Source organism: Castor canadensis, chromosome 7 (genome assembly GCF_047511655.1).
Source record: "Castor canadensis chromosome 7, mCasCan1.hap1v2, whole genome shotgun sequence".
In the NCBI taxonomy this organism is placed as follows: Eukaryota; Metazoa; Chordata; class Mammalia; order Rodentia; family Castoridae; genus Castor; species Castor canadensis.
In genome coordinates, this window is record NC_133392.1 from 148,584,475 (window position 1) to 148,656,249 (window position 71,775).

The following is a 71,775-nucleotide window of genomic DNA, read 5'->3' on the forward strand; positions in this document are numbered from 1 at the left end:
CTCTTTCTCTCTCTCCTTCTCTCTCTCCCCCTCTCTGTCTCTCTCTCTCTCTTTCTCACACACTCTTTCACCTTAGTTAGAAGTACTTCTAGAAGGAACACAATTGCCTTTGAGCCTCTCTTTCCCTAAAACCTCATTACTCAGAAAAGATTAAACTCATATTGCTGGAAGAAAGACCGAGGTATGTCACCACACCAACAGACTTTTCCCCAGCCATTGTCTGCGCTTCCATCTCATTCAGTTTCCAGAGAGAACCACTTACAAACTATTGTCTGCTGTTTGCTCCTAAGAGCACTTACTCCCCCACTTCCCTCTGCCCTATGAAGAAGATATTTAAGCGCTGAGAATGTCCTGTCAGTAACATCAACAGACACATTTGTCTTTCCACAGTGTCAGAACTCATTGAATAACAATACATTCACAAGCTACAACAATTTCAATAGCTTTAAGTCACCACAGAGTCTTGATTTCACTTGGTACACATCATCACTGTCAATTGCAAGTTTCTGTTATTTCATTCTAATCTTTTTTTTTTTTTTTTTTTTGGTGGCACTGGGGTTTGAACTCAGGACCTCACACTTGCCAGGCAGGTGCTCCTACTGCTTGAGCCATTCCACCAGCCCTCCATTCCAATCTTAATTACTAGTATTAATGCCTCTCAGACCATACTACACTTCGCACAATAAGAAAAGTGTCCTGCAGGGTTCAAAGGTGCTTACTGAAGGCAAAGGCAGAGCTAACAGAAGGAGAGTCATGGCAGGTGGTTGGACAAGATGGTAACATGAGAAGCCCAGACACAGAGCTGCTCAGGCATTGAGATGCCGAGTAAAGGGCAGTTCCAGCAAGCTTGTAACGCCGGAGATCGTGTGGAGTCCAGGTGAGGGGTGCACTGAGTGGTCTGAGGATGGCCACTCCGTAAGTGCTGCAGCACCCTAGGGCACGGTGTCCTTTGTAAGATCCAGATGAGGGGAGCATCCTTTGTTAGTCTGATGTGTTTGATGAGCCCGTGTGCCTGGTGTGTCTGAGAATGTTTTTCAAATGCCCACATGTACATGTGTTCCAGATTTAATTCAATAAATTTCTAAGTGGTCATGTTTTACCATGTAAATAAGTCATTTTTCAGTCTGTGCCTCATGGCTTCTGCTGGACAGATGGGAGTTGTTCTTTTTGATAAGTTCTGTGAGGTTTGATGAGCCCTCTGTCCAACATCTGCTTGCCCAGACAAGTTACCAAGTCATTCTGCCTTAGCACTTGGACTCAGAACACAGCAAACTGCTAGCGGAATACCAGTGACATAAGCCTGTAATCCCAGCTACTTGGGAGGCTGAGATTGGGATGATCGAGGTTTGAGGCCAGCCCAGGTATATCACACATGAGAGCCCCGTCTCCAAAGTAACCAGATCAAAATGGACTGGAAGTGTAGCTCAAGTGGTAGAGTACCTGCTTTGCAATCAGGATGCCCCAAGTTCAAACCCCGGTCTAAAAAAGAGAAAGAGAGAGACAGAGACAGAGACAGAGAGATAGAGAGAGAAAGAAGAAAGAAAGACTTCTGTTACCTCTCTTTTTCGGTGTGGGAGACCACATCATTCAGGGTAACAGGCCATGGTCACTCCTGTTTGGCTCAAAATAAATTGTTTTCTTATTTCCTTTAGGGTACAGTTGCTACGTCATGTTGGCCATCACCTCTGGTTTCTTGAAGCCTCTGCCTGTTGTCTTCAAAGACACTGCTGTCTTGTTCCCCTCTCACCTTCTTGGTTCTTCTTTCTTTACTCCTTCCTGGCCCTTTCAAGTTTCAGTGGGAGACTATGACCCCAGCCCAGTCCAGCTGTCAGGAGCATCTCCCCCTCAGTGTCCCAACCTGAGCTCATCCTGCTGCTGGGCTCCATCTAAGACTTCCTGCCATGGTCCTCACCTGAGCTGAAGACACTGCCATCCCCACCCAATCTCTATTCAGCCACTCAAGCTGAAAACATGCCCATCGCCTTAACCACGCCGCTCTCTTTCACTGTCATAGCCAGCCGGAGTTCTGCTGGTTCAGCCATTAAGTAGCCATCAGGCCCCTCCCCCTTCCATTTCCACCACCATTGCCTTAGTTCTGCAAAATGTGCCCCCTGTATAGCCCAAGCCCCCCTTGAACTCATGATTCTCCTGCCTCAGCCTCTCAAGTGCTGGGATTACAGACATGTACCACCACACCAGCTCCCCTGCATTTTTACATCAGTTCCTTCACCTTTCTATCCAACTCCCTGCATCCTCTACCAACTTTCAGGTCATCCCATGGATCCCCCAAGGATCATCCAATCCCCCAAGGATGCCCACGAGCCTCTCCCTGGGACCTCCGTGGCCTATGACTTGGCTACTCTTTTGCCTTCAGCTATGCTCCTTTACCCTGTCATACACTCATCACTCTGACTGGGTAGACCATGTCATGTAGCCTCCCTTTTTTTTGCTCTGGCTGTTAGCCCTGCTTGGAAATCTCAGCCATCCAGGAAATTCTCTTTCCCCCTAGATGGCCACTAAGCCTCTGGTCTCAGTTTGCAGGAGCTTCCTCCTCCTGGAAGCCTTCCTGGATGCCCCCATCAGGACTTGGAGGTCTTCTCTCCCTCCCAGCATGTTTCCTGTCCTCAGCAGACTTATGATTTATCTGTGAGAGAATCTAGAACCCAACTCTACACTGAGTCTCTTGAGCGCCTGGGCCAGGTCTAAGTTATCAACCACTCCTAGTAGGCAGCCCAAGAGCAAGAATGTAATTGGGACTCGGCCTAGGTGCCCAGAGTGAATGCAGGGTTGAGCGGTTGCTCTTACCACCTTGGACAGTGCTCCAGTTGTAGCTGAAGCGGTATTTCAGGATTTGGGGATGGTACCCACTTGCTTCCAGGTGAACATAGCAACAGACATGTCAAAAACAGCGACTGTGAGAGGACCCTGGCTAGCACTGTCTCCTGGGGCCACCTAGGTCCCGTGGCACCCCAGCTCCCTCTCCCCACCCCCCATCCCTGCCAGAGTAGTCATTTCAGGCGGTGGGGGGGCGGTGAGGGTGGGACTGGGGGTTGAGCTCAGGGCTTCCAGCTAACAAAGCAGGTGTTCTACTACTTGGTCTCACTTTGAGACCAGCCCGTGCAAATTGTAAGTTCATTGTGCTGATACAGCTGAGGGACAGGTAGCTCCAACAGGTGGCAGCTGTGGAGGCTGTAGAAAGTGATCAGTTTCTGGACATACTTTTAAAGAAGTGTGGGGGGAAATTGCAGGAGGCCATTGTTTTGGACCAGGCTCTGCACTGGGCCCAACTGGCCAAGCCAAACTGGCACTATCCTTTTTTTGGTGGGGGGATTGGAGTTCGAACTCAGGGCTTCCAGCTTACAAAACAGTTGGTCTACCACTTGAGCCATGCCTCCAGTCCATTTTGCTCTGGTTATTTTGGAGATGGGGTCACTTGAACTATTTGCCTGAGCTGGCCTCAAACCTTGATCCTCCCAATCTCTGCCTCCCATGTAACTAGGATTACAGGTGTGAACTCCTGGCACTTGGCCTCCATCTCACTAAACTGAAACAAAGTTATCTGACTTTCCAAGCAATCCCAGCTTGACAATGAACTTCCCTCCTTACACAAAAGAGGTAGCCTGACACCAACCAGTCAGTTATTTGTTCTGTCTCCCTGTCTCCGCCTTGCAAGGAAAGTCACTGTGCCTTTTATTCTTGCTTTTGTTGTCTTCAGTCCTTCTCTGTCTATAAACCCCCTGGCTCAGCTCATTGGAATGTTCATTCTGGTTTATGGAATGAAGTGTTGCCTGATTCTACAATTGCAAATAAAACCAATTAAGAGCTTTACACTAAGTTGTGATTCTGTCTTTTGTCAAGACCAACAAGACCTGCTGGCAGACTGAATGAGGGGTGTGACAGAAAGAGGAGTCAAGGACACTCCATAGTTTTTAATCAGAGCAACTGGAAGTCAGAACTGCCCTTCCTTGAGATGGGGAGGACCAGAGATGCACTTGGGCAGAGCAGGAGCTCATGATTGGTTGTGTTGAATTGAGGTGAAGAAATGTGTTCAGAGTCTTAGAGAGCAAGGTTGGGGAACAGCTGGGAGGATCATGGGGAGAAGCCAGCAAAAGAGACCAGGGAATGAAGAGGAGCTGCCAGGGCAGGCGGGAATGGTGGAGTGTGGGGTCCTGGATGTGAAGACAACGGTCCAGCAGGTGGAAGGGGCAGTGCATCTGATGCTGCAATAGAGCCTCGAGGAAGAGAATGGAGAACCAGCCATTGGATTGACCATATGTGGCCCTTGGTGACCTTCGGAAGAGCCCTTGTGGTGATGTAATGGGAGTGAGGGTGACTGGATGGAATGTGTGGATCAGTCAAGATTTCAAGGGAAAAGAGATGCCCCTTCAAATTGGATGTCCCATAAAGGAATATTAGGCAAAGATGTGAGCAGGGAGGGGGAAGCCTAAGGAATATGTCACAGTGAGGCACGTGGTGCCATCACCATGCCCAAAAGACAAGGGAAAGAAGTGACTGCTGGAACCCAGAGCCAGTGGTGGGTGCAGGGACACAGGAGCTGTGACCTTCTGTTGAGGGACACAAGCTGTCCATGTGACAGCCCCCCTCCAAGGAATATCGGATTGTTCATGTTTGCGTCCTGGCAAAGTCGATGACCGAAGATACCTCTACCTCGAAACTACATTTGTGATTGGATGTTATCTAGTTGACTTGAGCTGAACCCAACCACCTGGTCACCCCATCCTTATTGAACTGGACATTCCAGGAGGCTCTGGTTAGCTCGTCCTGGCCCTGAGGCCTGCCATTTACACTTTACAGCTACCTTTTGCTATCAAGGGAGGAGGTTTGCTGTGTTGTTTTTCTTTTCCTTTCTTATTTTTTTTACTTTGTTGCTTTTCTTGAGGGGCCTGCTCCTCATCTCTTCAGCTGTTTTCAAGATACTTGCCTGTCTCCCTTGACCGGCTAAAGGCAGCTGCATTTTATTCTGTTGGTGAGAGGCCTGTTAGTTTACTCCTTAGAGAAGCCTGCTCCTCATGTCTCCTTTGATATTTACTTTTAAGGATGCCTTCCTGTCTCCCTTATCTAAGACAAAGTCACTTCTGTCATTTGCTCCCCTTACTGGAAATAAGAGCCCTGGCCCACTGCCCTCCCTCCTCTGATTCTTCTGCTGGTCCTTCCCAGGCCAAACCCAGGGGTTGCCGGTGGCAAGGGGACTCTAGTCCTGTTGACCTTTAGATGCGGCAGTGCAGGTCAGCCTCTAGGGACACAGGCTGGTGGGGCTGACGGGGAACTGAGCTGGAAGGACAAATGATGAACATGCAGGAGAGAATGTTCCAGTCATCTCAGCCTTATTGTCTAGCACTGCCTCGCAGTGGTCCTGCGATGAGTTCAAGTTACATCAGGTTGTCCAGTAGGACCCAGCAAGGCGCCCGCATTTAATGTGGGTCCTCTACCATTAGTCAACTCTTAGGAAGAAATAAAGACAGAAAATTTACTCTACAGTACACATTTTCCCATCATTTTAGCGTCTGTGCAATCTGGATATATCTTAAAACCATGACCTGAGCCACAGCTGATGACTCACGGCTATAATCCTAGCTACTCGAGAAGCTAAGATCAAGAGGATCAAGGCTAGCCTGGGAAAATCGTTTGCAAGACCCCATCTCCAAAATAACCAGAGCAAAATGGACTGGAGATGTGGCTCAAAAGGCAGAGCACCTGCTTTGCAAGCATGAAGCCCTGAGTTCAAACCCCAGTCCCTCCAAAAAAAACAACAAAAAAAAAAATGTAGGTCCTGACTCAGGAGGTTTGGGGTGAAGTCTACCTTGGTCCTCCAATATGGTCCACATCTTAGTCCCCAACCCAACCAAATGTATCGGCCTTTTAACAAAATCCCTCACTAAAATTGGAAAAGCAGTGCCCCACATAAACACACAGGAGTTTAGCTAAGCTAAAGTCCTGAGCTGAAGACCCAGCACAGGAAACTCAGCAAATACTTCTGCCCCAGTGGCTGTGGGATTTGCATATGGGAAGTCTTTTACACCCCCATAATGAATCCTGCACCTGCTGGGCATGCTCCTGAAACCTCTGCTGGAACTGAGGTCTTCAGCCTCAATTATCCCCTGTATATGTCCTCAGGTCATCCCCTTGTGGTTCAAGGTCAAATTCCTGTAGCCTTCACACCAAGGCCTGTGTGGTCCATGTCCTTGTGAGGCCCTGGAGCTCCCATTTTACCAAACCCTTCCCTGTGAACCTGCCTGTTTCTACTGAGCCTGTCACGGCAGCTTACTTCAAATGCCACTTGTGCTTTGCTTCCCTTGTTCAACTCGTTGCTTATTAATTTCCTAGCTTGTTCATCAGCTTCGGGGTTTGGAGGCAAGGTCATTAAATAATACCTTGTTTCCCTGTCCACATTTTACTCAATTAAGGGATAAATGAGTCAGTCAAGTAGAGATCAAATTATTTCTGACTTTTAAAAATATTGATAAATTGGAGGATGTAGTTTATGACTATGGAAACAATAAACTTCCTAATTCACTTCCCAGAATTAGGTGACTAACCTACTGAGGCACGGGCACTGCCAAATAACCAGAGGGACAGAGTCTGTCCAGCTAAGCAAGGCACCCAGCCCCAAAAGGACTAGAGCACATGCCCTCTGCAGGCAGGGAGCCCTGGACAAGCCCAGTTTCTTCTCCTAAATTTGTCTATGAGATAAGAATAAGAGAGGAATGAGGGAATGGATAGAAGGAGGCCGGGAATGTTACACCAATGGATGTTCTACACTTCAGAAGGGAACATCAGGAATAGGGCATAAGGGTTCCCCCATAAGGATGCCCATCCTTTTCTGTAATGTGAACAGTCTACTTAGCAGAGTTTGGGAATGTTTGGGGTAACTCTCCCTTAAAGCCAAAAGGGCAAGTGCTTTTCTAATAAAAAAATATTCATCACTTTTCCTTTTTTCTTCTGTTAATGTATTTGGAATCATATTTGTTTATTCCTTAGACATGCGTGTCCTTTACTTTCTTGGCATATCTGTACTTGGATGTCTGTACGTCATTAACAGGTTTAAGAGTAACTATCTGAAAAAGGACGTACAGTTAGTTTTCAGCCATGAGCGACTGCCTTTTCCACCATAGAGGGATTCTGTCTCCCTTACTGCATTGGCTGTCACTTGTTTCCCAGTGGTAGTAATCCCTTCGTTTCTCACATCTGTAAAGGCTCAAAAGACGTTTTACTCATCCTGTAACACCTTCCCAGTTAGAGATTTTTATTTGACTACGTTTTTATAAGCAACACATAATTTTTCCTCTAACACACTCAGTAACAACATTCCCCTGTATGTAAGGGAAGATGCTTTATCTTCGAAGTTCTAACATCTAAGGTGAGCTACAGTGTAGTTGTGTAAGTTTTCCTCATGCACCACGGGCACTTCTCATTGAGTTAAATTCCTAGGGTGTTTTATTCTTGCTTTCTGCCCAGGGGGGGTTGTAGTGAACGTTAAGCTCTCTCTTGCTAACCCAGATCCAGAAGAACATCTTATCTCACTCAACAAATCAGGTTTTGTTTTTTCTTTTTCTGGTACTGGGGTTTGAACTCAGGGCCTACACATTGAGCCACTCCACCAGGCCTTTTTAATGTGAAGGGTTTTTTTGAGATAGGCTCTCACAAACTATTTTCCCAGGTTGGCTTCGAATTGCAGTTCTCCTGATTCTGCCTCCTGAATAGCTTGGATTACAGGTGTGAACCACCGGTGCCTGGCCCAACAAACTGTTTTTAACATTTTAACAGAAATACTTTAGAATCTTACCTCTGCCTCTCCTATGCCTCTTAACACTTTGTACTGTGTGTTAAGGTTCTTTCCATGCCTGTTAATCAAATCTGGACACTGAACTTGGTGGACTGGCACCATATTTGATTCATTTTTATAACTTGACAAGACCTTGCACATAAGATACACTCATGACTATTTAGTGAGTGATCACCACTGTTTTCACTGTGTCGCTTGGTCTACTTTATGCATGAATGAAGGAATCCTTCAACTTCCTTCTTGATGTGACACATAGCCTAGCTCTGTGGATTAGCCACCCTGGCGAGACCTTGGGTATTGGACCTCTGAAATGATCTCTAATTTGCTGGTTGGGTTTTCCTTATACAGTTCACTGCCAGCCTTTTGCTGGCATTTGAAGTCAGTCCTCTTGTTTGTTCCTGGATCAGCTTTGTTCATTAGCTCAACAGCTAAGGACTGAATTAACAAACGATTTCAAAGCTTGATCTGAAAAGTTTCAGCGTCTCACATCTAAGTTAACAAGGTAACACTGCGTAGAAAAAGACTCCATGCTGTTTTTATCCTTGGTAAGGAAAAAGGGGGAGGAAGCAGCGTGAGATGGCTGTGATTTAACCCTGAGCAGCGTGAACATGGGAAAGTGACGATCATGATGGAGATAAGGAGGAGGAGCCACAGGAATGAATTTCTTTCATGCTACTCAGAAGTTAAGAAAGGTCACCTTGCTTTGACTTTCCAAATCAAATCAGTTTGGCTCACCTAACGCACACTGATGGGCAAATTAAATCACATTTAGGAGATAATCTCTTGCCCCTTGAAGTTGTACATGCATCCTGAGGTATTCAGCCTGGACCACTTTGTTGTTATTGTTGTTTTGGGAGGTACTGGGGTTTGAACTCAGGACCTTACACTTGCTAGACAGGCACTATACCACTTGAGCCACACCTCAAGTGTGGCTATCTCTGGAGATAACCAGGCATGTCTGAAAGAGTGAGGCTGTGCTCTCTCCACACCAAGGCTGGGCCCAGGGATCATACTGAGTTTCCCGAAGCATGGCAGCAGGTGCTCAGCCTCACCTCCACACACTCCCCATGGACACTCCCACCTGGAATGCCTGGGTACAAGGAGGACCTGATTTCTGCCACCCTTGGGAACTGCCTGGATTAATCTGGGTCCTTTACAGTTTCAAATGACAGAATCTATGTCAAACTAGCCTAAGTCCCACAGAATTGTTGGTTCAGAGTAGAAGTCAAGCAAAGTTGGATCCAAGGATCTCCTCTCTCTCTTTCTCTCTCTATAAGTACTGCCTTTATTCTCCAGGCAGCCTCGGCTTCCATGGTGTTCATTGCTCTTCACAGTCCATGGTCCTGGAGAAAGGGGAGGCCAATACCAAATCTAACCAAAGACGCTGATTAGTCCAGCTTGGGTTGGGTGCCCATTCCTAAAAATATGCATGTGGCCAGGGGACAAGGAGGACTGTGCTTGGGCATCGTGGGTCATTCAGAGGTCCACCCTGGTGGTGGAAAGGAAGACACCACACCAGATTCCAGAATCACATAGAATAGGGGAGGGATGGCTTTTCAAACTAAAAAGTGACTATTACCAACAAAATGAAGAGAAGGTGTTGATGCAAATTTCTCCCAGTATACCAGACACACTCACACTCACAATCACACACACATACTTGCTAAGAATGCCTCCATACTGGGTATCCAACCTCCCCACCCCCAACCATACCACCACCACTACACTTCTCACAAAACAAAAAAAAATCAGAAGGATTTTCTCTAAAGAATTTCAACAAACTAGGACTAGTTAGGGCAGCTAATGTGGAGTTTAATAATCAAGACAAAACATCCCTCCACGCCAGCATGCATGTCCATCTGCCATAAAGTAGGACCCACCAGGTGACAACCCCTCCCCACCAACACATGGAGATAGATGTTGTCGAAGAAACATGGGAATTTCCCAGAGCTAAAATTAAGTTCTCAGATTAAAGGATCTCACAGTGTCTAGCAAAACAAATGGAGAAAGGTTCATGCCTAGCCACATCGTGATAAAACTTTAAAATGGGATAAAGATGAAGAAAGGATCTTAAATGTTTCCAGAGATAGAGGGGAAAACATGCTTATCTACAAAGAAACAAGAATCAGAGTGGCCTCGGACTCTCCACCACTGTCAGAGGGTAGAAGACAACTGAGCTGTACCTTCCAAGTCCTAGAGAAATCGCTGTTAGTCTAGAACAAGCGTCAGCAGACTGTTTCTGTAAAGGGCCTTTGTCACAACTACTCAACTTTGGCAATCTAGTATGGGGGGAAGCAGCCACAGACCATATGCAAATGAACTGCACAGCCGTGTTCCAATAAAACTTTATTTACAAAAACATGCAGCAGGCTGGACAGACTGTATTTGATTCAACATCTGGTCTAGAATTACACATCCAGTGAAAATATGATGCAACCAAGATACTTTTGGACCTAGAAGGACTGGGAAAGATGCCTCTATTTACAGAAAACTACCTAAACATGCAGTCCAACACATAAGAAGGTGAGCAATGATGAAAGCATAAAGTCCAAAAAAGCATTAGCGCTAATCCACAGAGATAACTTTTTAAAAAATATCCCAGGATGAATGGTAGCTGTGCCCAATGGGAATTGAATGCCAGTCTGAGTTTTCTTTTAATTTAAAGGGATATCCTGACACATTTCAGACTCCTGGACCCTAAGGAGCACCATTCAAGTTGAGATTCTATTTATTGGTATAACTAGTCTCCAAATCAAGCAAGACTTCAATGGGTCACCTGCACACTTAGTTCTGGTGGCCCCATGTGAACTAGTCTGGGCCAAGATCTAACTGCCACATCCACAATGACTACACTTATTTTGCTCTTGGTGACTGCTTCCTCCTGACTGTGTCACCTGGGCATCCCTCAACCCCACTGAAAGAATATCAGATTTCAGCTCCTCCCACCATTGTCCCCAGTGAAGAAAGAGAAGCCCAGGCAGGCACTGGTGGTACACACCTGTAATCCCAGCATACTCAGAAAGCAAAGATGGGGGATCACAGCTCAAGACCAGCTCAGGAAAAAGCATGAGACTCTTCTGAAAAACATACAAAAGGCAAAAGGGCTGGGGTCATGGCTTGAGTGCTTGCATAGCAAGTGTGAGGCCCTGAGTTCATTTCTCAGTACCACAAAAAAGGTAATTCTTTTAAATGACTCATATAAACAGAGACATTTTAATTCTGCAGAATATTGAAAAACAAGAGGAAAGAAAGAGAATCTTAGAATAAGCTTTTTTAATTATAATGAATGTTCCCACACGGATCTAGCTCTCAAAGTGAGAAAATCTGGGACCTCTTGGGGGAAAACAGCAGGTGAGTGAGCAACAGGGTGCACATCTAGGAGACATGTCTCCTAGATGTGGTTTTGTTCCTCCCTCACATTAAGACAACGGCACCTGGCTTTCCATGTCACGTGAAGTGGACCAGCGTTTCAATTCACCAGCTTAGACAACATCAACTCACCAGAGCTGCCCACATCACACACACTTGCATGAATTTTATTCATGGTGGGGAACCCTCAAAATTTATTCCCCAACTTCTCCCCAGATTTCTGATAATATAAATCAGCAAATTCCTTCCATTTTGGGGGGGATAACATGAAATTCTAAGCTTGGGCTCACTGTTAATTTAAATATGCATTTTTCATCAAATACTCAAGGGCCTATTTGGTGCCAAGCACCTGGGCACTGGGGACAGAGGAAGGAACAAGACAAGGTCCCTTCCCTCAAGGGATTCACTTTCTACTAGGGGGGAACAGAAGAAATAAACACAGGTTAAGTATAATATGAGAGGCGGTGTAGGGATGAGAAGTGTCTCCCTCTCCAACTGACCTGATGTCAAAGCAACCAGCCACCACGGGGCCTCACCAGGTCCCCCACGCTTTGCCCTTGGCAGGCAGGTGGCTGTTGAGCAACTGTGGGTACCATGGACAGCTAGTGTGCCAATCACATTGCCTATGTCCACTAACCTAGCCCAGATTCCCTGGTTCTCCCAGGGCCTCCTGTCTGCAACCCTCATCCTGGTACCACTTCCCATCTCAACTACAGTTCTTTGGTGGTACACTTCAGCAATTTATTCTGGCTAAAGCCAAGAAGAAATTTAGTGAAAGGAAGCTAGATGACTCCTTAAATTGAAGGAGGACCTGACCTACAGGGACTTGGGAAGGACAAGACCCAGGAAGTCTCAGCAGCAAGACCTCAGGAACAGTCTCTTTAGGAGGGCAAGGAGAGAATGGCTCGCACCTCCTGCCTCAAGCTCTGAGGAAAACAGAGTCCCAGGAGAGAGTCTGATTGGCTGGCTTAAGTCACGTGCCTGAGTTTTGGGGGTGGAGACTCATTGTGATTGGCAGTTCAGCTCATAAAGAGAAGGTTGGGAGAAAGGTTTTTCCCCAAAGGAAGAGTAGGGTGTTGATACCAAAGGAAGAGACAGGGAAGCTGAGCAGAGAGAAGCAAAGGAGCTCACAGGACTGGCCAGCTGTACTGGCTCCTACTGCATGCCCCCTGACCATCAGCTGAGTCCTGCTCATCCTTCCAGCTCCCAGCTCTGGTGACAGCTCTTCTCTGAAGCTCCTTGAAGGCCATCCAGGCAGAATTAATTGTCCTGTCCTCTGTGGCCTCCAAGGTGCCCACACCACACCTCTGATTCAGACGCACACAATTTGCTTATCTGTTCCCACTGGGATCAGCATTGGATTTTTACATCTTCTCAATCAACATGGTGTTGGAGACATAAATGTTTGCTGAACATTTGTTGAATGTGTTAGATTCTCTTCTCTCTTTGCAAGGACTTGGTAACTATTAATTTGCCCCCATTTTGAGTATCTCTGGATCACTGTGTAGCATTTGCTACTGTGCTGGCAATTCATTTCTGACTTCTGGCACCTTCTTTATCTGTGTTGGAAGATTTTCTGGGAGCATCTGAGCTGGTTTGCCTTGGTTTTCAGGTGTGCTCTTTGGTTTTGTATCATGTTCACATACACACAGGTATGTGTGTGTGTGTGTGTGTGTGTGTGTGTGTGTGTGTGTGTGTGTGTGTAAGAAAAATGATCTTTTCTATCAAAGTATTTGTTACCCTCTTAGATTACTTAAAAATTCCTCAGGTCACCATCTTAGGTGACTGGCATGGTTAAAGGGTCCTTGCTTCTTCTTCCAGATTTCTGTACAACTCCATTGCCCGCCAACTGTATTCCCTAACCCATCCCCCAAGCCTTTTAGCCAATCGGGAAAGACTGTGAACCTCTGACCTGGACAAATCCCAGGTGAGAGGCAGATACAACTGCGTCAGGGATGGAAGGAGGAGCCATGGTGGGTCATTTTGTGGTTGCGTGCTCACTTAGCAGGAGTGAGCCCATGCTTGCACCCTTTTGATCAAGAGAAGTTGCCTTGTCAAAATTTTGTCTCTTGTGTGTCTGTTTTCAGCACTGAAGGGTTATTAATTCCAACATGTGTGTGGCACTTGGGTTTGAACCCAGGGCACATGCTAAGCAAGTGATTAACCACTGGTCTATATACACTGTCTTGGTTTTCATCTTTTGCTGGCTCTTCTTCCTATGGCTGTTCTCTCTTCTCTCTCTCTCTCTCTCTCTCTCTCTCTCCCCCCCCCCTCAGGTGCTCTACTTGAATCATGCTCCCCATTTTGCTTTTGCTACTTTTTAGATAGGGTCTTCAGTTTTTTACCCATGCTGGTTTGGACCACAGTCCTACATATGCCATCCACATACTAGGTGACAAAGAGTAGTAAGTAGCAGTCATTTGTTTTGACATTTTTATCATTAGGAAGATGATGATATCAATGGTGACTTCCAAGAGGCAGATTTACACCAAGAGAAAGAAACAGTGCTGAGAGGCTGGGCTCTGCTCCTGCACCACCTCCACCCTGACCTCTGTGCCAACCACCCCACCTGTCATTCCACCCAGCACCTCCACCCTGTGTGCTATCTGTCAAGTGGACAACAATCCCATGGAAGTGCCGACAGTCCCGGCCCTACTGTGTGCTTTGAGCTCCTGGGACCACAGCTGCCTGAGGGGCAAGGGAAGCAGAGACCCAATATTTATGGGGTCCTTCCTGTGAGCACGGTTTTCCACATTTCTTTTCATTTGGCCCTGGCCTCCAGCCCTAAAAGGTCAGTCCAATTATCTCCATTTTATGGATGATGAAGCCAGCCTCAGAGAAGTGACAGGACTAGCCAAGCTCACACAGCTCCTAAGAGAGTAGCTAACAACACTAAAGACCTGGTCTTCCTCATGCATTACACTATGGTGCAAAAACTATAACACTCTTGACCTTTCCCAAATGTCTGAAACTCCTCCAAATCCAGGCCTTACCAATACTACAGAGTCAAATGTCAGTTGGGGGCAGCACCTCTGCCTGGAAGCCAGCCTGAGTTTCCCTCCAGGCTCTGGCCCAACACTGCTGGATTTTCTGCCAGAAGTACAGACCATTAGGGGCTTGCAGGGCCCATCCTGACCAAGCCAGGATTCCAAATGTGTCACGAAGGTGATTGTACTAGAAGCCTGGCTCTTCATGGGAAACACCCCTGGTGCTGTGGTAGGAACAACCAAACCTATGGTGACCCAAAGCTCATTTTTGCTTGTTTAGCAGGCAGCTCCTCAATGACTCACCGTTTGGGCCCTCATGACCCAGGCTGGGAGCTAGGGGTTGCCAGGAGGATCCCTTGTTAAAATCAAAAGGAACAGGTGAGCAAAGGGACCCCCCTCTCAGAACCTGTGACTCATGGCTGCTAGGAGACTCAGGCAGGTGGACTCACCTCTCTGGCCCCTGTCCTCCGATCCCTCTGCAGTGGGTGAATTCCCTAGGATGCAGAGACCCAGGAAGTGGAAGGGCGAGGCAGGAGGCAGGGCTATAACCCAATGCACAGCAGGATTTATAGGGCTTTACCCTCATGTTCAAACCTTTAATCCCAAATCACAGCCTAGGGAGCCCCATCACACAGTCCCCCACTCCCAACTCCAAGGACAAACCTCCCCAGGGACAGTCACCTCTGGCTGGTACAATTTGTGCAGTGATTCCTTCCTGTGAGCCCCAGCTCTGGCCAGTTCCTTGGTCCCCTGTCCCAAAAAAAAGAGGCTGACCCCAGACTCCAACTCATCACCTGAAACCTGAAGCAGAGTGTTTAAACTCAGGGCCACACCTTGACTTTTCATCATGGGCCCTGGGCACTTCTGCCTGCATGGACCTTTTGCACCATATCACAAAAACATAGTAAAAGTTAAATTTTACAACTGCATCAGTGTAAAAATAAATATAATCCATTAAAGGATTAAACTCATTCTTTTTCTGATTTTCTAAGAAATTAAAGCATTGTGGAGTGCTCCCCAAAGTCTCATGCATGCTAGGCAATGTACCTCCTTTGCCTGGTGGGTAAGTTGGCCCCGGGTGAGTTTTGTGGACTTCCTGACCCAAATTTTGGCTCACGTTTACTTAGGTATAAGTGACATGGGATGGTCATAGCACACACACTGTGGGGTTATTGAAGGTTCGTTATGATCCCGCTTGTCAGGGGCTCGGTGGTGCTGGGTACATGTTCAGGGAGGGCTGGCTTGGTCGCATTTGAGTTTCCCATTCTCCCATGAGGGAGGCGAGGGAAGGTCCTGCTTAAGGCTACATAAGTGGTGGAACCAGGACACCCCAGCCACAGACCCAGCAGCTTCCAGGTTCTGAATGTTGATGGAAGTGGCCGGTCAAGTTATCCCAGTCACAGGTCAAGAGCAAGCAGAACAGGGAGGGGCATCTTACCTCCAGCTCTGTCCACACAAAGACAGACTTGTCACCTGTCACTGTGAGAACTTAGGTTTCTCTGCCTCTCAGGGTCTCAGTCACTGAATGAATAAAATAGGAAGGAGGGAATAAGATACCAAAAAGGAAAACAGGGCCTAGCCACTGGCACCCAGCTAGGTCCGGGGGAGCTAGGACAGTAATTCTGGAAAAGGTAGGTGATGAGAAGGGCAGGAAATGGGAGAAGGCCACAAGATGGCCCCCATGCCCACTCCTACACTGCCTGAAGCAGAGCCCATGGGACCCAGCTGGCCCCTCCTCCGCAGGGACTTAGCCAGTGTCAGACCTGGAAGAATCATTGCATCACTGGGCTCTCAAGGGTTAATGATGGGGAGTGGACAGGATCTGTGTATTTAACTAATTGGGAGGTGCTCTGAGATCAGAGGTCCCTGCTCATTTCCTCCCACTTCAGCAGGCTCCTCTGCCCCCTGCTCACCTCCCCCAAGATGCAACCTTCCCTGGTCCTGACCTTCCTTTGCCTCCTGGGTAAGTGACCTTCCTCCTTCCCCCATCCCATCTGGCAACTCCAAGCTCCCTGGATGCCCTCTGGGCCTGGCTCTGCAAAGGGCATGGTGAGTGCCAAATGCTGAAGGCCACCCCTCTTCCTACCACCCACCACGGTGATCCTGAAGCCAGCGGTGGCTAGAGGAGAGTGCAGTCTGAGAAAGGGTGGGGGTCATGGGACTGGGGCTGGTAGGGAACCCAGCAGCACACACAGGTGTGCTGCTTCCCACTTGGCTTCCATTTTTACCCCAACCTGCCTATATGGGCACTGCCCCTTGGCTGAGTCAGGAGGATCTGAAGCAATTCAGGGAGCCTTTGAGGTGGTCAGGAAACATGGCCAGTGGTGTCTGATGAGACTTGGAGGGACAGGGTGCTCCTGGGGAAGACAGGGGCTAAACCTGGAGAGGTCATGAGGATTCTTTCGGAGAGATTTGAAGAGCCACTAGGGAGCCCCTAGAAGGGGTGAGTGAGTGATACTCTGGGAGACAGTGGAGGGGAGTGGTGACATGGGGGTGGGCTCAGATGATAGGGGTGGGGTCTAGGGGATTAAAGTCCAAAGGATGCCATTGTAGGTATTATTACTTACTATTGTTGCTGTGTTGATAGCCAGGTGATTCAGGAAGGGAGCTTAACTGGATGATTGGAGAGATGTCAAGAATCAGAATAAGGGGACTTGAGGGGTGGTGCCGTGGGTGCAATACCCTCTGGCTCTGAGGGTCTGGTGGCTTCTGCTCTCCATCTCCACAGTGGCCCTGGCTGGCGGGAACCTGGTGCAATTTGGGGTAATGATCGAGAGGATGACAGGGAAGTCAGCACTACAGTACAATGACTACGGCTGCTACTGTGGTGTTGGCGGGTCCCACTGGCCGGTAGACCAGACCGACTGGTGAGGAGCCTGGGAGGGGGTCCCTCTGGGAAAAGGAGGACCTGGGGGAGTATTCTGGGAGGGGGAGGATTTGGAGGCACCTGGAGCGCAGGCACTGACTTCTCTCCTTTGAGCACCAGGCAGCCCCTGGTCCAGCTTAGTCTGGCTCGCAGTCCTTCCAGGTTGACCGTGACCCCACAGGTGCTGCCATGCCCATGACTGCTGCTATGGGCGCCTGGAGAAGTTGGGCTGTGAGCCCAAGCTGGAAAAGTATCTCTTCTCTGTTGGCAGGCACAGCATCTTCTGTGGTAGGTAGACAGCCCCAGGGTGTCTGGGATGTGGGCAGGGCAGGTGGCAGCTTAGGACAGGATCACAGTATCACAAAAAGACAATACAAAAGACAGGAACCCTCTGCTCATGGTGACCTTGGGCCCTGCAAGGGTCAGATCCTGAGCTGGAGCACAAGGCCTTCACATTGTCAGATAAGAGTGGAAAGGCGTATCATCTGTCTAGATGCTCACTGGATCAGAAAACCCCAAGGCCCACTCGGTGCAGCACTCAGCCTGCCTCAGCCCCTGGTGCCTCCTCCCTACTCAAGGCTCTGGGGGAGGGGGCAGAGGGGCCAAGTTGAGCCACACCCAGAGGACCTGGACTTACCCCTTCCCAGAGTGAGGTCACTACAATGGAGCCAGTGGGAGCTTTGACTTGGGATAACAGACCCCATTCCCAAAGGCTGATTCCCCCTAGTAGGGCTGTCAGGCTACATTTTCTCCACCTTGCCATGTTCAATGCCCATGTGGGCCAATTAGCTTCCCTCTGGTCCCCAGATGCCTCAGCTGGGGGGACTGCGGGGGGGGGGCGGGGAAGAGAGAGAGAATGCAAATCAGAGGACTAAGCCATCTCCCCACTGTAGGCGGAAGGAAGGTGTACAAAGAAGAACCTGAACAGAGGAGCAGACACAGCTCACATCTCAAAAGTCTGGCCTAGGTGGAGGGGGCAGAGCCAGGCCCAGGCCCACCAAGGCAGAGCTGGCTCAGTGTCTTGCTCCTGCAGGGGTCCACTCAGCAGGGCAGCTTTATTAGGCAGTGAGCTCCCCATCGCTAGGGGTTCACACAAGATTGGAACAGTCTGCTGTCAGGATGGCAATGAGATGATGAGTGAGGCAAGGTGTCCAGTGGGTGGAACATAGGCTCTTGTCAGAGCTTCACTTTCTACTTATCAGGGGACTTTGGCCAGGTGACAAAGCCTCTGCTATCTGTCTATTAAACAAAGATAATCACACCCACTTCCCCAGCTCAGGCTAGCTCTTGGCAAGACTCCCAAACAGGCTATCACACATCAAGCCTTGTCCACTTTGAGTCCTATTGAAATAAGTGTAGGCAGAGTCCTGGCAGGAAACCAGACCCTTCTGAACAGGGAGATGTATTCATGGGGACAAAAAGGAGCCAGAGCTCCTCTGGGCAAGTAGTTATAGTAGAGAGGCTTCCAGGCACCTGGTGCCAGCAGCATTGATGCCAGCCAGCTCTGGGCAGGTCAGGTCAGGTCAGTCTGATTCCCAGGCTTTGTGGGCTCTGTCCACTCTGAACAGGCCCCAGTTTAGACAAATGCCATTGGGGGCAGGCACAGGTCATGTGGAGTTGACTGTGGCATTTCATAGTTTCCCGCTTGGTGGCCCAGTGTACTGACACATAGGGGAAGGAGTTGTCTAGAAATGTCCCTGTCGGGACAAGTCAGAGACATTGAGCCCCAGTTCTCCCCGAGGTAGGGGAATGCTAAAGGCTGAGCGGGCTTGGGGGAGGAAGGAGGGATAGCAACGGCAAACTTCTGGCCTTCTCAGCATCCTGGACCCCAGCGGGCCCTCCCTTGACTCTTATCTGTCCCTGAAACATCCCTACAAACACGGGCTCCCATCAGAACAGGACTGAGACTGGGGTTGTGAACATGGACCTAAGAGCAGTCAGGAGCTGAGTGGTCATACTGAGCCTGCATCCACGGTGCTCACTTGCTTTGTCCCATCCAGCCGGCAGGACCGCTTGCCAGCGGCAGACCTGCGAGTGTGACAAGAGGGCTGCACTTTGCTTTCGTCGCAACCTGGGCACCTACAGCCGCAAGTATGCCCATTACCCCAACAAGCTGTGCACAGGACCCACCCCAGCCTGCTGAGTTCTACTCACCCCCTTGACAATCTGGGAAAGCCAGGCCTGGGGAACCTTGGAACCCAAGCAAGCCCATCCTTCTCTTCAGTGTTCCAAGGCCCTGGCCACCTGGGCCATACCTTTCCCCGGAGACCCCAGGGGACCCCTAGTACCCATCAGACTCACTAACCCACACCTGGGATCGCAGTTCCCCTTCTAATAAGTGAGTATTGTTTCCCTATAAATCTAATACTCTTTGATGCTCAGCTCTGTCCTCCTAGGATTTAATTAGTCACAGTTTCATTCATTCACTCTTATTTTGAGCACCTACCATGCTCTGGCACAGTGCTGAGTACTGTGCCACATGGGGACAGATATGACACAGTGGCCCCAGCTGGCAACGCCAACACTAAATTCTTTCAGTTTTCCACAACAGTAAGTTCCCCTAATCCTCTTTTTGAAAGTTCTACAGTCTTATCCAGGGCAATCTCTGGAAGGAATATTTCTGGCCAGATAGCTTAATGTGAGAAGAATGAAAAATACCAGCCTAAAAATATTGTCCCCGCTGTCATCAGGCCTCAAAACGCCTCTGGTGGCAATGACAGTTTTAGAGAAAAAAGTAGTTGTAAATCTATCTTATCCAACCTCCATTTTTGTTGACAGATAGGAATCTAGGGACCAGAGAGGGGTTGTTTTACCCAAGGGGTGCCCTCACTCCAGGCTTTCATCTTGCTTCAAGAAGTTGGCCTCAGCCATGTTTTCACCCCATTCTGGTGTGACCATGTTGACTAGACCCAATAGGTGTCACCTTGGAAAGACCAGATGTCCAGGGCAGGTCAGCTGTCAGCCCACTCAGCTGGACAGAGTAAGAAGAGGAGAAAAGAACTCAACATTATGGGACCATCAGAGGAATCCCTGACAAGGCCTTCAGCCTACTCTGGAATCAATGTCCTCCAGCAGATTTTACTCCTAACTATAGCTATAGCTCCACCAGCAATAATATGTGGATGGAATCCTACGGTTTCGGCAAGAGCCTATTCAATGACACAGTTGCACAGGGCAAATCTCAGGGGAAGTTCGGTAAACATTCAGTCCCTTCCTTCCTCTCATGGTGTGTGTACAAGTCAGGACTTTGAAGAGCATGAAGAAATCAAACGGATGCATTATTGTGAACTTGAAAAGCTGAAGAGCTGTGCTTGCAAAAGAGAAGTGGGGGTCAGGTGTGCTTTACTGTTGACTGACTCCAATCACTGGAAGATCGTATCTTAAAAGCAAAAATAGTTTGTGTGGGGATGAGCTTGCTTTTCGTTTGTCAGGAAAAGTGGTCCTGAGGCGCCCTCTGGTGTCCTTTTATTCCAGACTAAGGAAGGAAGCATTTGGTTTATGCCTTATTTTGTCCCTTCATTGGGTGGGCAAAGTACACGTCCCTAGTCACATTTCTGGCTCACGTTTTCAGTAATAAGCGTGCTGCTAAGCGCCCAGAAGAGAAGGCCTTGCAGTCTTCGTCTCAGGACGATGGTGCCCCTGCAGGAAGGGGAAGTCAGGAAAGAGGAGCTAAAGTGGTGATCTGGGTGGGATGGAGAGGTTATCTTTGGGCATGATGGATTTAAGGTGCAGTGGGATGAGTACCTAGCGGCCTTACAGTTGTGAAACTGAAACTTAGGAGCAAGACCATGGTGCAGCCAGTTGTGACCCATCTCCTCAGAGCATGAGTAAGCCTTGTGGCCACACATGTGGTCATATCCTTTAGTTTCCCAGGGTCTCAATAAATATTCAATGAGTGAAGCAAGGAATCTGTCTCAGTTCCCTTTGTGTGTGTGTCTATAGTACAAACACTGGATTTCCAGATGTAGACTTGTGAATAGGACTGAAAAAGGAAAGGAGACCCTTGAACCTGAAGTCATAGGCTCCAGGTACAGACCTTGTTGTGCTTAGCAGCACTGGTGTGTCGTAGGGCCTCGCTGCACAGTGGGGTCCGTCGGCAGCAGCGGCAGTGCACTTTGCAATGTCACCTCTGGAGAACTGAATGGTTTATTAAAGTTCATTCTTTCTATAAGTGTTTTTTGTTTGTTTTTACAAACTGTGATTTTGGCCTTTTACTGAATTTGAAGATAGAGAAAATTAGATATGGTCAACCGCAGACACACACCAATTACTTGTAACGGTAAATTCTATGCCAAAGCTAAGAAGTCTCAGAACCAAAGGTTTTCAGGCCCTCCGCTCTCCATCGAGTCTCTCTTGTCCACTGGTACCTTGATTTCCTCCAGTGGCCTCCCATTGTCCACCAGCCCCTGGCTGGTACCATGTTTCCTGAGTCTTTTTTTCTGAGGGCACATCTATTTATCTATGCCCTCACTACTCCTAGGACATAGCCACTGCTTTCCTCAATCTAAAAGCTTTAGGCGCATCTCAAATTCTACCTTTGCCAACTGGAGCAGATTTTGCCTTCCTCTGAACTGCCAAGCAATGTGTTTGAGGCTTTCCGAATGGGACTTATCTATTATTTGGGTTCTTGTACAGTGGAAGCAGGTGGCCCTGGATTCAAATCCTGCCTCTGTTTCCAACTGGTGATCTTGAGGCAGTTATTAATTCCTTCATCTGTAAAGTAGGGTAAAACTACCAGCCCCCTGCAGTAGTTTTAAGGTTTAAGTAAGTATCTGGGATATTCTAGGCACTCCATGTATATTCAGTCACCTTCTGTACTTTTACCTTCCCCACAGCATTCATCACAGCAGAGATCCAAAATAAATCTCACTCACTTGAATCTATAGGTACCTGACAATTGGGACTAGGTGGGGGAAATGGCACCGATGATAAATACTACAGTAATTCATTTGAATAACTTATTGGCTCACTACCATCTGAGTGTTCCTCATTTATCTTAAATGGACACGTTTGAAAGCCATTAACCTTCAGTACCCTTGAGCTGATGGCCTCCAGAGGCAAATATGAAATTGGCTGCAGACAATAGCAGTTTTCCTGGAAGGCTGCAACCAATCATGTCGCCAGGTCAGAATGCACACACAGACCAGTTCCACCCAGGCTCCACCAGGCTGGGCTAAACATGCCTAATGTTTAGAACTCATTCAGCAAGCATGGAGTTACCGTTACCCTTCAAGTGGCAAAGGCACATAAGAAGTGTTTTGAGGACAGTTTCCAGTCTTTCTCCAAAGTAACTGTGCAGGTGGCCCAAACAATGTATACACATGTAAGCAAATGTAAATGCAATTAAAAAAATACTTATTCCACCTGTTGCTGAACTCTCTGTAGCTTTGAGCCAGGTCAATGTTCTCTACCTTCTCTGGAACTTTTACTTGATCCTATTCTCTTATCCATCACATTCCGATAGTTTGGGATATATTGCCTACAGTTTCTAGCTGTTCTATCTTCTGCTTTCACATTTAATTACTTTCTTTAATCACAATTTTGCTATGTTCACATATATACAAATTTCAATGAAAGTTATTGAATTAAAAAAAAAGTAACTGTGTGTGCTTAATAAACTCTATCCTAATACATGGGACTTCCTACTTGAGGGTTTTGCTTAAGCTGGTCCTTGGGTACAAAATGCCTTCACTCCCCACTTTTGCATTCTGGCTCTCCTGTCATGCCTAGTTCCAATGTCACCTCCTTCAACAAGTCTTCCTTGATTTCTGTGAATTCACATCTGTGAATCCAGAATCTTCCTTTAGGGCATGTTCTCTTGGGTCATACTTATATATCCACTTTTATCCCCCAACTAGAAGCTAGGATCCATGTCTGTTTTGATCCTCCCTTCCCCTTACCAAGTAAAAGGCATACACAGGAAAGGCTCAGTAAATGTGAGATGGATTCTTAGATGTTTGGGTGGGTGAATAAACTGAATAAAAAATGGAATGGCCAAGTCTCTCTACCATATGGAATGTCAGAGTTTTTCCAAGGTGGAAAATATTTCCTTCTGTCAATCCAGGATCTATGAAGTGGCAGGACTAGTCTTTTTCAAACAAAAAGTTCTAAATCTCTGCATCCCTATGGTCTGAGTGCCCATTCTGTCCAACCACCCAGTCAAAATATGATTGGAGCAGGGCATTTTGTGAATTATATTGGATAAGCCATGTGTATTGTTTATGTGCATTGAGGAGAAGGGAAGGGGAGAGATGCACAGGGAACAGTTGTCCCTGTGGTGGTGCCTGGCCAATGGGTAACTCTCAACTCCTGGTTTTTGAGCAGGCTTTCTCTGAGGCAATCATGAGCAGTTCCCAGAGGACACAAGCATAGCCACTTGTTCCTACCTGCCCTGAGAACGCTTCTCTGCCCTTAAAGACAGAGTCCTTGCAGGTTACCCACTCCAACTGCTGCCTAGGCAAGAAGCCTCCCTCACCCCAGGTAAGGATGCCTAGCTCAGCTGAATCCCTGACATGAAATTGAGGAAGCCATTTAAGTTTTGCAGAAGACAGCACCTAAACTGACATCAGGATTCTTCTGCTAAAACCTGAAAAAGTTACCATGGTCTGGAATCTGGCCTCTCCTGCCCAGAAATAAGTTAGTGCCTCCTGTCTACACAGAGAGACGACTGGACTCTGAGTTAGAGACTAAGAATGATCATGGGAGATTTCCCCTGCCAGTACCTGGAATATTCTCTTTCATTCTTTTGCTATCAAGGAACCCAGGAGCTAATTCAGAAAGCTGCTTGCCTAGTAGAAAATTAGGAACGAGAGAGTAGGAGTCAAGGCTAAAATCCTAAGGATGGGTGAGGTCTGGTGAGCCAGTCCCAACTGCCAGTCCCACATGCAGATTGGGTCCCTGCTGAATGCACCAGCTCTCCTTCCTCTGGTTTCCTGTGGTCACCATTATCCCTTTCCGTGTTGAGCTCTTCTAGGTGAGTCTGTCCAGAGTCTGGGGCATGAGTGTCCTCCTGAATGGAGTATAAGCCAACTTTCAGAGTTCTAGAGGAGTACCAAGGTGCAAATGACAGACCAGCTGGTCATATTTATACAAATAAAGATTATCAGAGATGTTTTGAGGTACTGGGCAGAAATCTTAAGTGTTCAGGTCTTGATAATGGCTCTGCCAGTCTGTGAAGTGGCAGTACTCACCTGCACCAATGCTGCATCAGCCAGATCCCAAAAGACCACCCAACTAGAACACTCACCCCAACCCACATACACCGCTCCCACACAAAGTCCTCTGAGAAAGCCATCTCCAGCATACTTCCCAGTCCCTCTGTTTGCTTGATTGGTGGTCAAATACTCATAAAAAAACATGAGCAGAGTGTGTAGCTTAGTGGTGGAGCACTTGCCTAGCATGTGTGAGGGCCTGGGTTCCATCTCCAGCACCAAATAGCAACAAACTAACTTGAAACTGTTTTTAAACTAGGGTTTACTGTATACAAAACTCCTTTTCCTAGATAAAGTGGCACATCTTTGCAGCTTCTATTGCACCAAGTATTGAAGGTTAAAAACACATAAAGAAACATTTGGTTTTAAAAACACTGCAAATAGCCAAGTACAGTACTTTGGTAAATAAAAAGTACAATGGTCCAGATGAACATAATCTGTGAAGAAAGAAAAAGCATAGAGGAAATGAACTCCAGACATCAGACAATGGTCACATTTCATACCACCACATTCCACAGATAAGGCAGACTTGCTAAGTCTATGGATCATGACCCCATGGAGGTCTTAAATATCTTCAGACAGAAGCTAGAACAAGTGTAGTGCAATTAGTAAAAAGAGAAGGCCCCTTCCCGAAAGACACATTTGCCCTCCCTTCCTAAGGGGACTGACACACACCAGCACTTCAACACCAGGAAGAGGAGCACAAAGGTGCTAAGTCTAACTCCTGGCTCTCTTCTGAGCTTAGTGCTAGTGAAGGATGCAGGGAGGGCAGCCACCACAGAAAATGATTCCCAAGGGTGGGAAGATGTGTGAGAGACCTCACACCAGCATGGCTCAAATTTCAGTTGAGGGACCTGCCAGGGAATCAACCACAGGCAAAGGTCTGTGACTGAACCTGAATGATTGTCATGTGTGACTATCAACAGGGACCTGCTGGATGCCAGACTTCAGAGCTTTCCTCCAGTGATCAGGACCTTCTGTGATAACTAGCACAGTGAGAAAAAGCAGCTCTGAATTATGGGTATACTGCTTAAAATAAACTCACTGTGCAAAAGTAAGTGCTTTTATGGAAATTATTCTTTGCACTGGTTCCAGCTCCTCCCCAAGTAACAATTTGAGGATATTCAACATTTGAAGTTACTAAGTAGTCCTAATGGGGATTGTTAAATAGAGAGACTACCTAGAAAGAACCATTGGAAGAAATCGTTAAGGGCCTGAGATTTTGAAAGGGAATTTTACTTGGGACAAAAGAGGTCCATTCCGTCTACAAGGCACAGCTCTTTCCTTGCCTGGTCTCAGAGGCAGAGAGTTACACACTGTACTCATCCTTGCATTGTGTACTTCTAATACACTTAGTATTATGTCTACTTGCCAGAAATGCTCAATTTTCCCCTCTGATATGTAATGGAAGACTTGTTATATCTTAAATATACATCTAGATCTTCAAGTCAATGACAGTGGGAAAGCACGGTCTGCTGTGCATCAGGGATGCACATCTTGTAAAAAGGGCCATATGAACCGGCTCAGAATCACCATGAGAAGACCCAGAGCTTCAGCAACACCTGATATGCAGCAGAGATAAAGAAAGCTGGGACTAACGAGAATGGTAAAAGATAAACCCTGCATCAGGTCCCAAGTCTAAAGGTGTGACACAGATAGAGGCTTGAGGTGAGGGGTGGAGAGCTAGCATCTACCAACAAGGGGCTAGGAGAGCCACAGAGGTGACAACTTCACTAGGAAGCTCCATCCCCTTCCTCTGCTCAGGGAGACTTTAGCCCACTCTGACCAGGAATCCAATTTTCCTCTAACCAACAGGCTATTTAAGTTGAACATTTCAGAGGTAAACTGAGGGCATTCTATGTTGACCCAATAAATCCAGACAGATACGAGAGTTTCTCGAGTGTGAGAAATTACACGTTGACTATAGGGACTCTCTATGAGTATAGTCCACTGCCCAAGTCCATGTGACACAACCACGTAACATGTAAGCAACCATCTCCCTGACTATGCATGACCCTCTCCCCACCGTATTTCACACTGTACAGTTCCCTAGGGAAACAGGACAGGCATCACACAGAGCTACATAAGGTCCCACTAAGCCCAGCTCTGGCTACCCCACAAGGGAGACCCCACTTCACAGCCCTCACAATCGAAACAGGCTGAAAGTGTTTTTAGAGTTTGTAAAGAAACCACAGACAACACTGACCAACAGTTAAGGTGGTTCTTTCTGCTACAGTTCCTTAACCAGAATTTCCCCTTAAAGTGTGACGTTCCTATTATTGAAAAATTAGCTATACGTATTTATTCTTCTAATATATCCTGGAGGCAACCACATTATTTAGAAGTTGTGGTTCTATGCTGTTTGAATACATCTACTTCTCTAGCTCAAAGCTATTGCCACTAAAGTTGTTTTTCATATTCTGACCTTTAAAAAACATTATTTCAGTCTATAGGGTCTATAAGCAGCTATGAACCACTGCTCCATCCCCTTTCCTGGCCTCACCACAAGCTATCAAGGACAATCTCATATAGTAGAATCTTTTATCAGCTGAGACGAAGCTTGCAGGTTGACACTCAGTGCCTGTACAGAGTCCACACAACAGTTGCTGAATCATTACCCCAAGACTAAACATACCGGGCCTGCACTCTGGCTGCCCATGAAGCACCTGTCAAGTGCACACTAACACACTCAGCCTATGGATTCAGTCAGGCCACCTCCCACTTCAGTGAGACCAAGGCACACTGAAGTCTAAATTCAGACCCGCAGCTATAGGATACCGCTGAAGGTGGATGCAGGTACCCGTTTCTAATAATCAACACATGAAATACAGACCAATCATAGCTGGAAAGCTATGCGAGGGTAATAACAGAAAATTACTAAAGCCACTTCATTAGTTTTTAAATCAGTTATTGTATCCCAGAAATGCAGAAACCTATCGGAATTAGGTAATTTATATATAAATGTTCCCAATATTCTTTATTTTTAGCAGTTTCAAAACTTCTAAAACCCAACAGGGCCCAAGGCCACCTTCATTAACTAAGTAAATAAAGCAATTTTACTTCTGCCGAGTGGTTCTCTCGTAAACCATTTCTGACTTCTGAGTTTCTGGTAAACAATCTTGACCTTTCTGAAAGAATCTGCCCTTCTGCACTCAAGCAGTACGAAGCAAATATAGAATTTTCATTCAGAAAAGCTCAACCAGCCAGGAACCTGTCGAGAGGTAAAACCAACTGAATAATCTATCCTAAAACACCAGATCCTGCTCCCTGAGAGAGTCTTCCCTTGTTTGGACTGATGACCAGAGTCTATAACTCTGCAAAATGCACAGAAAAAATGTGCAATTTCTAAATGTGTGAAATAATACAATGTACTGTACCCAAGAAGCCCAAAGCTTAATGTCCTGGGAACAATTCCAAGAGACTTCTGTGCTCCAAACACAAAAGTTCCAAAGTGGAACAAAAAATTAGAAGCCATCATTAAAACTGAAGAGAGTAAGCAGGTTGCTGATAAAGACAAGTGAATGAATCAGGGACCGCCCAGACAATGGCATGTTTATACATGTCAAAACTTTCTTATAACTTGCCCTTTGCCTCTGGGCAAGTTCTTATAATTTTGAAATTTGAGGGGCAGGGAGACAACAAATAATGTACCTTTGACCCAGCACATATTAATTGCCCAAACAGCAGGTTTCTGAAAGGTAAATATGATATCCAAGACTGGCCATCTCACACATGGCAGTTTTAATGCTGCCTACTTCAGTTTGGGGAACAGCATCTGCCCACTGCTTGAATGTTTTGGAGCTATGATCACCAACATCCCCTGGCCCTCTTCCCTGCTGACTGACCATCTCTGGAGGCAATGCAGTTTTCCCAATGCTGAAATTGCAAACGGGACTTAAATAAAAGATGTATTCTATGGAATTTCATTTCTACGATACTAAAAACTTAGCAACCTATAAGGTTAAATTACCATGTATTTCTCTGAAGACATCTAAGTCTATGATAGCAGGGAAGAAAACATAATTACTTAAAGTGTGAACATGAAGAACTTTAGATATTCTTCCAGACTTCTCCTCCTATAAAAGCAAATCATTCTTTAGACTCTTCGTAGACAAAAACAGGAGGTCCCCTGACTTCTCCCTTCCTAACTCTCAAGAAGCAAATATCCACACTAAACACCACTGTAGACTTCCCAGCAAGCCCAGCTCACCAAGAGCCAGGTGCCTGTCACATGGCTTGAACAGGGATGAGCCCACAGCACCTGCACCATCTGAAATGGCATCAAAACAGGAAGGAAGAAGACATAGCTGTTTAACTTCCACCCTGACGGTTGCAGGTCACCCTTTGTATCACATTACTTTGGGAAATCACTTCCTGAATTATTTTCTGAGTAACTTGAATAAGAAAAAAATTAAACCTAAACATGTTCCTGAGTTAGATTATTTATAAACTACTCTATACATTAACATTTGCTTGAAAATGAAAAGAAACTAAGGAAATTTGTCTCTCTAAATTTCTAACAATTACTCTAAACTACTTCATGAACAATTACAGCAACTCACCCTAGTGTTAAGGGAAGACCCCAGAGTCACTGAACTCCAATTTTCAGGGAAAACAAAGTCACATTCAAAAGGCTTTTCCTGACCTAATGATCCACCCCTAAAACTCAGTTTTTAAGTCTGTATTAGGGAATATGAGAGGCTTCACTGCACTTTCATAAAACAAAACACAGCACTGACAAAACTTTGAACAGAAAGACGCAGCTTAAAGAAACTAACTCAGTGTGTAAGTGCATGTGTGGGTCTTGTGGGTTGTGTCTCATTCCATCACTGGAAGCCTGGCTCATATATAGCACTCATTTTCCATCCACTTCTTACAGCTCCCAGGAGGCCAGAGTCAGATGTTGAGAGCAGCAAAGGTCTTCACCAAGGTGACCTGCGTGTTCACATCTGCTTCGTTTCTGTTATTGTCCCTGTGGCTACTCCTGCCCTCTAGGGCTTTGTGGCGGTGCCTCTCCTCCTGTCGTTTCTTCTTCTCCATCCGCTGCTGCTCCCTCCGCTGCTTGTTTGTGACCTGAAAGAGATGACCGCTGTGGTTGAGTCAGCCTTCTGCCCGCCCACTGCAAAGAGACACTGGGCTCAGAGGCACAAGGCACAGACTGCTTTTCAATAAGAATAGAGAAAAACAGCCCAAGAGACCAAAAACTATTTACTCTCCATCACTGCTCAAATTTACTTTGAAATGTATACCCCCTTGCTGAACTAGCAAACAAAATCAATTCCATCCTCCTCATTTTTTTTATTGTTTTATTATTCATATGTGCATACAACGCTTGGGTCATTTCTCCCCCCTGCCCCCGCCCCCTCCCTTACCATCCACTCCACCTCCTCCCTTTCCCCCCCACCCCCTCAATACCCGGCAGAAACTATTTTGCCCTTATCTCTAATTTTGTTGAAGAGAGAGTATAAGCAGTAATAGGAAGGAACAAGGGTTTTTGCTAGTTGAGATAAGGTTAGCTTCCAATCTCCTCATAAACCAATTCAAAACAACCTAAAGAGACGGTTATCCTTGTCTAGAAAGAAGCAGCACTCAAAGGGGCCAAGAGACATCTTTCTCCATAATTTAAGCCCATGGTCATTGTAACAAAGCCCTCAGAATTAGCTTAGGGCATCTTTGTCACTGCCTGTGGCTTTTCATGTTGGATGACATTTTTAACTCAGAACTTCTTGGTAAGTATTTAAAATGAACTCCAAATGCAGCAAAATGAATGATGTCACATCTACTTATGGTAGCAGGGCACAGGGACAGAGAGATACCTTTCTGGAAAGCTCTTCAGATATCCAAAGATTCTGGCAACACTGCCGCCCTCCTCCCATGCTGTTTATTTAACCTGTTTCTCCTCTCCTGAGACGCTATATTTATTTAACCTGTTTCTCCTCTCCTGAGACGCTATATTTATTTAACCTGTTTCTCCTCTCCTGAGACGCTATATAAAATAATGGGAAACACAGGGCTGGGTGTAGCTCAGTGGGTCAGTGTTTGGCTAGCATACGTGAGGCCTAGGTTCAATCCCCAGTGCCACCAAAAACCTGCACACACAGCTGTTCACTGCACATCAGATGGTTTTGGAAAATGAGGACTAACATGGGAGACTCTCTCCACAGGATGACATTAGGTGAGAAAAGGAGGCTACATGTTTGCAGAAGATGATTTCAGCGTAACTCCTCTTACTTGTTACTGCAGTACAAGTGAGATCTTCACTGTTTCTTGATACAGTTTTATGTACACCACCCACCCCGATTTTCCACAATAACTACTTTATAAATCAAAAGGAAAATCCACACTAACATGAAATTCAAGTTCCCACCACTGCCACAGCAGGTGGCAACTTGCCCTCTGGTCCCCTCCTTCATACCTTTGGGAGTTGGCTTTTATTTGCTTTGTTTTCTTCACTTGGGCTGGGTTGCACCTTACTGTTTCCAGTCCCCACTTCATTTAAGCTCTGATTTCCAAAGACTTTGGCTCCACTGCCACCCTCCTCCCATAAAGGGCCACTCTGCTTCAGCACTTGGCCACTGGACTCAACGTTCTCCTCTGCATCTTCCAAAGAAAGGTATCTTATTAGCACCAGAACCTACCAAAATAATGTAATGCAATTGCTACTAAATGACTCCAGAATCACCTGGATCTTCAGAACACTGTCAGTGAAGAAGCAAGTTCCCTTGAGACAAATTCTAATATCAAGTCAATGAAGCAAGAAACATGCGGACAAAGCAATTAGTAAAGTTTGTAGGATAAGCTTTAAAAAAAACCTCCTGACCAGGTCAAAAGGCTTATGGTCAGCTTCCCACCAGCAAAGTGCTTTGTTTTCTTAAACTACTTTTAAAAATGAAGTTTTAGGAGAGTATCTTTCATTTGTACCCAAAACCAAGAGAAAAAAAAAAACCAGGATCGAAAGCTGTGCTGTCCAATACAGCAGCCTCTAGCCACGTGTAGCTACTAAAAGTAAAATTAACTAAAAGTAAATACCACTTAAAACACTGCTTTTAAGATTATTCACCACATGTCAAGTCCCCACCATGCTGAGCAGCACAAATCCTGGACAGTACTGTTCAACATCATAAAGACCAAGTCACTGGAGTTTCACAGAAGCCCAGCAAATACATCAAATAGATACTAAAATACTCAATCACACAGAGAATTATAATGCCAGAACAGTAAGTAATCAGCATATAATATCTAACAATAAGCACTTATTGATATCATTTTAAGTAAATGACTCAAGTCATCTTTCTTCCTTCCTCTGACTCACAAAATTAAACTCAGTTCACAAAAAAAAAAATCTGATTCACCACCAGTTGATAGGTGCTAAAATTCTAAATATTTCCACCAGAAATTATCGTTTGAGTTTTAGAAGGAGATCTTATTTCTAGAAGGACGTTCTTCCCTGTCACTCTCAACCTTCCAAGACTGGGTTAGATGGCTTCCCTGGCATTCTCCCAGCACCTGGACCCCCAGCCCATTATGTGTGCTATTAGACCAGTTTACCCATCTGTCTCCACTGTCCCCTCTCTACTCCCAAACTATACTCTTCCTGATACAGGGCCAGGATCTAGTAAAAAATGCCAGCATACAGAAGGCACTCAATAAACAACTGCCAAATAAATGAACAAATCACAATAAAATTACTACCTATGACTTGATTCAATTACTAAAATTAACAATAATACAATATAAAAGTTACACAATCATGTTGGGAAATCACCAACATCATCATTTTGAAGGCTTATAAGTAGCAGCCATGGACTTACTGTTTCTTTTCCCCTGGTCCATCTGAAGCATGGCAATTATGGCAGATTCAATATTGTAATTTTCAGCTTCCAGCTTCTGGACTATTAAATTAAAATCCTACCCAAGAAACAAAAAAACACTTCAAGACTGTGGATATGCTTTTCTTTCTACTAGTTCTACTTCAATCTAATAAACATGAAGATGTTGGGTTTTTTGTTTGTTTTTGTTTTGAGACAGGGTCTGACTTTGTGGCCCAGAATGGCCTAGAACTCACTATATGACCAATGAAGTCCTTGAACTTAAAATTCTTCTGCCTCAGCCTCTCAAGTTAAACACAAAGATATCACAGTGAGAAATGACACGAGCATTCAAGACCTTTCTCACTCGGAAAATGTTTATTTCAAGTAAGGTTGGTCACTTGAAATGACCATTTAAAATGTATTTATACATGAATTCCCTTCATAAAACTGCACTTTTGCTAGTGCAAAGACTAGTCAGAAAAAAATTAAATTCATTCTTTAGGATTTTGAGCAGTATTGGGTAAAGTCTAATGAACAAGAGAGAAATAAATAGCCAGCTCTCATTAAGCCATAACACATAACCTAATGGAACACCAATCTGATGAACCTGTGGTGTTGGTAGGTGGGAGTGATGCTACATGACTAGCAGGTAGCTGGGCATGGTACTTGTTTACCAAGCACTACAAGGGGAAAGAATACTGACTGAACATCCAGTTGCACTGCAAACTTTCTGGACTGCGTCCTCTACTCCATCCCCCAGGTTGTCTTCAAAGTCAACTCCTTTGGTCTTGATCTTTTCTCTTTTATTTGATTCACCTTGATAAAGCATCTGAAACTAAAGGAAACATAAAGTGTAATAACTATGGCGCTCTAGCAATCCCCATTTAAATCTTCAACACAGTTAAGACACTCTAGTCTCTAAAACATTCAAACATACAGGGGAAAAGATTCTAGAAACAATGTGAAGAGGACAGAAATGAATAGGCTGAATTTCATCCATACACAGAGATTCCAGGCACAACAGAAGAATAAAAGAAAGGCCCAAGAGATAAGATGAACCACTCAGCAAGAATAGCATCAGAGCTCCTACGGTTTATAGACACCAACATTTTGGTAATGACTGCTGAACACACTATGTCTCAAATCATTTTTAGATCTGTAAGCTGAAGAACAGAAGCAGGTCCTCTACACTTGCACCTGCTAAGCTTCTGCAGAAGATCAATGCTGGTCTTGAAGAAATACACATAACTCTCATCTGCTTCCAGGCCCCATTTGGTCATCAGTGAGCTCTAGGGTACACAGCATAGTATGACTCATCTCCTCTCAGGTGCATACTGACATATTCAAGAGCTGTCAATCCAAATTCTAAAGCAAGAAGGTACAAGAGGTCTTTATAACTAAAGCCTAAATCAGAAAGGCTAAAATCATCTGTCTGTGACTACTCAACCACTTTCTCCTTCTTAATGCAGGGAGATGGATTAATGGGCAAAGATGTTTCTATTTTTTGCATGTAAAAGTACTAAGAGGAGTCCAAAAACACCTTATTTTCCTGTTGATAGAAAACAACCTATTACATCATAACAACTTGGCAGTATCAAGAGTCTTTGCCCCAGCAGTCTCAATGCTTTGGAATTTAGCCAAAGGAAATAATGTTAAATATAGAAAGGATTTATGTAAAAGTGCTCATAATAATCTTACTCACAATGGAGAGTAACTGGAAATAAGCTAAAGGTTTCATACTATGGATGTGGTTAGTAACCACCACAAATCCATAGAATGATGCTTTCATTCCCATTAGAGTATGGAACACAATAAGGATTTTAACTACCACCATCATTAGTTAACATTTTAGAGGTAAGAGCCAATGCCTCTTACCTCTTACCTCAAGAAATCATAAATATAAAATTAGGAAGAAGAGACCACTATTTACAAACAAGATAATTCTGTACTTAGAAAGACAATCCAATTAAAAAATAGGCAAAGGGACCGGCAGAATGACTCAAGTGGTAGAGAGCCTGCCTATACAAGGCCCTGAGTTCAAACCAGTACCACCAAAAAAAAAAAGGCAAAGGACTTAAATAGACATTTCTCCAAAGATATACAAATGGCCAAAAAGTTCAACATTATTTATCATTAGAAAAATACAAATCAAAACCACCAGATACCAGGATGGGCATTCAAAAAAAAGAAGAAAGAAAAAATAGTAAGAGGGGAACATGTAGAAAGTAGAGTTCCCAAAGTTTGGAAACAGGTACTCTAACAAATCCATGCCCAATACTCCAGCATTATTCTCAATACCCAGAAGGTGAGAACAGCCCAACTGCCCTTCATCAAGGAACAAATGCATAAACCAAATGTGACAGAGCCACACAACGGAATATTATTTAGCCATTAAACAAAAAGTACTGATACGTGCTAAAACATGAATGAATCTCAAAAGCACTATGTTAAGTCAAAGAAGCCAGACAGGAAAGGTCACATATTGCAAGATTCCATTTATATTAAATGTCCACCATCAGTAAATCCATGAAGACAGATTGGTGGTATGGAGTAAGATGGTCAGAGAATGAATGCTTTGTTGGTGAGGAGTTTTCTTTTAGGGTGATGAAAATGTTTGGGAACTAAACAGAGGAACTGGCCGCCCAACACTAGGTGTACCAAGTGCACCAGTTCTATGTCTTACAATGATTTGGTTTATGTTATTAAGCTTTTTTTTTTCTTTTTTTTTTTTTTTTTTGGTGGTACTGGAATTTAAACTCAGGGCCCCATGCTTGCTAAGCAAATGCTCTACCACATGAGCCATTCTGCCAGTCCTTTATTTCAATTTTTAATAAAGAATTCTATAGGGCACCTGGGTATATAATTAGTACTTTGTTAATAACTCTCATATACAAATGATAGCAAGCTAGGAAACAGGAAGAGAAAAAAGATCTGTTCCTTACAATAGGAACAAAACACCTAAGAATAAAATCAACAAAAAATGGGCAAGAATTATTTAAAGAAATAGTCCTACAGATTTCACACACACACAAAAGTCAACTACCAGGTCCTTGGCTAGAAAGACAACATAATAAAGATGTCAATTTTTCCTTTAATCTATAAACTAAGATTCCAATTAAAAAATAAAAAAAAAACCTCAACAGGACATACTAATTATAATATTTTTTAAAAGCAAGAATACGTAAGAAATCATAAAAATAAAATTAATGATGTGTGAAAACTTGTACCAGATTTTAAAACAATCTCTTACTAATTAAAACAATGGGGCATTAACACATAAAAAGGGCAATCAATGGAAAAGAACCAAATGTTTAGACTCAAATACATACGGGAATTTAGTATATTAGGAAAATATGGGATCTTAAATCAGTGGAGAAAATAGGTTAATAAATAAATGGTTTTGGAATGGGCGCCGCTGGCTCACACCTGCTATCCTGGTTACTTGAGAGGCAGAGATCAGGAGGATCATGGTTCGAAGCTGGACTGGGCAAATAGTTCCCAAGACCCTATGTCAAAAAACCCATCACAAAAAAACAGGGCTGGCAAGGTGGCTCAAGTGGTAGAGCACCTGCCTAGCAAGCATGAGGCCCTGAGTTCAAACCCCAGTACTGCCAAAAATAAAATAAATGGTTTGGGTACAATTAAATCACCATAAGGAAAACAAAGCTGGATCCATAACCTCGAATCCTTATATAAATATAAATTTCAAATGAAGCCAACATTTAATTTAAAAGCAAAAATAAACTTATAAGAGTACTAGAATAAACTACAGAAGAATTCTATTTAACCTCAGAGTGGGAAAGACCTCACAAATTATGACCCTAAATCCCAAAGGCATGTGAGAAAATACTGACAAGGTTGCTGGGGATATGGCACAGTGGTATAGTGCCTGACCAGCATATGTGAAGCTCTGGGTTCAATCCCTAGCACCAAGGGGAGAGAATGTTAAGGGAAGAACAACAAAGGAAAGGGGAGGGGAGGAGAAAGGAGAGAGAGGAAATTTGTTGACAAAGGTGTAGACAAAGACCCACATATTGCAAAGTAATTTGACAATATCTATCGAAATCCTTTGATGCAGAATGGACCTTCTATGAATTTATCCTGAAGGACACACTCACAGATTTGTGAAATTTGAGGTATATATAAGGTACTACACATTGGTTGTAATAACAAAAGTTTGAAAGCATCTAAAAGTCCATCAAGGTCAATGGCTCACACCTGTAATCCTAGCTACTCAGGAGGCAGAGATCAGGAGGATCACAGTTCAAAGCCAGCCCAGGCAAATAGTTTCCAAGACCCTATCTAAAAAAGCCCATCACAAAAAAGGGTTGATGGAGTAGCTCAAGGTGTAGGCCCTGAGTTCAAACCCCAGTACTGCAAAAAAAAAAAAAAAAAAAAAGTCCATCAATAAGGGACTGGCCAAATGTTATAGCACATCCACACAACAGAATACCATGCAGCCTTTGCAAAACACAAAGGAAGTTCTTTGTGTATTGCTATGACTTAACCTCCAAGACATATTAAATTTAAAAAGCACAGCCTAGGATGGATGCTACAACTGGGGGAGGGGAAAGGGTAAAAAACAGCAAAAGTGGAATACATGCACATATTTGATCTATAAAATATCTCTAGACTTTATAACATACTGGAAAGGGAACAGTGTGGCTAAAGTACAAGGGTGGGAGTGACTTTCACTATGCATCCTGTTACCCATTTTGAATTCTTTTTTTGGGCAGTACTGGGGTTTGAACTCAGGGCCTCACACTTGCTAGACGGGCGCTCTAGCACTTGAGCCACTCTGCCAGTCCACACATTAAAAATTATATAGAGAAATATAACTTACTCAAGAAATAAAGTTGTTTAAAATTGATGGCTTCAGAAAGTAGGCAAAAAAAAAAATGAGAAAATGGTAATCTAAAAAAAGGAGTAAACAAAACTGTAAGTGGTCTAATCTCAACCACTTGTAATACAATTAAAGGACTAAGGGAATCTGCCAAAACAGTATCGAAATCTCATTGAGGAGCTGATTTTGTGTGCTTCTTTGTTTTCTCTTTTCTCTGGTTTCCCAAATTACAGGTATTAGGCATGAATCAATTTTAAAACACAGTAATTTTTAAACTTCACAGATTTTAAATGCATATAATCATAGCTATCAGCTGATAAGGACAGCAAAAGGATAACAAGCAATTTTCTCTCTCTTACCTGAACAAAAAAGAAGTATTTATTTTAAAAATCAAACTCACAGATCCCAAAGCCAGCGTCTACTTAAAACACACACGTGCACACAAAGACATACAGCTCTGGAGATGCTGTACGTAGGACTGAGAACATAGAAACCAGGGGGGTGGAGGGGGGGGCGGGGCAGCGGGGCAGGAGAAGAACAGCTCACTTACATCAGTCTGGAGATGAGCAGGTGCTTCTGAGTTGTCATTGATCCTCCGGACACTGTCATAGTGCTCTCCATACCGATAGGCAATGTGTAACTCCCTCACACTGCTTTTGTCTGTACCCCGAATCTGCCAACAGAAGAAAGGGAGATGGCAGAGGGGATGTGGATGATGTCAGCTCCTGGGATGTTGGCTGGGCCAGGAAGCCATCAGCAGGCTCTATGTAGACACTAATTGGGAATACGGCTAGGATATGTCATTGTCAATACGGGACTTATTTTCCTCCCACCCCCATTTGCTTCCGTGTGTTTACTTAGTATGTAACAAGATGGAAATAAATATGAAAATGCACCCAAAAAACAGGGGAGCTGTATCATGGAGTTAAATGAGCTTAAGTTTCAGCAGCTTTACTACCTTAGGCCTTCAAATACACAGACCCCTTCTAATGGGGAAGGCTCAAGATAGATCCAGATTTACTGAGCTTAAAAAACAATTTTGGGGCTGTCTCTGGGAAGAAGAATGTAAAATTACTAATATAAAATTGCTAGGACCTCTCCCAAGACTTGAAGGGGAGCTCTATAAATGGAGGGCCTGACACATATAAATCTATCTATCCTTAAAATAAAAAGAGCATTTCTCCCATTAGCCACAGAGTGAGATGTATCATTAGCAACTCAAAACCTTCCATTTACATCAATTTCAAAGCAAAATTATGTACAGTAAAATAATGCCACCACACTGCATAACCCTGCAAGCACCACTCATAAAGTACTCCACGTGGATAACACCTCTGGGGTACAACAGAACAAGAACAGGGCTCCCTAAAGTCATGCAATACAGAAGCTGTAAGGTCTGGTCTGGGCAGAGCCCCCCAAAATGTCCACTTCCAAGACACACTAAAATAATTCTAATTTTATACCTGAGAAAACCCAATAACTCTCTCTCTGAAAACTCCAAAACTACTCAAGGTCGAGGGTAGTAATGATGCTACCATTAACTTAAAGAATATCTACAGTCCAAAACGCAGCAGAAGCCACGAAACAGGAACCTACTATATACTCCTTTGGAAACTGTTTAGTCATGGCCTGTGCTCAAAAAAAGTTTATAGACATATAACTCACATACAGCAAAATCCACCTTTTTCAGGGGTACAGTTTTTTGTTTTGACAACACATATCCAGGCATCGGAACTGTGCAAGTTTTCTCTAGTAGAACGCACAGGTCCCAAAGTGCAGAGTCTGGTGGAGTCACATACAAAATGGCAGAAGCTGTTTCCCATCTCCAGGATACTGGCGAAGTTTACTGGATCCTCTGAATGATGTAATCCTTAAAGCACTTCCATATTTAATAACAATAAGTACACATTAGAAATAGAAAGGAACAGCCAAAATTGTTAACTGTGCTTTTCATGGGCTGATCACAGAGGACTTTCACTTGCTGTGTTACACGTGTCTAGACTGCTCACAGGAGCACATATTCCATTTCTTAACAGGACAAAAATGTAGGTCTCAGTATCTCCATGTTGTGAGTGTGAGCCTACTCATCATTAATGCAAGAACTCTTACCCATGACAGTACAACCAGTGCACTCTCAATTCTTAAGAATTTTATAAGCAGCTTCACAGGGAGGAACATGTGGGAGACCCAACAGAAATAAAATTAATTCATTTAAAAATACGTACTTTCATTGTTTAGCAATTTGTGAACAAGAACACTGCAGAAAGAAATCTGAAAAGCAATCTAACTACACAGAATCACCTTCCACATCTACCTTAGGCAATTAAGAAAGTTAGTTACCAGTGCAGGAAAAAGTAGGCAAGGCTGTGGTTCCTGAGCCAGCACTGGGTATTTTCCTTCAAGATTCTGCTCATTTTGACTTTCATGACCTCTGCTGTTAAGTTTAATGACAAAAACTGGAACAAAGGGGTAAGCAGTACTCCTGGCTCACAGACCATCCTTAGAAAGACAGCACCTCAATGAACACAAGAGCTCTACCTGGTGCTGGACATCTGCTAACACTGCCACAAAGAACAGAGGTGCTGTTTCACTCCAGTCCTCACTTTCCTGAAAGGTTAGTTCCTCACCAGCCCAGGAGTATCTAATTCATTTTGCTGCAGCATAATTTTGTTAAAAGGATGTTGTGCCAGAAACAAAAGGCCGAATATTCCCACTTATACATTACACTGGAAAAATCCAAACTATAGGAGACAAAGCAGATAGTGGTTTCCAGAGGGGTGGGGAAGGGGACTAGTGACTGCAAAAGACATCAAGACTCTTATGGTAAGTGAACTACCTGTATGTTAATGGTGGTGTCACATGACTGTGTTTGTGAAAATACAGAACTGTACACCTGAAAAGGGTAAATTTAGGCCGGGCACAGTGGCTCATGCCTGGAATTCCAGCTATCTGGGAGGCAAAGATAGAAGGATCATAGTTTAAGGCCACTGGGGCAAAAAAAAAAAAAAAATTTAGTGAAACCCTATCTCAAATAATAAGCCAGGCAAGGTCAGGCAAATCTGTAATCCCAGTTCCATGAGAAGCATAAGTAGGAGGATCGTGGTCCCAAGCAAGATTAGGCAAAAAGTGTGAGCTCATAGCTGAAAGTATGACTCAGGCAGTAGAGTGCCTGCTTAGCAAGTTCAAAGTCCTGATGTCAAACCCCAGTCCCACCAAAAGGAAAAAAAAAGTAAGTATTTAAAAAGTGTGAGATCCAGCTGGGTGCCAGTGATTCATGCCAAAATCCTAGCTACACAGCAAAGATCACAATGTGAACCAAGACTCAGGCAAATACTTCAAAAAACCCATCACAAAAAAGGGCTGGTAGAGTGGATAAAGGTGTAGGCCCTGAGTTCAAGCCCTAGTATTACAAAAATAAAAAAAAGTGTGAGATCCTATATGAAAAATAACTAAAGCAAAAAAGGGCTGGGGGCATGGCTCAAGTGGTGGATGCTAGCCTAACAAGGGTGAGGCCCTAAATTCCAATCCCTAGGACAAAAGGGAGGGGGTGAATTTTGCTATATATAATGTATAACTATAAACCTGACCTTTTTTTTGTTTTAATGAGCACAGGCCATGACTAAGCAACTTACAAAGAATATGTAGGTTACATATGAAAAAAAGGGCACTGTTACTTTACGATAAAAATGTAAACTTGTGCACATACAGACTGTACATGCACAGACATGTCTAAAGTGTGCTGTGAAAACACTGATAGGATTTCAAGTATGGAGCTAAGTGTGCAGGGTGACTGACAGGGACACACACTGAAATGGGAACAGCAATAATCTGTAAGTAATGGGACTTGTGATTTTTTTCTTGCCTTTTAAGGCTTTTCTGAATTTCCCTTTTTTTCTACAATTAAGTAATTTTAAGGTTCTAATTAAAGGAAAAACTGAGAAATGGGGAAGTGGTGGAGCACAGGGGAACAGGAACAAGGCCAGTCTTAAGGAGCTGAGCTGCAAAGTAGCAAGCCCCCTTTGAATGCAGGAAGAAACAGTGGGAGCTGTAGACAGCCCTACTCCAGCACATCTGCTTTGATGGCTTGTTTAGGAGATGAGGTTAATTTAGGACACCAAAAACAAAGAAATGAGAAAAGACTTGAAAGGACAGATACTTTCAGACTGGGTTGGGCGGGGGAGGTAGAAAAAGTTAAGTGGTTATCAATGTGTCTGCCATCCTACAGAATAAGCTTTACATCTATTGCACAATTTTTTTTTTTTTTTGCTATAGAAGAACCACTGAAACCATTATGTTTAGCTAAGCAAAATATAAAAATAAAGCCTGATATCCTAGATCTTGAAATAAATTTTGTTCAGAACATACTTTTTAGCAATGGTCATTATAATGAATTTAATCTGCTTCCCTATGCCTAAAAAGCATGGAATAAGTCTACTTCAAAACTAGAATTTGTATGCACTAATTCTTCAAATTCTCACTTAGATATTTCTATGGAATTACCTGAACTATTTCCACACTAGGTTCTTTTGTTCCCAAATACCCCAATCAGCTGACTGCTGAATAACATTGGTAGCATTTTAAAAGACTTCCAAGTTATACTCCAAACTCCGTTTGTGCCTAGCCCAGGAATTAGTTCCAAGTCACCGCAGACTTCTATCTGTTTCTGTCTTTGGTTGGGTTAATGGTCCACATTGTTCTGTGGAGTTCAATGTCACAGGTCAAGCCCCATTATTTTAGGATATCCCCAATGCTAGTTTATAGGTAATTTTTGAATAGGTGACCTACCTGCCACAAAGGGGCATTAAGTTGATGAATCACCACATTCAACTGATGATTTCTTGCAAAGGCTACAATTGCATCATTGCCAGCAAAAGTACCAGGCTTTGCCAAGCTGGCCACTGCATGGAAATAAGAGAGAAAAATGAAGCCTTTATAATGAAAAAAACCCAAATGCATACATCTTTGCTTTGTTTAGTTCCAAACAATGAGAAACAAGAACTTCCATCTGCAAAGGCCATAAGCTTTGTCATGGTGTAGGAATTTAGCTGAGTGAACAACAGGCATATGCTATTCAGAAGAGCACTAACGATTAAGGATAGCCCACGTATTTGTTCCTTCAGTATTTACTGAGTACTTCCAATCAGTCTGCCTATCTGTATAAAAGGCTCTGAGAATGTAATAAACACAGTAATCATAATAGCTTGCACTGATGAATACTTATTACACACGTGACAAGCAATGCTCTAATCATTTCTCATAGATTATCACTTTTTTCATTTACATGTTTTTTGTTAAATTAAGAGACTTTCATGGCACAATGTCTTCTCAGCACAATTATGTTTTAGTTAGAGCAGTTACAATTAGAGCCAATATATCAATAAGGTGGGCACTTCAAGGTTAAAAAAATACTTCAAAAAACTTTCAGAGTAACTGCCAACACAGCTGTTTTATTAGATGACAATGTGTGTGTGTGTGCGCCTTTTTTTTTTTTTTTTTTTTCATTTAGTGGCTGAAATAACTGAGGTATATGAACTGGTAGCATGGTAACTATTTACACAGTATCTTTTTTTTTTTTTTGGTAGTACTGGGGTTTGAACTCAGGACCTGACACTTGTTAGGCAGGCATTCTACCACTAGAGTCACTCCTCCAGCAACACAGCTATTTTATACAGGAATCCACTTTCCTGCCTTCTAAGCAATGCAGACGCCAATGGTGCTGAGAAAGTGTCCCCATACAAGGTATACAGAAAAGGTAATTTACAACAACACAGAAGTTATTTTGTAAGCCCACCCCCCCCAAGACAAAAGTATTTACACTCTCTCCATGCTTCTGCAGTGATACCTTAAGTAGCATTTTATCATTTAAATCCTCAAAACAACCCTCTTGAAGGACTAGTGCGCATGCCACTTGACAGATGAGTTAACTGAGATATGGTACAGTTAATGACTGCCCAAGGTCACAGAACCTGTATGCCTAACTCCAAAGCCCTGGCTCTTGGCCATTCTATCAGTTTGCCCTCAAGAAGTTTACAACCAGAACACAGGCACTGCTGGTGCTTAAGTGCCTCAGGAGAGGGCATACAGCAGAATACAGCCTTTCCCCAAGACAGGTCTGGTCTTCATCCCAGGCTCCTTCCAGGTAATGCTCAAACATCTGAAATTTCCAAAGGAGATTGGCCCCTGGACCACACCTGACACCAACCCACAATATTAGACATGTGATCCTCCACCATTAGACAAGAAAAATCAATAAACAAAAAAATTATGCAATAGGCTGGGGTGTAGCTCAGTGGTAAAGCGCCTGTCTAGCATGCGTAAGGCCCTGGTTTCAACCCCTGGCACCAAAAAACATAAAAAATCAAAACTCTGGAGTAAGCTTCTCTAGGTAGGTGACAATATAATGTGTTTTATCACCTATGAATGCCAAGAGGATAATACTTCCCGGGGACAAAGGAAGGTTTGTGTTTGAAACCTTCTGACTGACATACGCATCTCTCCCTTTGGCTAATTTTGATCTGGTTCCTTCCCTAGAAAACCACAGCTATTAGTAGGATAGTTTTAGTGAGTTCTAGGGAACCCCAAACTTACAGAGGGTGTCAGAATGAAGGAATGCTCACATCCTGAAGTTCAGTAAACTCTAGGTAGGCCAGTATGGTAGTGGAAAATAAGCTTCCCAGCTGAGACAACTAAGCTGACATTCCAAGGACAAGCAGGAGTTAGCAGAGGAACAATGGATGATGTTCCAAGCCCAGGCAAGAGAGACTAAGCACTATATAGTTTGGCAGGAACTTAGAATGCTAAGATGGAGGGGAAATGTGGAGAAAATGGCAACAGATGAGGGGAGAATGCATTTAGCTTACCACCCTGGCTACAATGAGGAACAGACTGAAGAGAGCACGGAGAATATCTGAGAAAATGGCTACTGAGGTTTGATTTGATGAAGTGGCATCAGTAACAGGAAAATTACTGAGGCACAAGTGACAACACAATGAATAGGTAAAAGGAAGCAGTGAGATGAGGCATAAAGAATGCTCAGGCTTCTCATCTGGATATTTGTACAGTTGGGAAAAGATGTTGCTAATTCTATGAATCCACAGTGTACAGGAAAGGAATAATACTAAAGATACAGCCAAATGCAAGGGGAACCAGGTCCTCATTAGTTAAGTGAGCTATTCCCTTATTCACCCAAGTATATGAACGCCTACCAGATGCTAGGTGTTGCCACAGTTGGAAACAAAGACACAATCTCTGTCTAAACAAAGCAGCCAGACAATGGAAACAGGTAACTGTGGTAAGAGGGGACGCATGTAACAAGTCTGCCTTTCCACCAGGCAAGGATAATGTGCAGACTTGATTCCTTTCGTTTCTGCTCTGGGTCATAGCCCTTTCTCCCTCCCTTGATACTCAGATTCTCATGTAACACCAACCATCAGCGACACACAGGGATGTTTTAGGAAAATACCTTTCCACTGTACATCTAAAATGACCATCACATTGGCAACTAAAGGCTTGAGTTCCCTGTCCTGACATGCTCCAGATCTTACTACATGACTGACCGGAAGATGTTCAAAATGAAATTTTACATCACAAACCAAAAACTCATTTCAGCCAATGATATTTTCATTGGAATAATGGCACAATTCTTTTGTTTGTTTTTGTTTTGGGAGACAGGTTCTTATGCAACTCAGGCTAGCCTTGAAATTGCTCTGTAGTCCAGGCTGGGTTCAAATTCATCATCTTCCTGTTTCAGCCTCCTGAGTGCTGGGATTGCAACCATGCTCAGTAATGTGATCCATTTTATACATTTCTAAACTATAAAACCTGCTCCAAATACACATATTTAATTTGTAAAATGCTGACTCTAATAAACTGTGTCTACCTGCCAGACTTAGTGATCCCAGGAAGAAGGACCACCAGACCTCAGTGACAGGCATAAACAACCCACTGGAAGTTTTGCTGCTGTGTGTCTGTGTCTAATAAATGGACCCTTTCCTACTAAGGAATGAAAATGGTATTGGAGTCCCTAATAGCTTCCCTCCCAAACATCCTCTTCCTGCAGCTACAGAGTTTTTCTCCAAGTAGAAACTCCAGAATCACCCTTATCTTCTCCCATTCCACTCACCTCCCATGAGTCCTGCCAATTACCCTGCCAAACTGCACCTTGGATTGGGCCTCCATGGAAACCCTCCTAACTAGCTTCCACTCCTAGTCTTTCTCCCTGCCCATTCTTGACACACCGTCTAGATCAGTTATTAAACACAGCCACAATCTATATCTTTCCTGATCAAGACAGCCATGATCACTGTGATGAAATGCTATTTGTAAAGCATACATATCAGCACCTGGCACAGTAGATCCTCAGTAAATATCTGCTGAAATTAAAGTTTAAAAGCGCATATGTATTTTCTAACAGATTTGAACCTATCAAATAGTTACTAGTTAAAATAATTGACTTGCTTCAAAGAAAATGGGTTGTGTTTGGATTTTTGGTGAGAAATAACATTTTTTGGTGAAAATGACTTTATTGATTTTTCTGATTATTTAATATGCAATCATTTAAAAATCAAAACATTCACGGAAGATAATTTAAATTGTTGGTAGTTAGTCCCATCATCCCAGACAGCTAACTTATTAAGAGCTTATTTTGTTATTTAACCTTCACAAAAATTCCTTTGACAGAGAGATGCTTTTATTGTTTCCTTTTCACAGAAATTTAGAGAGAGCAAGAAATAACAACCATAAAAATGTTAGCATCCTTCCAGACCTTTTCTACTCTGTGTGTACACCTTCCAAAAATGGAATAAATATGTATACATTATTTTATAGCTTGTTTTTCCCACCCCACTGATAAAGAAGTTATGAACAGCTTTTCAGGTCAATCAACACTTTTTTTCTTTTTGTCTGTTTTTCGTTTTGGTGATACTTGGGAATCAGACCAGAACTTTGCACACACATGGTAGGCAAGCACTTTACCACTCAGTCAACAATGCCATCACTTTTATTAGGTCACATCTAAATCTACTGAGTCTCAACTGCCTAGTGCATGGCTTATTACAGAATATGCAAGTAAGTACTTGCTAAATAATGAATGGCGTAATTTATACAACGGAACCCTTGGCTCAGAGGAAGGAAGGGAGGGAGGAGAATGCTGAAGGACTTATTACCCAATGCATTACTCCTGAAGGATCCAGTGTCCCACGGAGAACCTACCATGCTTGTCGAAGGGGACATCATCTTCTACAAAGGGTTCAAAATCTTCCCGCTGCTTTATCATGTAGTCCACTGTCTCCTGTCGGTGCTTGAGATGATTTCGTGAGTGTCCCTCCAGTTGGTCACCAAGAGCTCTAAATAAGCAGTTACTGTCAAAACAAAAACAGTGGTCAAGATATTTCAAAAATAAGCTTAGCTCATCTAAAACAATGATCCTTTCTGCCAGACCATCCATGGAAATCTTTCATGCTCAGAAAAGTTAAAACCTCAACTCTTAACAGTTCCAAACACCAGGAGAGCACCTTAGGAAATACCACATTACCTTGTGGAGCAGCAGCAATAAACAAGCACTCTCTTCCTACTCACAGGTGGCTGGCTCGAGATACCATTGTGTTCCTCTGGCCTCAGCTGCTTCAAGTGAAGCTGATGACCTTCTCATGCCTGAACACAGGGTGCAGATCTGAAAGGTCATTCCTGGTCTAAGGGCTGTGATTCCCAGACCCCTGCCGAAACGATGTCAGATCTACAGCCTCTTTCTGAACCAAGCTTCCCTACAACTGCCCAGCTACAGAACCACTCATTTAACAAAGGGAACTCAAAAAATAGCAATGTGTTCAGCTCCCAATACAAGTTGACCTAAGCACTCTGTTTGAGTGGAGAAACCCATAGGAAGGAAGAACATGATGACCAACAGTTGTGTGATAGAAAGATGCAATATTATTGTTTAAACACTGTATTTTGTTTTTCTTAAGTTAAAATGCTAGTAATGACATTTTCTTTCAAATACCTCAAAAGTGCAAGGCCCAGAGTTCAAACCCCAGTACCACCACCACCAAACAGGCTGCTAAAATTCTGTATTGTATCACAAACACAGAGGCCAAGATACACAGAATCTAAAATGAGACAAATGTAATCTGGTTCCCTTAAAATGAAGGAAACAAACCACTCTAATGCCCAGTTTCACATCAGTCTGTTAACTTTTCCAAATGAAAAATTATGATACTCTAATTAAAAAATACAAATTCATCACTTTTAGAACAATTTCAGTTCAAACTGTGTAGGACAAAAAGGTTTTATTTTCTAACACAGAAAAGGAAGTTTTTCAATAGAAAGTTATAGAGAAGCAAGAATGTCTTCTAATGTATAAGAATTGATACTTGAAGAGGACAGAGGGAGGGGAGAATTTAAATGTGGGAGATTCTACAAATTAGAAACCAAGATGCTGTGTGCCTAACTGGGACAGGATTCTAGAAGGAATTGGAATACAGAGTTCTATACATTATTAGACTGAGGTGTCTCTTGCTAAAATCTAACAGTGGTAGTCTTTTCTCAACCACAGGACAAAGTGGGCTAATGGATAAAATGTTTTCAATTTCAAGCTTTTCTCTCAAACTTTCCTTAAACTTTTAGCATCTGCCATTAGTCTATTCTAAAACAGCGTGACTTAGCTTTTTTTGCCTAACAAAATAAAATAGAACCAAGAACTTTTAGCAACACGAGCAAATGTTCTCCACATAAACCAGTAGGTATAAAACCATCTATGTTGCCTGAGCTCAACCATGATCATCTGTACACTATGCACACAATACATCCTGCAGAAAAACACCGAAACCCTCTAAACAGCTCTAACAACGTGCTGAAGACTGTTGTGAACACTCCACCTGCACTAAATGTCCTCACAGCGCTATGGGACAGTTAGTGTTATTCCTCAGGGGTGACTTGCCCAAGGTCACAAAACTAACAGGTGGTAGACTCAGGATTCAAACCCAGGAAACCTGGTTCTAGCCCGCACTTTCCAATGTCAATACCAAAATGTTAGATGTAGCTACCGCTAGACTGTAGAATAAGGAGTAAGGAATAATTGGTAAACTTATTTTAATATACTTCTCATTTACCAAACTTTATTTGAGCCACTGAAAATGAGTGAAGATAAACTGAAGTCATTTATCTTTTTTGCTTTTCTGACAGGGGTTACAAGGTAGCAACATAGGAAACAAACACTACAGCAACCCAGGTGCCCCTCGGGAACCCAACAAGAGCACTGGAGATGCTTGTGAGAACACGCACATGGCCCTAAGGACCTCCAGGAGATCCAGCTGTTTCCTGGCACGTTCTCATCACTGCACAACAGCAGAGCTCCTCAACCTACATGCTATGGACATTTGGGGGTGATTCTTTGTTGGGAGGGCTGTCCTATGTGCTGCAGGATATTTAGGAGCCCCCTTGGCCTCAACCCAGTAGCACAGTACCACCTCCTTTTCCATGAGGTGAGACAACCAACAATGTCTCCAGACATTGCCCAATAACCCTCTGGGAGGCAGATCATCCCTGCTTGAGAACCACTGCACTTTAGGGATATATGTTACGTGTTGCATTTGAGTTCAGAAAAACAACCAAATACAGAATGCTACAAGTACCATGCTGCCACCAGTGAATACGTGCATAGCAAGATGCCATCTGAGGTTATTCAGACTGTGGTCAGACCAGAATGGAAAGAGAGAAAAGGGGAGACTGTGAACTTTTTTTTTTTACAGTACCATAACATCATTATGTGTTACCCTAAGACTACTCAATAAATATTAATACATAAAAGAACTCACACATCCCACCCAGCACATACATGAGAGACACCATCCACCATACTGAGGAAAAAGCCAGAAATTTAAAAAGGACAAAGCAGTCCACCTCATGACACCCATGGGAAGTTTGTTACCAGAGTGCGTTAGCTTCACAGAGCCCACACAAGAGGAACTATCGTTAGCAGTTTATTAGAGCTGTCCAAAGAATGGGGCCCTGTTAGAAGTGACACATGAGCACTGGAGCTGACTCCAGTACCCTCGCTGCCCTTATTTCTTCTACTCCTGCTATCCTATACTTCTGTCATCCTGTGCGACTTGTACGTCTTTCAAAAATGATGTACAAGCCTTTGCATACATTACTCTACCCGGAATGTTCTCTTGGCATACTCCTATTGGTCCTTTATGACCACAGCAGAACACGGCATCCTCTGAGAGGGATCTAGCAGTGTATTCAATGAATATTTGCTGATTGAAGTGGCCTTCCTGACCACTTCAAGGAGTATTAACCACACCCTTCTCAACAATACCATTACAGTTAGTTATTAAGAATATACAAACTATATTTTTTATATCATCTGTTTTCAAAGTGGGGCCCAAGAGATTGCAGAGGTAGGAAGGTCTTCTCAGACCTTACACAGTATCCATAAGTTCAAAACTAAAGTGTTATTAACAGGCTTGATGCAGTAATCCCAGCTAATTAGGAGGTGGAGACTGGGAAGATCACAGTTTGAGGCTAGCCTCAAACTCTATCTCAACAAATAAGCTGGGTATGGTAATACTAGCCTGTCATCCAAACTATGTATGAGAGGTGTAAGTAGAAGGACTATGGTCTTCAAGCCAGCCATGTAAGCAACTCTACCTGAAATCAGCTAAAAGCAAGAAAGAGACAGGGGCGCTGTGCAAGCTGTATTAACACTTGCCTACCAAGTGTGAGGTCCTGAGTTCAAAAACCCCAGTAGCACACACACAAAAAAAGTTATTTACTGCCTTCACTCTCATTGTCTCAGCAATGTATGGTGTTTTCCAGAAGCTATCTGATGTGAGGTTATCACTCATACATCAAGAATGGGCAGCTAACAGAATGCGTTTGTGTAGTCCTGTGTTTTAAATTTTTATTTTCCTTTCTAATACAGTAAATACTGATAGTTATGACCCATATAAAAAAGGATCTTAGGTTCCTCAGTATTTTTTTTCCAACATTCTAATTAAGCTGGGGCACATTTTAATGGGTTTCATCATGACCCTTTCATACATGTACGAATGTACTTTTTAAGAAGGTAAAGAGGTCCTAAGATCAATACTTGAGATCCAGTATGGTCTCCCCCTTATAGGCCCTAAACCCCTTACACATCTTAGTCATCAATGTATTCCCAACACCTTATTCAAGCAATGTGGGATGATTTACCTGGAGAAGTATGCTCACTTTGGCAGAGAAGGGGAGAGAGGTAGTACCCCCAAAGTTTCCCATAACCTTATGAGAGTTCCCCAAGGTTTAACAACTCCCTGTGCTCTGATGGCCAATCAAGAGCAACCTTCTGGCAGAACAGGACCTGCCTGAAACTAAGGAAGGGAGGGGAAGGGTGGGGGACAGGGGCAGGGTGGAGAAATGACCCAATGTATGCACATGTGAATAAACGAACAACAACAACAAAAGAGCAACTTTCTGTCTAGTACTTGTTCCAGGGCATCCTGACATGGAGAAGACCATGTCCAGAATGACAATCACACACAATCAAATTTTTTGCATGGAATGGCCCCACCCAATTCCACTGTATTCAACTGGTATTTTGGTTTACATATCAATGTTCTGTACTCCCTCAATAAATTTATCATTCATTCACCAAAAAATGTACTGAATGCCTTCTCTGTAACTGTATTAGGTGGTGGATAAACGCAAACAAGTCCTCATTACAACTAAAGCAAAAACACCAAGTAAGGAAGGTGTTTCAATGAACAGAGGGAAATCCAATTTGCCTGAAGCACTGAAGGACAGGTGGGAAAGACAAATTAGAGCCAGTGTGTTGAGTCTTGATCAAAAGCTGCAAGGTAATGTGAAATCAAGCAAATGCCTTCTTCCATCATTTATAAGTAAGGCAAATTCTGCATGGTCTTCAGCTCCATTTTATTCTTCCCTCTCCTCAAACTGACCAAGCAAATGAAGGGAGGGAAAAGAGTCAGGGGCTGGAAACATGGTTCAAGTGGCAGACCGCATGTCTAGAATGTACAAGGCCCCGAATTCAAACACCAGTATCACCAAAAAAACAAAACAATAAAAAACTGGCACCGGCTATCATTAATACTGGCTCCTGCAGTGACACACCTGGCAACCAGACCCTTTTAACCTGTCCCTGCAATTGTGATAACTGCTCTCCTTCCCTTCTTCCAACCATGCCCATCGATCTACATTCTCTTTCCTGGAGTTACTTTTATTTCCCTTCCTCTAGCCCTTTAACTTATTCCCTGTTCCCTTAAAAAAAAAAAAAAAAAAAGCGGGACATGGATTGCAATGCAAACCCCCACGCAGGCTTGGACAAGCACTTTTGCAGACAGAGGAAAGACCAAGGCGTTGGGAAAGCTGCCTTCTGGTGGGCAGGTTATCAGACGCTCACAGACCCGATTTCCCAAGTGGACAAAGAGACCACGGTCACCAGCAAGGGCCTCGCAGGGGGGCACAGCATTACCCCAGGCGGGGCTTACTGCCTCTTCCTAGTATCTCTGATGGTCATTGTGACGGCTCTACCTCATTCCTGCAGGTCTCGGCTAAAATGTCACCTCTGCTACTAGCCTTCCCGGAGTCCACTCTCAAGACCCATTTCCTATTTCCCTCGCGGTGTCTGCCTTGGTTGGGGACCCTAGGGTCGTTGCTCGCGCCCGGGGAGAGAAACGGGGTGTGACCCCGCGGCCGGCTGGCGGGAGACTCGGGCCACCCGGAGGAGGGGAGAGACAAGGGGGCGGCGGCCCGGCCCTGAGCGTCCCCGGCGCCGCCTCTTGCGCTCCCGGCCCGCCTCACCCGTCCCCCGGCACCTCCCGCAGCTTCAGCCCCAGGGCCTGCAGCTGGTTGGCGAAGCTAACGAACTCCTCCTCGCCGCCGCCGCCGCTGCTGCTGCCGCCGGGCTCCGGTCGGTTCCGCCGCTCCTTGGCCAAGGCCCGGCGCGCCGCCCGCTCGTCCCGCTTACGCTCAGTCTCAGCTTTACGGCTACCGCTGCCCGGCCGGCTCCTCGTCGTCTGCTTTCGGGACATGGCCCTGGCCTGCGGCCCGCAGCGCCAAAAAGGAAAGTGGCAGCACCGCGGAGCCGTAGCCTCAGCTGCCGGCACGGCAAGGCTGCGCGTGGAGCACAGCCGGCGACGATGGTAAGGCTACTGCGCCTGCGCGGGCCCTGGGCCGTGATCACGTGATGGGATCCCCGCCCCTCCCCTTTCCCCCAGACACACCTCCCCCCCCCCACACCCCCGAGGGGGCTCGTCCAGCAGGCGCCATAGAGAGAGCCTGGGAAAGCTAGAGGGGCACATATGTTGGTTTGTTCTCGTCTGCCCCCTAGTGGTGGATGGTAGTCAGTGAGTACGTGGGACGCGAGAAAACGTCAAGAACAGAAGGGAGGATATTAGAAGAGAGGAGACAAGCAGCAAAAAGTTAGGGAAAGAATGAGACTGGAAAAAAAAAATCCGTTGAGCCTACCCTTGACATAGGCATTCGCACATGGCTCGTTCTTGTCGAATGATTCCAAAATTACACAAAACACTGAACCTGATTCTTTTTGGTTTTGGTTTTGGGTTTTTGTGGGGGTTTGAACTCAGGTCCTCACACACTTGCTAGCCAGGCGCTCCACCACTTGACCCACACCCCCAGCCCTATCCTGTCCTTTTAACTCGAGGGGGAGGCATCTCTTCTGCCCAAGACCACTGGCTTCTCCAGTAATCTTGATTCCATCCTAGAATAACCAACCTAGTTGCAGAGATGCAGGACTTTGGGGTTTAAAACTCAGCCTGCTGGCAGCTCATGTCTGTAATTCTAGCTACTTGGGAGACTGAGATTGGGAGAATCACAGTTCAAGACCAGCTGGGGCAAATCATTCCAGAGAGCCCTTGTCCAAAATAACCAGAGCAAAATGGACTGGAGGCGTGGCTCAAGTGGTAGACTGCTTGCTTTGCAAGCATGAAGCCCTGAGTTCAAACCTCAGTTTCTACCCCACCACCCTCCCCACTCCTGAAAAAAAGGAACCTGAGACAGTCTTGGGAAAACCATGATAGTTGTGTCACTAGAGAAAGAAAGTGGTGAAGAGGATTTCCCCATAAGGAAGAGGAGGGGGAGTCCTCAACTCAGCTTCCCAATTTCCACACAAGTCACAGGAACTTGAAATTCACAATGAAAAGCATTTCAAGGAATTTCACACACACAAACTCACAAAGTTTAGCAAGGATTTATTTATCAAAGCAGAATAAAGTAGGGAGAAATAGAAAACAGAAAGGGGGAAGAAAAATGGTGGTATTCATCCTGGGTATATTTGTACCTTTTGAACTGGGGGATTCCAGCTGAATCCCTTACCTAGACACATGTCACATTGCCTAACAACCCCTAATCATTTTGCTAAGTCCCCAAGCATGAAGACAGTGGGTTTAGGGGAGCCTGTTATTTCCCAAAAACTGGAGATAAGGGAGCTAGGGTTACTCAAAACAAGGAGACACGGGTGTAACATTGAGGGCATTCCTTTCTGGCCAAGGAATTCCCTTCTATCCTCAGACTAAATTACTGGTTTAGGGAGCTCACAGCTCACTTAGCATCCAAAAGAAGGGAGAGTGATGGACGAAGGCCACTGCTCTCAGTGATTTTCAGCTTTACTTCTTGGTCATCTTAATTCTGTAATCTAGCAAAACCATTGTCTAAGAATCACGGTATATTCCCCCAGGTCAGAAAGCATAAAGACTGCAAACAAGAGCTGCCATTTTCAGCCTTTCTCCCATTTCCCATGGGGAACTGGAGATACTTCTCCTTTCCTCCCCCAATTTCTCCCCACTTTATCCTGCTACACTAAAATAAATCCTTGAAACTTTAAAAGAGCCCCATAATCCTAATGTCCATCACAATTTCACTTTAGGCAAGTCATCAAACCTTTGAACCTCAGTTTTCTATTTTGTACAATGATAATAGCACAAGAACAGGAACAAGAGTTGTAAATGATACCGGGCTAGATTGTTGTTCCCTGGGTTCATGTCCTGGTACAGTCGATGATTGAAGACACCAGACAAGCAGTTAGGAGTTAAAGTAAGTTCAAGCCACAGACCAGGAGTTAAGAGTAAAGCAAGCACAAAGTTTATTGAAAGGATAGCAAAGCACCCTAATTGGTGGGACTTAGTGAAAGAGCTCAGCCAAAGGATGACTAAAATTCATGAGATTATACAAGAATCCATTCTACCTTTAACACAGTTAAATTGACTCTCTAATTGACTTGGTCAAGACCAGCCGTCTAATTGCCCTCCATCTTTATCAGACTGGACAGTCTAAGAGGGTCTCCTTAGTCCATCCCGTCCTTGAGGCTTATCACTTACATTTTACCACCACTCATGATCTGATGAGACTCCTTTTTTGTTTATCTTGGGAAAGTTTTCTGTATTACTGTCCTTTTAGGGGGTCTATATTTTATCCTTTTAGATGTCTACCTTTTGGAAAGTTTTATCTTGTCTCCCTTATCTAGGAAGAAAAACTGCCACCCCTCTGCACCTACGTGCAGCTGGTTTCTTACTTCTCCCTAACTGTTCTGCTTTTAAGGATCCCTTCCTGTCTCCTTTATCTAAAACAAAGTTACTTCTGCCATCTGTCCCTTTATATCCCCAGGGTTATTTCTGTCCTTTGGTCCCAGGGACATTTCTGCCATTTTATTTCCCCTCACATTTGTCCCCTTACATAAAGACTGAATAAAAATGGAAAGCCCTGGGTATGCAGTAAGTGCTAGCTTAATGCATTGAGATTTGATGATTCTTCTCTTTTTTTTTCTGTTTTTTGATGTTACTGAGGTTTGAACTAAGGGCCTTATGCTTGCTAGGCAGGCGCTCTACCACTTGAGCCCCCTACCAGCCCTTTCTTTGCATTGGATTGTTGTGATATGTTTAGGACCTGTAGGCCTCAGGGGAAGAAGGTTCACAGGAAAAGCTGAAAGTCAGCCAAGTTCCTTGTCCTTGGGACATTGCACACAATGTCCTAAAAGGCTCTGAACTTTTATTCCTCTGTGGCCTACCAGTAAATGCCATAGAAAGTTTCTCAAGAAACTACATGTACTGTACTTACAAACTATCTTTGCTTTATTTACTTCTGAAAAGCCCTTTGTTACTGAACTTGACTTTCTGCCCTGCTGAATAGCAAACAGATGTTACAGTCCAATGATTTGCTCACTAAAAGATGACAGCAACCAACATTCTGGGCTGCTCTCCTCTGGAGACAGCCTCGCGGGTCACTCAGCATCAAACTGGTGTCTGAGTACTTTGTTTTTCAGCACACTGAGGCATTGGATATTTTCAAGATAGGGTCTCTCGAAGTATCGGTTTTGAACCCACTATCCTCCTGATCTCTGCCTCCTGAGTAGCTAGGATTATAGGCATGAGCCACCAATTAATTAATGAATGAATTAATTAACTGGCAAAGCTGGAAGAGTGTTCATTTTAGTCTCAAGTTCTTTTTATACTTAATGAAGTGATTTTAATTGTTCTTTTGACTGTGAAAAACTCACCAGCTTAGGGATGAAGACACATTCCAAACTTCAGAAAGCAGGGAAGAAGGAGCCACAGAAATGCAGAACCCAAACACATTGGCAGAAATGTACACACTTGACCTTCTTGTAAAATCTTTCCTTACTTGAGCCCTCAGTCTCTAGCCTATGCATAGGATGTGGGCCAAGCGCATTTCTCTTCTTGAAGCAAAGGCCTGTGTTAGACAGTGACTCTGTAAGTGCAAAGCGCTGCTCATAAATTCGACCCAAAGGCCAGAGGAGGAGCACTGGTGACTAAAATGAACGCTCTGCCACCTTCACCAGGGTTAATTACAAGAATCTTCAAACCTCATTGGATGGTATTTACTACAAATTAGTGAAAAGTGTGACTAATAGAATTTCAGTGAACAAATACAGCTTTAGGACTTTTGAGAACATATTATCAAGGGTGTGAGGAAATAAGAATTCTCATACACTGCTTTTGGGAGCTAAGTGATTCTTGCCATTTTGGAGGGATTTTTTTTTTTTCTTTTAAATACTAGGGTTTGAACCCAGGGCCTAATGCTAGGAGGGAAATTTCGTCTGTCTCTGGTAACATTTTAAGTGCCCAGTGCCCATATCTCATCATCCATCCTAAAAACAGAAATAAAACAGTTCCTGGGTATCCACGGAAAATATAATCTAAGACCCCCAGTAGATGGCCCAAAATTGTGGCTAGTACAACCCATACATACTGTATTTTTCCTATACATACATACCTATGGTAAAGTTAATTTTATAAGTTAAGCACAGCAAGAGATTAATGAGAGAAAATTAAAAATAGAATAATTATAACAATATCCTGTAATAAAATTGCAGTCAGGGCCATTATTTTTTATTTTTAATTAATTAATTAATTTTACAGTACTGGGGTTTGAACTCAGGGCCTACAACTTGAGCCACTCTACCAGTCTTTTTTTGTGATTTTTTTTTGTTGTTGTTTTTGAGATAGGGTCTCATTTTGCCTGGGCTGGCTTCAAACCATGATCCTCCTGATCTCTGCCTCCTGTGCAGCTGGGATTACAGGTGTGAGCCACTGGCACCCAGCTCAAGTCAGAGCCATTACTGAGCATTGCTTGATCTCAAGCAGTGTGGTTACCATGACATTGAATTTGATAACTGAGAGAGCTACAAAGTGACTAACAGGTAACTAACATGTAGTCTGGATACACTGAATAAAGGAAATGATTCACATCATACCCGGGTGAAGTGAGCAAGACAGCATGGGATTTCCTTATGTTACTCAGAACAGGGTGTGATTTAAAACTTACAGATCTAGCAGTTGCTCAATGGAAGTGTTTGCCTATCATGCACAAGGTTCTGGGTTTGATTCCCAGCACCCCAAATACACACACACACACACACACACACACAACTTATGAATTCTTTATTTCAAGAATTTTCCGTGCACTATTTTTTGACCATGGTTGACTGTGACTGAAGTCACAGAATGTATAACTGGACAAAGGGAGACTATAGTACCACAACTCCTTACTTATCCTAAAGCAAATCATGTATACACATGCTAGGAATATGCCCAAAGATATCTAATAGCATAATGGTGTGTAAATGCAAACAATTAGGAACAACCTAAACATTTGTCAATAGGAAAATGACTTCCTGAATTAGATACTCTGCAGCAGTTTTTACAAGTGGGGCAAGAGGGAAATGACAGAGATCTCGATGAATTCACATGGACAGGTCTCCTGGACAGGTGATCAAATGAAAACCATGTGGTAGAATAATCCCTTCTGTGTAGCCTTTTTCTAAAACAGTACCACCAACATAAAACAAAGCAGAAGAATGACATGTGTTCTACAGTTATATATCCATACTAAAGGATGTAGAAGATGGTTTGGAAGATACCTATCAAGCTGAAAAGAGGAGGGAGCAAAGGATGAAAGTTACCTTAACCTTGTTTTTTTTTTTTCAATTGAGCAATACATTCATATATTAAGTGTATAATTACAATTATACATTTAGTATATAGGAACAAAATGCATTCATTCCTTCAAATTGAAGCTCTCTCAAGATCTCTTGGGGACCTGCTTTATCAGTAAACATGAACTTGTAGTTAGCCTATCACTTTCTCCAAGAAATGTCCACTTGTAAAGTCTTCAGGCATTCTTACCATCTTGCTCTCTTGCTCTTCCCATTATACCACTCTCAGTTCAATCTTGATTTTATTGTTCACTTGCTCTTCCCGTGCAGATGGGGCTGTAAACAAAGTTAGATATCAACTTAGCCCCATCCAGACAGATTGTACATCTCTAGAATTTAAATGAATAATATCTCACTCTATCTGGTGGGCACAGAGAGCAAATGTAGGCAACAATAATCAGTCAGGACAAAGAGCATCCACTCGCCCACCACCCAAACCCACTTCTCCAGTGACCTTGGCACAGAATGGTAGTCTGTGCAGGTAGCTGCCTGGCAGAGTTGCTGAGAAGGTAAGTTCAGGGTGGCAGGCTTGTACCATGGTAGACCTTTAATTTCACTGTGTGTACCCAACTCCCTTAAAAACGCAACATGGTGATTATCTTCTGTGAGTCTCCTAGTGTGTGTGTGTGTGTGTGTGTGTGTGTCTGTCCTGGTGGTTGTTGTGATAGTGGAGGTTGGTGTTTGGGGAGGTGGTGTTTACACATGTACACATACAAAATGGAGCTTTGTGGTTCTGAGGCAAGTTAGTAAAATAGGGGGAAAAGCCATGGGACTTTCAGGCATCTTGAAGCTTTTCCCAGCATATTTCATGCTAAACTCCTCTCTCAACCCAATGCTATCCTCCCCATTTGTAAATTTCATTTCAATTGTAAAATCTTAGCAGTTGCAGAGAGTCCTTTTCAAATGTAAATCCTTTACAGTTGTAATTTTTCTTTTTTCTGATAGGACTTTTAACTCAGGGCTTTCTGTTTGCAAAGCAGGCACTCTACTGCTTGAGTCACACCTCAACCCATTTTTCTCTGGTTACTTTGGAGACAGGGTCTTACGAACTATTTTCCTGGGCTGGCCTTGAACCATGATCCTCCTGATCTCAGTCTCCCAGGTAGCTAGGATTATAGGCATAAGCCACCAGCACCTGGCTGTAAATCTTTTGAGGTTGTAAGACCGGAAGCCTTTAAGGAATTCCATCCTTGATTACCTCTCAGGTAAAAGCACACCTCATCCATGTAATTAAAATACCTGAGAGTAAGCATAAGTGCATGCGCAGAATTCCCCATGTTGTAGGACAAGACCTGGTCGATTGAACCTGTCAATCACCCAAGCCCCTACTGCAAAGACCACCCAGATTCTTCCCACTATTTGCCTTTCAATTTATAAAGGCCCTTTGAAACAGATTGCTTTCAATCAGGGATCACCACTGCTTTCTCTTGCAGTGCCTTCTCTTCACCTTCAATAAAATTCACTGTCATTTTCACTATCATTTTCGCATCCTGCCTGAGTTCTCTCACAGGACACAAGTGCCTAGGAATCTTCTGACCATTCTCCTTAGACCACACATGTGGTAACAGTTCCCTTGTCTCCTTTTCTGTTGGAGTGCTTAGTTCTTGGTTGTGTTGGTCATCCTCTGTGCCTCTGTCTGTCCCATTTTTCCTCTCTGACTTTGTCCTCTTTCTCTGGATTCTCAGTTGCCCCTTTATCTCACCTGCATAGCATACAGAGGACCTAAAAGAAGAGTTTTGGCAAGCTCACAGAGAGTTGAGTCCAAGTCCCATTTCTGTCACTTACAAGCTACAGACCAGATGTATTTTCTATAATCTTTCCAAGCTCCAGTTTCCTCATCTGGAAAATGAGAATAGTTGCCACTATTCTCTCTGAGTTGTGTTGAATTACTGACCTCACAGTAAGGAAGGCCAGGAATCCAGAACAGACATGTTTGTGCTTTCTTAATACGTAATCTTAAAAGCAAAGCGTATTTGCTATTTGTCATTTTGCTTTCCCCTATAACAAACAGCAATGCACAATTAGGTTGCACAGAAGCATTGTTCTTTTCTTTTAGCCTCACTGTGTAACCTGACAGAAGAAACAATCACCTTAACCGTCTCCACATGGTTAAACCAAGTAAGCAAAGCTTTGAGAAAAATACCTAACCAAAGACACTATCTGAGGCAATTCCCTGCCCTACCTTCCTAGAATAAATACTGTGATGTTAGAACACTCAGCACCCCTCTCAACTGCACCCACACCCAGCTGGGTGTTTATACTCTCCTTTTCCTTTGCTTTGTTAATGAACTTCCCTGGTCTCTACCTTGACGTGCTGAAATTCTTTTCTGTGACAGTGTCGTGAACCCCAAGTCTTGGATCCAGTACTCAAAGTTGAGGACCTCTCTCTCTGGGGACCTCCTTGGTCCATCTTGGTCACCATTGCCTGTGAGTGTCCTCCCTCTGTCTTTCGTTTTCTTATTTTTTTGTCTACTTCACTACTTCCCATTCTCTCCACTTTCCCTTAAATGGCTGTAAAATTGAAATATAATCCATATACTAAATTACTTATATATGAAAAGGAAGAGTTTAATATCCACTATTATTACTTTTTCTAGCAATTAAAATTTGCTGGGAACCTACAGAAATAGAACGTTTCACATGACTCTTGAAGGGAATAAAGACATGACATCAGTTTTTATTTGTATTGACCCTCACTTGATTTCACCATCCCATCAGTGTCCCATGGGAAAAATGAGCTGGAAGGCTCCTATCTCTGAAATTCATTCAATGAACTTGCTAGCCCTGGAGCTACAGGCCTTATCTTTACAGCTCCATAACAATTTCTTCATTTGGTGTCTCTGTGCCAAAGATCCTAATTGCATACAGTGTTTGTTGTAATAGTCATCCGGCATAAACTAATTACCTCCGGCTGCTCCATCAGGGCCTGTGCCAGGACCCCACCCTGGACACAAAGAGCTAACCAGGCAGAGAGACATGTAGGGTGTCCCTCAGGGCCACAAGAGGGCAGCAGAGAGACGTTTTATGGTTGGACAGGACTTCACAACAAGTCTACAGAAATCCCAGGCTTGCCCTACGGAAAAGGATGCTGGCACTTGGGCCACTCTGCTGCTTTATAGACTAGAACTTGAGTTGGGTCTGCTGGTCACATTGCAGGCTAGTGGCAAGCACTAAGTAGCAGGTGGCCTCTCATATCCTACACTAGCACCCTCCTGCCCAGCCCAGCCCCAGGGGGAGCTTCGTTTTCTCACATGGAGATATTTTAGATATGAAAAATGTAATGTGTGCATTCATAGAAAATCAAAAAATACATTAAAGAATAAAGAAGACAACAGAATCACCCATATGCCCACTCCGAAAGAACATTGCTATTTCGGGGTGTTAGGTTAAACCACATTAAATTGCTGCTATTTGACCATTTTTGACCTACAAAAATGACAGTTTTGTGATATTTACCTAATATTCCCTTCCCACTTTTTCTCCATGATGAAACAAAACCATTTTCCCTCCTTGGGACTGGAAATTGAACTCAGGGCCTACACCTTGAGCCACTCCACCAGCCCTTTTTGGTGGTGGGTTTTTTCAAGATAGGGTCTCATCAACTATTTTGCCTATGCTGGCTTTGAACTGTGATCCTCCTGATCTCTTCCTCCTGAGTAGCTAGGATTACAGGTGTAAGCCACCAGTACCCAGCTAAAGAAACCATTTTAAAATACAAACTAAGATATTACTATATGCATATATGTGTGTGTTTAAAACCTGATTTTTAAATGAAATATTAATGATTGATTATAAATATATACAGAAAATAATGCCAACACCTTTATCTTGAAAAATAAAATGCCATATCACAGTTGAAGTTCCCTAGATGCCTCTCCACAGCAGGACCCCTGTCCTCCTCACCCTGTGATGACCATACTCATAAATTGGTGTTTCATTCATGGGTTTGTATCCCTAAACAATTCCAGTATGGTGTAGCATTTTTAGCTTTATATAAATGAGGTCAAGTGAATGTATCTTCCAAGACTTATCGTTAACTAGACATTACACACGCACGCACACACACACACACACACACACATATGTATTTCAAAGTGTATCCGTGTTGATACATGTAGCTTTTGTCCACTCATTTGTCATTAAGTATTCAGATCTCCATCTACCTCTCTCCACTAGACAGGTCCCCTCCATGGTGGAGGCTGCCCTAGTCATCTGTGACACATGAGAGGCCCTATAAATGGGTGTTTGTGGAATGGGCAAGCACCAGAAGTGGAAAGCTGAACCCACCGTGCAGGAAAAACCCAGACTCATCTGCTGGGTACTCAGGAAGACAGCGCGATGGCAATTAGAAGGCTCTGTGTCTGGAGAGGCAAGCCATTACAGTGCTACCTCTGAGTGCCAGACAGGGTGCTAGGACATCCCATCCGTCCTGCAGGGGAAGATGGAGCATCGGGGAAGTCTCCGAAGGTCGAGAGCCCTTCCCTGAATGTTGAGTACAGTGGTCCCCCACCCACAGGAGTTACAGTCTGTGACCTCCAGAGGATGCCTGGAACAACAGACAGCAGTGCACCCTATATAACTGTTTCTTCCTGCATGACCAGCAATGCTGCCACACTACCAGAATTAACCTGTGCCTCTGTATTTTGTGCCCTGGGGCCCCCTTGGCATCACTATTCTTGCACTTTGGGGCATGATGAAGTAAAATGAGGGTATCCGAACACAGCACCGAGAATCCCAAGAGATGATCTGATAACTGAATGGCAGCTAAGTGACCCATAGGCAGATGTTACACAACATGGCAAAGGGTGATTCATGTCCCAGGTGGGATGGAGCAGGATAGCACTCAGATTGGCATGGAACTTGAAATTTAGGGATTATTTATTTCTGGAATTTTCCATTTTATATTTTCAGGCCATGGTTGCCCTCAGGCAACTGGGAGTCCCCTGTGATGATCTGGAAGGTTCCAGATGCAAAACCCTAAACTCACAAGCATCCCAAAAGGAGAGGAATTCGGGTATGTCTACCATCTGTTAATCCAAGGCAAATATCTCTCTATATAGATAGATATAAGTATAAATAAACATAGATAGATGATAGATAGATAGATAGATAGATAGAAATATATTTGTGGAGTTTTCTTAGAAGAAAAAATAATTGGGATCAAAATGACCCCTTTGGAGTAGACCTAGTTAAATAAATGAGCACTTAATATATTCACAGCTAACCACAAAATCACACTCTGTATTTAAATTAGCTAGAGCAGCTGGGGTATCTCCATTTTGCTGGTGAAAAATGCAACATGCATTTTTTTGGCAGTACTAGGGTTTGAACTCAGGGCCTCATATTTGCTAGGCAGATGCTCTATCACTGAGCCACTCCACCAGCCGTTTTGTGTTGTGTGTTTTTTATATAGGGTCTCCTTAACTATTTGCTCAAGGCTGGATCCAAAGCATGAGTCTCCTGATTTCTGCCTCCTGAGTAACTAGGATTATAGGTGTGAGTCCCCAGTGCCTGGCTACAATATGGTTTTAAAAGGTACACACCAGTTGACTCAATATCTAGCCTCAAAAACAATCATTTGGGCATTTAGAATCATGAGAAAAATTGTAAACAATCTTAATGTCCAATGTTAGGGGATTTTTTTTCAATAAACTAGAATACTGTCCACCATGAAAGAACCAATAACCATTCAAAAGAGTGTCATAGCAGATAGTAGATGGAATGAAATGGAGTGACATAGGCAATGTGTTGAGTGAAAAAGTTTGCAAAAAGGTAAGCCTTCTTTCAAAAGGAGAAGAGAGGAGAAAGAAAAGAGGAAAAAGGAAGAGGAGGAGGAGGAGGAGAAAAGAAGAAGAGTAAGAAGGAGGAGGAGGAGGAAGAGGAGAAGGAGAAGAAGGGAGAAGAATGAGAATGAAGAAATAAAGTCAATTACCTCTGGGCTCTCAGAAATGCAGGCAATCTGTCTATTTTGTTTGCATTTTCTAAATTTCAGACATTGCAAGTTATTACAGTGCTAGTAAGAAAAGCATTCCTTAACGAAGTTGACAGCCCAGGACCCCTTGGTTCTTTGCTCTGAGCCTGTTCCCTAAGATTCATTCAGCACAGAGCTTGCCATGCTGGGGCTGTAGCGGGCTCTCATGGGGAAGGTGGAATACTTCATTCTCCAGCACACCCCTAACTTTGATTCATGTCAGCCAAGAGTGATGTCCCCTAAGTGTATTCATTGGTGTCAGGAATTGTCATAGCTGCTATACTCATTGGCTTGCCTTACCACACCCACACCCCCACCCCCCAAAAAAATTGGACAGTAAGAACCCAGATTTTAAAGGAACCCCCCCACCCCACCCCACCCCCACACACACGATTACGGCTGTGGCAGTGCATTGCTGAGACATCAGGAACTTGAGATGGGCTGGCCATCACATGAATGGCTGGGTCACTTTAATCATAGGCTAAAGCAAGCTACCAGCACTTTGCTATGGGCCTGGAACCTGCCCTTGCTCCTCTAAATGACACAGAAAGGGCAAACTCACCTTGTGCTGTTGGCAGTCTGTTCTCTACTGCTCTCTACTATTCGTATTTTTAGACTCTTTGGTTTCGCAGCCATAAGACAGTAGCCAGGTTGGTCTCCTTGCTGAACAAAGCTGGAGGGAGCAATGCCTTAGGGAATAGGTCAAGTGAAAATGTAAAAGCATCAGAAAAAAATAGTATAATACCCCTGTCTTCAACTCACAACTAAATACTCCACCTAAAGGAAGCCTTCCAGGGTTTCACAAGCCAACCTTAAACCAACAATGACCATCTTAGACCACAGCATTTGAGAGACCTAATAGATAACTGACTAATACCTGAGGAATGAATGTGAGAAGGAATAAATGGTGACTGTACATCATCTTTCAGGGAGATTATCCTCTACTCAAGGGCATGGTCAACACAGACAAATGTATTTCAGGTGGTGATAAAGCTATAAAGAAAACACACAGGGAAATATGAAGGAGCGACTGGAAGCATGGAGTGGTTGGAAGATAAGGAGAGCAGGAAGGCCCCTTCGTGGCATCGGAGCTCGGACTTTGAGTGTCTGTGGGAGTTTTTGGGCCTCCATATCCACAGGTTTCACATTCACAGGTCCAATCATCTGTAGACTGAAAATATGTTTTAAATTATGTCTGTACTGAACACGCACCGACTTTTTCTCCTTGTCTCTAAAATACAAGTAACAAGTATTTGCATAGCATTTTCATTTCATTAGGTATTATAAGCAATGATATAAAGTATGTTTTAAATCATAAAAGGAATCACATGAGAAATGATTTAAGGTGTGCTGAAGGATGCCCATGGGTTACATGCCATACTGGGCCATTTTACACAAGGGGTTCGAGCATATGTAGGGCCAGGGCATCCTGGACCACCTTCCCCTGGACGCCGAGGGATGACTGCCGTGCTTCATGTTTTCATCCACTTGAAAATGGCGTATCGTAGGAACTCAAACAATGGGCCTCCCTTTAGCTCACTTAATTGTCACTGCTAACTATGACATGATTGATAGCTTGTCTAAGTCCATAATAAAAACGACCTTACTAGGGTTATTAACCTATTGGATGAATAAAAAAACCAAGGCTCATGGATGTCAAATGTACAGTCGAATCCTTATCTTCAGATTCACTTTTAATTACCCATGGTCAACAGTAGGCCAAAAATATTGAGTGGAAAGTTTCAGATGCCAGCCAGTTTTAAATGGCACACTGCTCTGAGTAGCATGAAGAACTTGTACTGTCCCTCTCCATCCCATCTGGGACAGGAGTCATCCCTTTGCCCAGTGGATCCTCTCTGTGTATGCTGCTCGGCCGCTAGTTGCTCGGTAGCTGTTTGGGTCAGGGCGTCACTGCTGCAGCATCCCGGGGCTTGTGCTGTCCTATGTAAGAGCTGAGCACTATGTGATGATGCCACCACCGTCCATCTCACTTCCTCTCATCACGTGGGCATCGTCTCTTCTCACCCCAATGACAAGAAGAAGGAGGGTGAGTGCCAAACGTTAAGATATTTTGAGAGAGACAGACCACATTCACTTAACTTTCACTATCATGTGTTATTATATTCAGTCTCTTTTATTGTTAATTACAGTTTTTAATCTCTTACTCTGCTTAATTTATGAACTAGACTTTATCACAGGTGTTTATGCATAGGAAAAATAGTATATACAGGCTTTGGTACCATATGCAGTGTCAGGCATCTACGGTAGGGCTTAGAACACACTTCCCCAACAACAAGGAGGGGTATACTCATATATAACACTTCAGTGTGATAAATGTACACAAAGTTTCGTTTTTAATTTTAAGACAGGGTCTCACTATGTAGTCCATGCTGGCCTGGAACTTGCTGTATAGCCCAGGCTGGCCATGAATTCCTAATCCTAACTCATGCCTAAGCCTTCTGAGTGCTGGGATTGCAGGCCTGTGCCACCATCCCCAGCTTGATTATATAATTTAATTTTCAAAACCATAAACAGAGTGATGACATTGGTATCATTATCTCCATTTTTTTAGATAAGAAAACTTAGGCTCAAAGGACTTAGATAATTTTCCTTCTTCAATAAACATTTCTCAGTACTGTTCTGTGTGCCAAGCTCTGTGCTTTGGTGCTGGGGAATCACAACGAGCAATATAGACTCATTCATTGCTATCAGAGTTCAGTCTGGTATGGAGGGAGAGATTAAAAAGCAATTTCAAGGGCTGGGTGTGGTGGTACGTGCAAGTAATCCCAGTTACAAAAAAGATAGAGATGGAAGGATTGTGGTTTAAGGCCAGCCCATACAAAAAAACCAAGCTGGGTATGCTCCCAGCTACACCGGAGGCACTGGTATAAGGATTGCAGTCCTAGGCCAGCCCAGGCAAAAGTGTGACCCTATCTGAAAAATAACTAAAGCAAAAAGGGCTGGGGGTGTGGCTCAAGTGGTAAAGTGCTTGCCTGGCAAGTACAGGGTTGCAAGTGCATTAAAAAAAAAAGGAAGAAGAAGAAGTAATTTCAAGTATAATGTGTCTAAAAATCCAAGTAAACCCAGGAAGTTATGGGAGTCAAGAACTAGAATCAGCTAACTCAGGACTGAGGACAAGAGGCACAGGAAGTGTTTTCATATTCGTTAGCTGTAAAATAAGTTGTGAACTGTGGACAGCATTTAACTAGAGTGGGCATTGCAGAAAAGTGTTCCAAAATGGGGAGCCACTGGGTTGGGCTTGCCATTAGCTGTCCAAGTGTGGATTTCTTTCTATTTGTGCTGTCTGGGAAATACAGGGCTTGTTGTGTCTGAGAAGATTTGTATCCTCATTCCTGGAAAGCTTTTAGCCATTATTGTCAAATGTTGCTTGTGTTCCATTCTCTTTTTCCTTCTGGGACTCTAATTAATCTTAAACAAGGCATTCTACATCCCTTACCTTTCCTATGTTTCCTGCTTTTGTGACTCCCCAAGCTTTATTCTGGGAGATTTTATTTTGACCTATCTTATAGGTCCGTGCTGTTAATTTTCTCTATCTGTGTCTAACGTAACATTAAAACAATTCAAGATGGAGGCATGGCTCAAGTAGTAGAGCACTTACCTAACAAGTATAAAGCCCTGAGTTGCAACCCTAGTATGACCACCACCACCACCAAAAAAAAAAAAAGGGCCAGGTCCTGATGACTCATGTCTGTAATCCTAGCTACTCAGGAGGCTGAGATCAGAGGATCATGGTTTGAGGCCAGCCCAGGCAAGTAGTTCACAACTCTATCTCCAAAATTATCATAACAAAATGGACTCAAGAAGGTGAGTCTCAAGCAGTAGAGCACTTGTTTTGGAAGTACAAGGCCCTGAATTCAAACCCCAGTCCATTTAAAAAAAAATCCATTATATTCTTAGTTAAAAAAAAATCCATTATATTCTTAGTTTGTGTTCTTATAGTTTCCAGTTCTAGAATTTCTATTTGGTTCTTTTTTCAAATCTGCTATGTCATTTTTTAAAATCACTTTCCTATTTCTGACAGTCTTCTAGCTTAGTTTGTATCTCATTGAAGATGTTAAGTGTAGTTGTTTCATTGTTGATTTCTGGTCATTCTAACAATAGTCCCTGTGGATCTGTTTGTGTTGTCAGTTGTTTCTGTTGATTTTTGCTCATGATGTCTTGTATTTTTGTGTGCCTGGTTATTTTTCATTGTTTATTGGATATTGTATTTTAAAGTATTCTTGCTAAAATAATTTGAGACCTAGCTGATTCTATGTTCTTCTAATGAGGTTTCATTAGCTTCTATCAATCACCTGATGTTACTAACTGTCCTGGACAATTTAATGAAATTCAAAAGATTGAGGTTTTCTAGACCACCCTGATGACTCAATGACCAGCTGAAGTCCAAGCTAAAGCTGGTTTCCTTCCATTTTCCTTCTCTCCTGATATATAGGCTTTATGAGTCTTAGATAAAAATAAGAATGGTTTATCAGGATCCCTACTCTTCACAGGATGAAAAATCCTACTATTGTTCCTTCACACATCTCCAGCTCCAAGAGATTGCTGAAAGTGCAACTCAGTCTTTTAGCTGCCTGTATATGTTCCTGGAAAAAAAATGCCCCTGAATGTTGTGCTCACTTCTCTGGGATCCTGTCTTTTCCAGAATCTCAGCCAATATTCCTTATTGTATTATTAGTGCTTTGATACTTTTAAGATGTTTCTGTATTTTGCACACCTTATTTATATATCTTCATCTTTCAGTCATTAATAGATGTAGTAACAGTATGTGCAAGGGTCCAGAGGTCACAGAACTTCTGAGTAGTACAGATGAGACTGAAACCAGAGGTAGATCTGTTTCAAATCCCAGATTCTTTCTTCTATGTGTCATTGCTCAGTCCAGATCATGATGATATAGATAAATGGACAGAGACAGATAGCTGGACAGAGATAAAGTATAGATATAGATAAAAAACTAACCATTATCAAGCCCCTATGTGTCAGGCACTCTGTACTAAAGGTTTTAGATTTCTTTTAAGCTCATCTAATCCTCAAAACAATCCTATAAATTAGGTACTGTCATCACTTCTGTTTTATGCATAAGAAAACTAAGGAACCCAAGGTCACAGCTGGCAATGGTTGAGCAGGAATTTGAACCTGACAGTCTAACTCCAGAGCCTATACCCCTGTTAAAATAAAGCCTTAGCTGCCAGGCACCAGTGGTTTATGCCTATAATCCTGGCTACTTGGGAGGCAGAAATCAGGAGGATTGTGATCCATGGCCAGACTGGGCAAATAGTTTTTAGAGACCCCACTTCCAAAAATAACCAGAGCAAAATGGACCATAGGTGTGGACTCAAGTGGTAGAGCACCTGCCTTGCAACTGTGAAGCCCCAAGTTCAAACCTCAGTCCCACCAAAAATAAATTAACTAATTAATTAAATAAAAAATAAAGTTTAAACCAAAGTCCCCTGTGGCCAAGGACTGGAGAATCATTTTTCTTACCACATGGATTCAGACCCAAATATCAGTCCTAGAACCATTGGTTCTCCAGGATTGAGCTCCACAGTATTTTCATCCTACATTCCCTCACTCTCCTGGTCTGGATATATCAACATTCCAGGTTTGAGGAGGGGTTGCTTTGAAAACATGCCCTCAGTTCTATGAACCGCAATCATCCTTACACCTCCATCTGATGTTTATCTGCACGAGAGATCAGAACAGTTTATGGGCTAATCCCGCCAGCCTCATAAATTGGGAGACAAGGGTGGGGCAGTGAAGGGGAAATGCTTTATTATGCCTGTTTCGCAGAGTTCCAAGCCAAAGCAGATGAGTCATTCAGAGATCAGAATCCAACACCCAACCACTCTTGCCCCCCTGATTCCTTCCTGCAGAAGGGGACTTAGCCCACAGAGAAGGCCACTTCCAGAAAACATACAAGGAAGATTTTAGGCCTCCAGGAAGCCAGTGGTCAGAACAGATGTGTGTTGGATTCTGGAGTTAAAGATTGGGTGGCCTCACATTCTAAATTTCCAGGGTATGAAGTACAACCCCAGCTACCATGGGTGGAGTATCAGTCACTATGCTAAAGTGCTTTCATGCATTCTCTCACTGAATCTTCCCACAACCCTCTGGGGACTCTATCAATTCACCTCACTTCCAGATTAGGAAGCTGAGGCTCAGCACATCCATCTTGTTGGGAAGCAGCCAGCACTTTGAAATCAAATTGTACATTGTCTCCCTGCCCATGTAGAGGTATATTTCAGAGGAAGAATAGGGGCAAAAGGGCTTCCCTAGGGCCCATGACCATTCAAAGTCATGGCTGAGAAGCTGAACACCAGAGCCAAGGACACCAGGAAGAGCAGAAGGTTTCTCTGAAAACAGGGAAGGTGCAGACTGACGTGAAGGTTGTCATGGCAATCTGGACACACCTGGGAACACCTGCTCCACCATGAGCAAGGCAGGTGCCTCTGGGTCACGTTCATTTGCCGTCACCCACTTTTCTTTCTTTCTTTCTTTTTTGCTACAGGGCTGTATAAAGGTTGGTTGCCATGAGGGGGATCCTGAGGGCCCCTGTCCATCTTAACTCAGGTGAAGCATGAAGACATTTTGGCACAGAAGCCCACCTTTGGGAAGGTGTCTTCTGGGACAAGGAAAGGGCTGCCTCAAGGGTGTGACTAGAGTCAGACCTCCTCTCCTGACCTGTGGCATTAGCTAAAATTCCACTCTTACAGCTGTCCTTCTCAAGTCCAAAGAACCAAAGTCTCTTCCCAAATGTAAATACTCCAGGAAGGGTACGCATGTTTGCACATTTTATTTATTTTTTCTCATACAAAGGTGTTTTTTCTTCCAGACTTTGGAAACTTATGGGGCTTCTTACCATTTGTTTACTGAGAGTCTGACTCATAAAAGACCACCATAATATAGTCTCTCTATCTGATGAATGCTCCCAAATAAATAAAGTAGTTGTTTAAAAGTAGGAAGTGCAAAAAAAAAAAAAGAAGAAGAAGAAGCCATGCTTACTCTACTCTAGGCTACAAGCCTGCAATTGTAACACAAGAGCTATAGGCTATCTCACACAGTCTAGGTGTGTAGCAGCCACTCCATCTAGGTTTGCGTAAGCGCACGGAGTGTGCAATGCACTGTGTACTCTGACAACAAAAAAATTGCCTAATGATGCATTGCCAAAAACACATCCCTGTCATTACATGATGCATGACTACTTTGTGAAGCTGCCTTTCTTCAAATGTGTGTCTGGGATATCAGCAAGATAGGATATCCAAGAGCCTGGAGTGAGCCCAGAAGAAACTGCAGCTGATATTATTGGGATTTTTGGACTTGAACTTGGGGACTCCTAACATTTGATCCAGAGTGTTTTAAGCCCTCCAGTTCTGTGTCTTAAAGAGCAGGAGCATGGTGAAAAGGAAGTAGATAGCTCTTGCAGGGGATGGACCAAGGGCTCTCTACAGTCAGAGAGCACAGAGCACTGCAAGCAAGTGGGACAGCACCAGCCAGAAACTTCTCCCACACCACAAACTCACCACACAGATGCACAGCCAGGAGAAAAGTTGAAGAGTGGAAGTGGGGTGGCAGGGGTGGGAGAGATAGCAGGAGCAATGGAAAAGGGGGTGTGCAGGTTGCTTCTCCATCTGTAAGTTTTGTGGGACAGACCAGGTGATTTTTAATGCCTCTTTCTAGTCCTCCATGAGAGGACAGTAGTAAAGAGGAGAGAGAGAGAGGCTGTGTGATGTTTGAAGAATGATCCAAGAGCCTGAAGGAAGGTTTCAAGTCCATGGGGACCATGTTGCTTGCCTCATGCTCTAGATCTAGTCTACGTGTGCCATGAAGAGCAGAAGTGAGCACAGCAGCAAAGACGCCATCCTGACATCCCTGCCTGGATTTCCCACGACAGCCTCACCTGTTCAGGACCTTTGCCAAGCAACCAGTGTAGAGCCTAGGGCAAAACAGGTGCCCAAATGTTTATTAGTTCAAATATAATGGTGCTTTCACTTTAGAAAATGTGGGAGAAGTATAGCTGAACCCCGGAGCAGAGGACATCAGGAAGAGGGAAGAAATTTCCTGGAATCAGTAGGATGGTGCAGACTTAAAAAGTATAGGGAAAAAAAATAACAATTATTCATTAAAACACCCCAATAAATAGTAATAAAATACTCATAGAAAATGGAAAAGTAATAGAAAATAGTCATTTATTGAGTGACTATAATGTGCCAAGCATTTTACACGATCGATTTCATTTACTGTGTACTTAACCACTATCAAAATATTTTGTTCCTTTTCTACATAATAATATAGGATATTTAGAATAATATATATTTTTCTATACATGATACACATATGTATTTTCAATAATTGTGCTAGCACTGTACATGTAGCACTGTACATGTAGCACTGTACATGTTTTCTTTTAATTCTTCTTACTATTTTTTCT

At 43.7% G+C, this 71,775-nt stretch overlaps 2 protein-coding genes across 11 annotated transcripts; one reads left to right on the forward strand and one right to left on the reverse strand.

The window, feature by feature from the left end:
- Positions 1 to 15,943: 15,943 nt before the first annotated feature.
- Pla2g2e (phospholipase A2 group IIE) lies at positions 15,944 to 21,176 on the forward strand. Of its 3 annotated transcripts, none has more exons than XM_020154948.2 (4): positions 15,944 to 16,123; positions 16,889 to 17,027; positions 17,208 to 17,314; positions 19,027 to 21,176. In XM_020154948.2, the coding sequence occupies exons 1-4, from the start codon at positions 16,084 to 16,086 to the stop codon at positions 19,167 to 19,169; spliced, it is 429 nt and encodes a 142-aa protein (XP_020010537.1). In that variant the 5' UTR covers positions 15,944 to 16,083; the 3' UTR covers positions 19,170 to 21,176. The 3 variants fall into 3 exon arrangements, with proteins under 3 accessions (XP_020010537.1, XP_073937258.1, XP_073937259.1); XM_074081157.1 differs by having other exon boundaries at positions 15,996 to 16,209; XM_074081158.1 differs by lacking the exon at positions 15,944 to 16,123 and adding an exon at positions 16,290 to 16,603.
- Positions 21,177 to 24,482: 3,306 nt separating this feature from the next.
- Otud3 (OTU deubiquitinase 3) lies at positions 24,483 to 52,042 on the reverse strand. Of its 8 annotated transcripts, none has more exons than XM_020181346.2 (8): positions 51,691 to 52,042; positions 46,102 to 46,250; positions 41,677 to 41,789; positions 37,442 to 37,564; positions 32,752 to 32,883; positions 32,049 to 32,145; positions 30,653 to 30,837; positions 24,483 to 29,310 (listed from the first exon to the last, which is right to left on the reverse strand). In XM_020181346.2, the coding sequence occupies exons 1-8, from the start codon at positions 51,918 to 51,920 to the stop codon at positions 29,134 to 29,136; spliced, it is 1,206 nt and encodes a 401-aa protein (XP_020036935.1). In that variant the 5' UTR covers positions 51,921 to 52,042; the 3' UTR covers positions 24,483 to 29,133. The 8 variants fall into 8 exon arrangements, with proteins under 8 accessions (XP_020036935.1, XP_073937250.1, XP_073937253.1 ...); XM_074081149.1 differs by having other exon boundaries at positions 24,483 to 29,326; XM_074081152.1 differs by having other exon boundaries at positions 51,857 to 52,015.
- Positions 52,043 to 71,775: the final 19,733 nt, after the last annotated feature.

Bases quoted from the DNA above. Each gene is read 5' to 3' on its own strand.
- Pla2g2e (XM_020154948.2), top strand. From the start codon at position 16,084: ATGCAACCTTCCCTGGTCCTGACCTTCCTTTGCCTCCTGG. The intron at 16,124-16,888 runs GTAAGTGACCTT...CCATCTCCACAG, and splicing joins GACCTTCCTTTGCCTCCTGG to TGGCCCTGGCTGGCGGGAAC. The intron at 17,028-17,207 runs GTGAGGAGCCTG...GTGACCCCACAG, and splicing joins CCGGTAGACCAGACCGACTG to GTGCTGCCATGCCCATGACT.
- Otud3 (XM_020181346.2), bottom strand. From the start codon at position 51,920: ATGTCCCGAAAGCAGACGACGAGGAGCCGGCCGGGCAGCGGTAGCCGT. The intron at 46,251-51,690 runs GTGAGGCGGGCC...TTGTTTTGACAG, and splicing joins CGGGAGGTGCCGGGGGACGG to TAACTGCTTATTTAGAGCTC. The intron at 41,790-46,101 runs GTAGGTTCTCCG...ATTTCCATGCAG, and splicing joins TGTCCCCTTCGACAAGCATG to TGGCCAGCTTGGCAAAGCCT.